The sequence below is a fragment of the Triticum aestivum genome, chromosome 7B (genome assembly GCF_018294505.1).
Source record: "Triticum aestivum cultivar Chinese Spring chromosome 7B, IWGSC CS RefSeq v2.1, whole genome shotgun sequence".
Classification (NCBI taxonomy): domain Eukaryota; kingdom Viridiplantae; phylum Streptophyta; class Magnoliopsida; order Poales; family Poaceae; genus Triticum; species Triticum aestivum.
Window position 1 is genome coordinate 656311980 of NC_057813.1, and position 71710 is coordinate 656383689.

The 71710-nt window shown below is 45.3% G+C and overlaps 3 protein-coding genes across 4 annotated transcripts; 1 reads left to right on the forward strand and 2 right to left on the reverse strand.

Moving 5' to 3' along the window:
• The first annotated feature begins 30484 nt into the window (after positions 1-30484).
• On the forward strand, positions 30485-32971 carry LOC123160181 (haloacid dehalogenase-like hydrolase domain-containing protein 3). 2 transcript variants are annotated; one of them, XM_044577989.1, is made up of 5 exons: positions 30485-30814; positions 30938-30982; positions 31700-31994; positions 32083-32289; positions 32385-32971. In XM_044577989.1, the coding sequence occupies exons 3-5, from the start codon at positions 31737-31739 to the stop codon at positions 32721-32723; spliced, it is 804 nt and encodes a 267-aa protein (XP_044433924.1). In that variant the 5' UTR covers positions 30485-30814; positions 30938-30982; positions 31700-31736; the 3' UTR covers positions 32724-32971. The 2 variants fall into 2 exon arrangements, with proteins under 2 accessions (XP_044433924.1, XP_044433923.1); XM_044577988.1 differs by having other exon boundaries at positions 30487-30814; positions 31697-31994.
• Positions 32972-33522: 551 nt separating this feature from the next.
• Positions 33523-35854, reverse strand: LOC123160178 (protein DETOXIFICATION 34). Its single transcript, XM_044577986.1, has 6 exons — positions 35528-35854; positions 34815-35440; positions 34444-34739; positions 34242-34360; positions 34032-34118; positions 33523-33912 (listed from the first exon to the last, which is right to left on the reverse strand). Exons 1-6 carry the CDS (start codon positions 35762-35764, stop codon positions 33844-33846), a joined length of 1434 nt encoding a protein of 477 aa, XP_044433921.1. The 5' UTR covers positions 35765-35854; the 3' UTR covers positions 33523-33843.
• A 308-nt stretch (positions 35855-36162) lies between these two features.
• On the reverse strand, positions 36163-42632 carry LOC123160180 (ALA-interacting subunit 3). The gene is made up of 8 exons (XM_044577987.1): positions 42286-42632; positions 41471-41529; positions 41305-41379; positions 41096-41212; positions 40892-40962; positions 40418-40718; positions 39936-40225; positions 36163-36582 (listed from the first exon to the last, which is right to left on the reverse strand). The coding sequence occupies exons 1-8, from the start codon at positions 42377-42379 to the stop codon at positions 36528-36530; spliced, it is 1062 nt and encodes a 353-aa protein (XP_044433922.1). The 5' UTR covers positions 42380-42632; the 3' UTR covers positions 36163-36527.
• Positions 42633-71710: the final 29078 nt, after the last annotated feature.

A 71710-nucleotide genomic window follows, 5' to 3' on the forward strand; every position in this document is an offset into this window, starting at 1 on the left:
TCGTAAAGGCGGCGCCAGGAGGTCAAACTTCGAGGGTCGGACACATGGGAGAGAAGGCTCCCACGGACATTGACGGCGGGGGCTATCTTGAGTTTGGCCCCCAGCCGGACGCGATTTTTGAGACCAATATGACTCCAGAAGCAGGCAGGCGGCCTCCCTCGACTGGAGGTAGTGTGCCCGTTCCACCGGCAACCTCTGTCCAACTAGAGGTGCCGGATACTTTATCGGCGGCGCTGAAAAGCGCCTCCATCATCGATGAACACCGTGCCCTTATGGGTGCGGTGATTGAGAAGATTTAGTCCGCTAAAAGTGGACTGAATGAAGTCTGCATCAGCCTTATAACGGGCCTTGAGGTATGTTTTGTGAGGTTTCGAAGAGTGTCATAGTATAGGTAGTAGCCCCTGATACACTGTTCGGTGAAAGAAAGAACCAAACAGAGGATCAAATAAATGTTCGCAAGAGACTCACTTTATGGCATCTCTCTTTTGTTCAAAAGCAGGCATCTGTAGCAACTACCGCCTCTCAAACTGCAGAAGTCTCCGGACTGAGGCAGAGTCTGGAGCGGGCCGAAGGAGAACTCGGCCAAGTGAAGAAGCAGCTGGAGGATAACCAAGGTATGCAGAAACCTTGTTCGCATTCAGCACAAATGAATTAGTTAGTATGATGATAATATTTCAATGATGTGCTCTAGGGGCGGCGGCCGAAATTGAGGCTCTTAAGAAGGCTGTGGCCAAAGCCGAGAAGAAGGCAGCCGCAGAGCAGGCTCTTCGTGAAAAGCACGAGGCCGGGGTTATTGAAGCTGAGCGAGAGCTTCAAGAGGCCGTGAAGAAATGTGAGACCTTGGAGCAGAGTATATCAGGGAAAGAATCCGAACTCTTCGAAGCTCGCCAAGCCGCAAGCGATGCCCGGGGGGAAGCCCAAGGTGCCCTGAAGGAAATCCGGGAGGCGAGGAAGACTGCGGTTGGTAAGGCTTTTTCTATACAAATCGGGTATTTGAAAGGAGAAAATCAAGTTGATAATTTGAATTCTGATTTCTCCAGGGGTGTTTGCGGAGCTGCCACGGAGCATATCTGATGTCACACAATTCTATCGAGCTGAAGAAAGGAGCACTGCGGAGAAGCTCTTCTGGTCGCAGTATCTGGCGCCGGTGTATCCGGTGCCACTTGCCGATCAGCTGAAGCAGTTGATCGAACTACATAAGGCGGCCGAACTAGCCATGAAGGATTTAATTATCTGGCTATGGCCCGTTGAGCCGATTCCAAGCAGCTACTTCGGGCTCGTGAAGCGGCTTGTGAGTGCCTGCCCTCGACTTGATGTCATCAAGCGGTCGGTCTGTATTGAGGGTGCACGAATGGCCTTCTCCCACGCAAAGGTGCACTGGGGGAAGATGGATGCTGAAAAGCTGATGACCGAGGGACCGCCAGAGGGGAAGGAGCACCGCAGGCCCGAACTATATTATGATAGTGTACTAAAAGGATCTCGCCTTGCGGCGGAGCAATGCACCAAGGACATTATATTTCCATGAATACAGTCATGTTGTCCTTTGTAACGTTGAACAAGGTCATTTCTATTATTTATTGCCATTTGAAAGTTTTTCCTCCTATGCAGCCATTTTATATATTAATCCATAGAGTTGACCAGTCGTCGGCTTCTGCCCCCACGTAGGAAGTACGGGGGTGTTCGGGATAAACCTAAGCACTCTTTACCCCAGTTTTGGGTCCTTGAAGGAGGTGTTCAGCGCAACGAACCAGGCAATCGGACTATAGGGCTTTATCACTCTCACTTAGCCATAGGAGTGTGACAAAAGGAAGGTAGGCGCAGCCCCTGGTGTTTGGAAGACCGCACGAGGGGCTCTATAAGCACCTGATTGGAAGAAAAGCCGATCCATCGCATGCTGCATTGGTTATCGCATAATGCGGAAGAAATCCTTAAAGATTTTACAACCTCTCGAACAGCTGACCAGCTCTCGCCGTATCATGACAGTCAGTTTTTGGCTTTCTCTACTGAGGCACTCGTCCGGAAGAACCGGGACACAATCGCAGTAGTTCTCCCTGTGCCGCCCTAGCCGATATAGCGGAACGTAAGGCAGTAAAACACAGGAGCCGGGAAAACCCAACTATTGACCCAGGACATGATTCGGAGCTGATGCATATAATGCTATAAGTTCTAGGTGCCGAACGACCATGAAGGTGGTCGGACTTTATTGTCGTATTATGGGTACAATGAAGCCCCTGGCATATTAAGGCATATCACGATGTACGGGTGACATTTGACAAAGAGTGTCAATAAGAAACAACAGCAGATGAGCGTCATATAAAGCCACATGTTGTAATTCAATAACACGTCGATGCATATGAGTACAGGTAATCTGATGAAAATAAACATGATTTTGGAACCTGTTGAGACCAGGCGGGAGGAGGCTGTGTGCGGATCCGGAGTGTGGTCGGATGGTCATCGAGGGGAATATCTAGAGATTTCCTTGTGCGTTCAAGCTATTTCCATGTCACCGGACCTGGCCTATGCAAAAGTGAACCTACAAAGAAAATGCAAGAAACGTTTGTGTGTCATGTAGCGGTTAAGCTGCAGTGTGTGGCCTATCTAGGCTATGCCTCGTTTTACTGCCAGAGTGTTTTAGTTAAGCTCCGAACAAGCCGGGCTATCCCGCCGCGAAGTAGTTCAGACTCCCGTGACGGTGTCCGGGAGTTTGGCCGTCGCCTTGAGGTTCGATTGAAAGATGCCACTCGTTTCTTCTTCTGCTAAGGCGGTGGTATACTCTTTGGCATAGAGGGGGGGTTCGGCCATGCCATTAACTGTTATGACACCGCGCGGACCGGGCATATTGAGTTTTTGGTAGGCATAATGTGGCACCGCGTTGAATTGAACAAACGCGGTAGCAGTGCATGATAATTATTGTGAAAAGGGACGATGTCGAAGATTAAATCTTTGGTACGGTAATTGTTCGGTGATCCGAAGACTACCTCCAGAGTGATGGAGCCTGTACAACAGGCCTCTACACCTGGTATAACACCTTTAAAGGTGCTTTTAGTGGGCTTGATCATCGAACGATCAATACCCATCTTGCGCATTGTGTCCTGATACAGTAGGTTTAGACTACTGCCTCCATCCATAAGGACTCGTGTGAGGTGGAATCCGTCAATTATTGGGTCAAGGAAGAGTGCGGCTGAATTACCCTGATTGGTATTGGTCGGACGATCCATACGATCGAAAGTGATTGGCCATTTTACATATTGTGGGGCGACTGGCTCCGTTAAGTCGACATCCCTAAGAGTACACGTTCATTCTAGTTTGGGAATGCGGATGGCGTTTATCATATTCACCGTTTTGATTTGCGGGGGAAATTTCTTTTGCCCTCCTTTGTTTGGTGATTGGGGCTCCTCGTCATCGTCATTGCTTTGAGACCCTTTCTCCTTGTTTTCGGCACCTGACCTGCCGGCTTGTTTGAAGACCCAGCATTCTCGGTTGGTATGATTGGCTGCTGTTCCTGGGGTGCCGTGAATTTGGCATGGATGATCGAGTATGCGGTCCAGACCGGATGGGCCCGAATTGTTCTTTTGGAATGGCTTTTTCCGCTGACCGGACTTAGATCCACGGAATCCGGCATTGGCTGTCGTGTCTTTGGCATTATCACCATTTTTGTGACGCTTGTGTTTGTTGTGTCGGGGCTTGCCGTTGCTATCTCTGGCCTCTGATGTGCCAGGATTACATGTTGTGTTGTTGCTACGAGCCAACCAGCTATCCTTGCCCGCACAAAAGCGGGTCATGAGTGTCGTGAGGGCGGCCATGGACTTCGGCTTTTCTTGGCCAAGATGTCGGGCCAGCCACTTGTCGCGGATATTATGCTTAAAGGCCGCTAGGGCTTCGGCATCCGGACAGTTTTAAGCAATTTTTGAGTGAAATAACATTGTTTTTCAATAAGAGATGGGTAAATAGGCCAATATATACTTGTAGGCAGTACAGTTCTGGGAATACTATTGCTGATGAATGTTTAATCTCATCTCCAAAAACTTGCTTCATAGATCTTTTTTTCTTCTTGAGAATCTTCACAAATCAATTTGGTCTGATGTATACTTGCAGGTTTATCTCGATGAAAAGGTTCTTTCAATATTAGGTTGATGCTTCAGCTAAGCATCTCTCTTTTTTAATCTATAGTGGATATTGTCTAACATTACTTTCCTACTAACAGGTATTTTCATATGGCTAAAAGAATCAACTGCTAGAGATTTCAGAAACTGTTCAACTATGTAATTTTTGTTATGTCTTTTTCGGTCAGTTTTGGACTTTAACTGAAGGAAATATGCTCTAGAGGCAATAAGTAAGTTGTTGTTTTATATTTCCTTATATCATGATTAATGTCTATTATTCATGCTAGAATTGTATTAACCGAAAACTTGATACATGTGTGGATACATAGACAAAACACTGTGTCCCTAGTATGCCTCTACCTGACTAGCTTGTTAATCAAAGATGGTTAAGTTTCCTAACCATAGACATGTGTTGTCAATTTGATGAATGGGATCACATCATTAGGAGAATGATGTGATGGACAAGACCAAATTGTTAACTTAGCATAATGATCGTTCAGTTATATTGCTACTGCTTTCTTCATGTCAAATACATATTCCTCCGACTATGAGATTATGCAACTCCGGATACCGGAGGAATGCCTTGTGTGCTACTGCTATCAAACGTCACAACGTAACTGGGTGATTATAAAGATGCTCTATGGGTATCTCCGAAGGTGTTTGTTGGGTTGGCATAGATTGAGATTAGGATTTGTCACTCCGAGTATCGGAGAGGTATCTCTAGGCCCTCTCAATAATGCACATCATAAGAAGCCTTGCAAGTAATGTGACTAATGAGTTAGTTGCGGGACCATGCATAACAGAACAAGTAAAGAGACTTGTCAGTAATGAGATTGAACTAGGTATGAAGATACCAACGATCGAATCTCGGGCAAGTAACATACGGATGACAAAGGGAATAACGTATGTTGTCATAACGGTTCGACTGATAAGATCTTCGTAGAATATGTGGGAGCCAATATGAGCATCCAGGTTCCACTATTGGTTATTGACCGGAGAGGTGTCTCGGTCATGTTTACATAGTTCTCGAACCCGTAGGGTCCGCACGCTTAATGTTCGATGACGTTTTGTACTATATGAGTTATATGATTTGGTGATCAAATGTTGTTCGGAGTCTTGGGTGAGATCAAGAACATGACGAGGAGTCTCTAAATGGTCGAGAGGTAAAGATTGATATATAGGACGATAGTATTCGGACACCGGAAGTGTTCCGAGGGTACCGGGTACGTATCGGGTCACCGGAAGGGGTTCCGGGCATCCCCCCCCCCCCCCCCCCCGCAACTACATGGGCCTAATGGGCCAAGAGTGGGACATACCAGCCCCTAAGGGGATGGTGCGCCCCATGTAGGCCGAAATAGAGGGGAGAGGAAAGAGGAGAAGAGAGAAAGGAAGGGGAGGGAATCGGCTCCCCCTTCCTTCTCTTCCCTCTCCTCCTTCCTTCCCCCTTCAGGAATTATGGTAAGGGGGGCGAATACGATTAGGGCCCCAAGTAGGATTCCTCCTACTTAGGCGCCCCCTTGGCTGTCCCCTCTCCCTCCCACCTATATATATGAAGGGGGAGGCGCCTAGAACATACAATATTGATTCCTAGCCGTGTGCGGCACCCCCCCTCCATAGTTTACGCCTCCGGTCATATTCACGTAGTGCTTAGGTGAAGCCCTGCGTGGACCACTTCACCATCACCATCACCACGCCATCGTGCTGACGCAACTCTCCCTGGACACTTTGCTAGATCAAGAGTTCGAGGGACGTCATCAAGCTGAACGTGTGTAGAACTCAGAGGTGTCATACGTTCGGTGCTTGATCGGTCGGAACAAGAAGAAGTTCGACTACATCAACCGCGTTAACAAACACTTCTGCTTTCGGTCTACAAGGGTACATGGACACACTGTCCCCCTCTCGTTGCTATGCATCTCCTAGATAGATCTTGCGTGAGCGTAGGATTTTTTTTGAAATTGCATGCTATGTTTTCCAACAGTGGCATCCGAGCCAGGTCTATGCATAGATGGTATGCATGAGTAGAACACAAAGAGTTGTGGGCGGTGATCGTCATACTTCTTACCACCAATGTCTTATTTTGATTCGGAGATATTGTTGGATGAAGCGCCCAGACCAACCTTACATGACCACATTCATAAGACCGGTTCACCGACGGACATGCAACTAGTTTTGTATAAAGGTGGTTGGCGGGTGTCTGTTTCTCCAACTTTAGTTGAATCGAATTTGACTGTGGCCAGTCCTTGTTGAAGGTTAAAACAGCAAAGTTGATAAATCACCGTTGTGGTTTTGTGCCGTAGGTAAGAACGGTTCTTGCTAGAAGCCCGTAGCAGCCAACTTGCAACAACAAAGTAGAGGACGTCTAACTTGTTTTTGCAGGGCATGTTGTGATGTGATATGGCCAAGACATGATGTGATATACATTGTTGTATGAGATGATCATGTTTTGTAAAAGTTATCGGCAACTGGCAGGAGCCTTATGGTTGTCGCTTTATTGTACGAAATGCAAACGCCATGTAATTGCTTTACTTTATCACTAAGCAGTAGGGATAGTTGTAGAATCAATAGTTGGCGAGACAAACACGACGCTATGATACGTCTCCAACGTATCTATAATTTATGAAGCATTCATGATTTTATATTATCTATTTTGGATGTTTATGGGCTTTACTAAGAACTTTTATATTATTTTTGGGACTAACCTATTAACCGGAGGCCCAGCCCATATTGTTGTTTTCTTGCCTATTTCAGTGTTTCGAAGAAAAGGAATATCAAACGGAGTCCAAACGGAATGAAACCTTCGGGAAAGTTATTTTTGGAATGGAAGCAATCCAGGGGACTTGGATTGCACGTAAGGGAAGCTTTGAGGTGGCCACGAGGCAGGGAGGCGCGCCCACCTCCCCTGGGCGCGCCCCCACCCTCGTGGACCCCTCGTGGCTCTCCTGACCGACTTCTTTCACCTATATACCCCATATACCCAAAAAACATCGAGGACAACAATAGATCGGGAGTTCCGCCGCCGGAAGCCTCTGTAGCCACCAAAAACCTCTCGGGATCCCGTTCCGGCACCCTGTCGGAGGGGGGATCCCTCACCGGTGGCCATCTTCATCATCCCGGCTCTCTCCATGACGAGGAGGGAGTAGTTCACCCTCGGGGCTGAGGGTACGTACTAGTAGCTATGTGTTTGATCCCTCTCTCTCGTGTTCTTGACTTCGCACAATCTTGATGTGTCGCGAGCTTTGCTACTATAGTTGGATCTTATGATGTTTCTCCCCCTCTACTCTCTTGTAATGCATTGAGTTTTCCCTTTGAAGTTATCTTATCGGATTGAGTCTTTAAGGATTTGAGAACACTTGATGTATGTCTTGCATGTGCTTATCTGTGGTGACAATGGGATATCACGTGATCTACTTGATGTATGCTTTGGTGATCAACTTGCGGGTTCAGTGACCTTGTGAAGTTATGCATAGGGGTTGGCACATGTTTTCATCTTGACTCTCCGGTAGAAACTTTGGGGAACTCTTTGAAGTTCTTTGTGTTGGTTGAATAGATGAATCTGAGATTGTGTGATGCATATCGTATAATCATGTCTGCGGATACTTGAGGTGACATTGGAGTATCTAGGTGACATTAGGGTTTTGGTTGATTTGTGTCTTAAGGTGTTATTCTAGTACGAACTCTATGATAGATCGAACAGAAAGAATAGCTTCGTGTTATTTTACTACAGACTCTTGAATAGATCGATCAGAAAGGATAACTTTGAGGTGGTTTCGTACCCTACAATAATCTCTTCATTTGTTCTCCGCTATTAGTGACTTTGGAGTGACTCTTTGTTGCATGTTGAGGGATAGTTATATGATCCAGTTATGTTATTATTGTTGAGAGAACTTGCACTAGTGAAAGTATGAACCTTAGGCCATGTTTCCTACCATTGCAATACCGTTTACGCTCACTTTTATCATTAGTTACCTTGCTGTTTTTATAATTTCAGATTACAAATACCTATATCTTCCATCCATATTGCACTTGTATCACCATCTCTTCGCCGAACTAGTGCACCTATACAATTTACCATTGTACTGGGTGTGTTGGGGACACAAGAGACTCTTTGTTGTTTGGTTGCAGGGTTGTTTGAGAGATACCATCTTCATCCTATGCCTCCCATAGATTGATAAACCTTAGGTCATCCACTTGAGAGAAATTTGCTACTGTCCTACAAACCTCTGCACTTGGAGGCCCAACAACGTCTACAATAAGAAGGTTGTGTAGTAGACATCACGCTATGATGGAAATCAAGGTGTCAAGCCGGTGATGATGGAGATCATGACATTGCTTTGGAGATGGAGATCAAAAGCACAATATGATGATGGCCATATCATGTCACATATTTTGATTGCATGTGATGTTTATCTTTATGCATCTCATTTTTCTTAGTACGGCGGTAGCATTATAAGATGATCCCTTAACTAAATTTCAAGTTATAAGTGTTCTCCCCGAGTATGCACTGTTGTGACAGTTCTTCGTGATGAGACACCATGTGATGATCGGGTGTGATAGGCTCTATGTTCACATACAACGGGTGCAAGCCAGTTTTGCACATGCGGAATACTCGGGTTAAACTTGACAAGCCTAGCATGTACAGACATGGCCTCGGAACACTGGAGACCAAAAGGTTGAACGTGAATCATATAGTAGATATGATCAACATAGAGATGTTCACCATTGATGACTACTCCATCTCATGTGATGATCGGACATGGTTTAGTTGATTTGGATCACGTATCATTTAGATGACTTGAGGGGTGTCTATCTAAGTGGGAGTTGTTAAGTAATATGATTAATTGAACTTAAATTTATCATGAACTTAGTCATGATAGTATTTGCATATCTATGTTGTAGATCAATAGCTCGCATTGTAGCTCCCTATGTTTTTTCTTATGTTCCTAGAGAAAGCTAAGTTGAAATATGATAGTAGCAATGATGCGTATTGGGTCCATGATCTAAGGATTATCCTCATTGCTGCATAGAAGAATTATGTCCTTGATACACCGCTAGGTGACAGACCTATTGCAGGAGCAGATGCAGACATTATTAACGTTTGGCAAGCTCGATATGATGACTACTTGATAGTTTAGTGCACCATGCTTTATGGCTTAGAATCGGGGCTTCAAAGACGTTTTGAACACCACGGAGCATATGATATGTTCCAAGAGCTGAAATTGGTATTTCAGACTCATGCCCGTGTCGATAGGTATGAGACCTCTGACAAGTACTTTGCCTACAAGATGGAGGAGAATAGCTCAGCTAGTGAGCATGTGCTCAGAATGTCTGGGCACTACAATCGCTTGAATCAAGTGGGAGTTAATCTTCCAAATAAGATAGTGATTGACAGAGTTCTCTAGTCACTATTACCAAGCTACTAGAACTTCGTATGAACTATAATGTGCAAGGGATAACGAAAAATATTCTCGATCTCTTTGCAATGCTAAAATCAGCGAAGGTAGAAATCAAGAAAGAGCATCAAGTGTTGATGGTTACACTAGTTTCAAGAAGAAGGGCAAAGGGAAAGAAAGGGAACTTCAAGAAGAATGGCAAGCAAGTTGTCACTTCCATGAAGAAGCCCAAAGTTGGACCTGAGCCTGAAGTTGAGTGCATTTAGTGCAAAGGAAATGGTCACTAGAAGCGGAACTACCCCAAATATTTGGCAGATAAGAAGGATGGCAAAGTGAACAAAGGTATATTTGACATACATGTTATTGATGTGTACCTTACTAGTGCTCATAGTAGCCTCTAAGTATTTGATACATGTTCGCTTGCTAAGATTAGTAACTTGAAACAGGAGTTGCAGAATAAATGGAGACTAGTTGAGGGTGAAGTGACCATGTGTGTTGGAAGTGGTTCCAAGATTGATATGATCATCATCGCACACTCCCTATACTTTCGGGATTAATGTTGAACCAAATGTTATTTGGTGTTTGCGTTGAGCATGAGCAAGATAGGATTGTGTTTATTGTAATACGGTTATTCATTTAAGACAGATAATAATTGTTATTCTGCTTACATGAATAAAACCTTCTATGGTCATGCACCCAATGTTAATGGTTTATTGAATCTCGATCGTACTGACACACATATTCATAATATTGATGCCAAAAGATGCAAAGTTGATAATGATAGTGCAACATACTTGTGATACTGCCATTTAGGTCATATTGGTATAAAGCGCATGAAGAAACTCCATGCTGATGGGCTTTTGGAATCACTTGATTATGAATCATTTGATACATGCGAACCATGCCTCATGGGCAAGATGACTAAAACTCCGTTCTCCGGAACAATGGAGCGAGCCAATGACTTATTGTAAATAATACATACTGATGTATGCGGTCCGATGAGTGTTGAGGCTTGCGGCAGGTATCGTTATTTTCTGACCTTCACAGATGATTTGAGCAGATATGGGTATATCTACTTAATGAAACACAAGTTTGAAACATTTGAAAAGTTCAAAGAATTTCAGAGTGAAGTGGATAATCATCATAACAAGAAAATAAAGTTTCTACGATCTGATCGCGGAGGTGAATATTTGCGTTACGAGTTTGGCCTTCATTTAAAACAATGTGGAATCGTTTCACAACTCACACCACCTAGAACACCACGGCGTAATGGTGTGTCCGGGCGTCGTAACCGTGCTTTAGTAGATATGATGCGATCTATGATGTCTCTTGCCGATTTACCACTGTCGTTTTTGGGTTATATGCATTAAAGATATATGCATTCACGTTAAATAGCGCACCGTCAAAATCCGTTGAGATGACGCCGTATGAACTGTGTTTTGCCAATAAACCTAAGTTATCGTTTCTTAAAGTTTGGGGTAGCGATGCTTATGTCAAAAGGCTTCAGCTTGATAAGCTCGAACCCAAATCGGAGAAGTGTGTCTTCATAGGATACCCTAAGGAAACAATTGGGTACACCTTCTATCACAGATCCGAAGGCAAGATCTTTGTTGCCAAGAATGGAACCTTTCTAGAGAAGGAGTTTCTCTCGAAAGAAGTGAGCGGGAGGAAGTAGAACTTGATGTGGTAATTGTACCTTCTCTCAAATTGGAAAGTAGGTCATCACAGAAAACCGTTCCCGTGATGCCTACACCAACTAGAGAGGAAGCTAATGATAATGATCATGAAACTTCAGATCAAGTTACTACTGAACCTCGTAGGTCAAGCAAAGCACGTTTCGCACCAGAGTGGTACGGTAATTCTGTTCTAGAAGTCATGTTACTAGACCATGATGAGCCCACCAACTATGAAGAAGCGATGATGAGCCCAGATTCCGATAAATGGCTTGAGGCCATAAAATCTGAGATAGGATCCATGTATGAGAACAAAGTGTGGACTTTGGTTGACTTGCTCGATGATCGGCGAGCCATAGAAAATAAATGGATCTTCAAGAGGAAGACAGACGGTGATGGTAGTGTTACTATCTACAAAGCTTGAATTGTCACAAAAGGTTTTTGACAAGTTCAAGGTGTTGACTTCAATGAGATTTTCTCGCTCGTATCGATGCCTAAGTCTGTTCGAATCATGTTAGAAATTGCCGCATTTTATGAAATCTGGCAAATGGATATCAAAACTGCATTCCTTAATGGATTTATTAAAAAAGAGTTGTATATGACGCAACCAGAAGGTTTTGTCAATCCTAAAGGTGCTAACAAAATGTGCAAGCTCCGGCGATCCATCTATGGACTGGTGCAGCATCTCGGAGTTGGAAATATACGCTTTAATGAGTTGATCAAAGCATATAGTTTTATACAGACTTGCGGTGAAGCCTGTATTTACAAGAAAGTGAGTGGGAGCACTACAGCCTTTCTGATAAGTATATGTGAATGACATATTGTTGATCGGAAATGATGTAGAATTTTATGGAAAGCATAAAGGAGAGCTTGTAAGGAGTTTTTCAAAGAAAGACCTCGGTGAAGCTGCTTACATATTGGGCATCAAGATCTATAGAGATAGATCAAGACGCTTGATAAGATTTTTCAATGAGTACATACCTTGACAACATTTTGAAGTAGTTCAAAATGGAACAGTCAAAGAAGGAGTTCTTTCCTGTATTGCAAGGTGTAAAGTTGAGTAAGACTCAAAACCCGACCACGGCAGAAAATAGAAAGAGAATGAAAGTCATTCCCTATGCCTCAGCCATAGGTTCTATAATGTATGCTATGTTGTGTACCAGACCTATTGTGTACCTTATCATGAGTTTGGCAAGGGGGTACGATAGTGATCCAGGAGTGGATCACTGGACAGCGGTCAAAGTTATCCTTAGTTACCTAAGAGGACTAAGGAAATATTTCTCGGTTATAGAGGTGATAAAGAGTTCGCGCAAAGAGTTACGTCGATGCAAGCTTTTACATCGATCCAGATGACTCTGAGTCTCAATCTAGATACATATTGAAAGTGGGAGCAATTAGCTAGAGTAGCTCCATGCAGAGCATTGTTGACATAGAATATTTGCAAAATACATACGGCTCTGAATGTGGCATACCCGTTGACTAAACTGCTCTCACAAGCAAAACATGATCACACCTTAGTACTCTTTGGGTGTTAATCACATAGCGATGTGAACTAGATTATTGACTCTAGTAAACCCTTTGGGTGTTGGTCACATAGCGATGTGAACTATGGATGTTAATCACATACAGATGTGAACTATTGGTGTTAAATCACAAGGCGATGTGAACTAGATTATTGACTCTAGTGCAAGTGGGAGACTGAAGGAAATATGCCCTAGAGGCAATAATAAAGTTGTTATTTTATATTTCCTTATATCATGATGAATATCTATTATTCATGCTAGAATTGTATTAACCGGAAACTTGATGCATGTGTGGATACATAGAAAAAACACCGTGTCCCTAGTATGCCTCTATCTGACTAGCTCTTTAATCACAGATGGTTAAGTTTCCTAGCCATAGACATGCGTTGTCATTTGATGAATGGGATCACATCATTAGGAGAATGATGTGATGGACAAGACCCATTCCTTAGCTTAGCATAATGATCGTTCAGTTTTATTGCTACTGCTTTCTTCATGTAAAATACATATTCCTTCGACTATGAGATTATGCAACTCCCGGATACCGAAGGAATGCCTTGTGTGCTATCAAACGTCACAACATAACTGGGTGATTATAAAGATGCTCTACAGGTATCTCCGAAGGTGTTTTTTGGGTTGGCATAGAACGAGATTAGGATTTATCACTCCGAGTATCGGAGAGGTATCTCTGGGCCCTCTCGGTAATGCACATCATAAGAAGCCTTGCAAGCAATGTGACTAATGAGTTAGTTTCGGGATGATGCATTACAGAACGAGTAAAGAGACTTGTCAGTAACGAGATTGAACTAGGTATGAAGATACCAACGATCGAATCTTGGGCAAGTAACATACCGATGACAAAGGGAATAACGGTTTGACTGGTAAAGATCTTTGTAGAATATGTGGGAGCCAATATGAGCATCCAGGTTCCGCTATTGACCAAGGAGGTGTCTCAGTCATGTCTACATAGTTCTCAAACCCGTGGGGTCTGCATGCTTAACGTTCGATGACGATTTGTATTATATGAGTTATGTGATTTGGTCACCGAATGTTGTTCGGAGTCCCGGATGAGATCACAGACATGACGAGGAGTCTCTAAATGGTCGAGAGGTAAAGATTGATATATAGAACGATAGTATTCGGACACCAGAAGTGTTCCGGGGGTATCGGGTATGTATCGGGTCACCAGAAGGGGTTCCGGGCATCCCCCCGACAACATGCGCCTAATGGGCCAAGAGTGGGACAGACCAGCCCCTAAGGCCTCGTTTGGTTCTTGGGGATGGAAAAGCCTGTGAGTAAACCCCCGAGCTGGGAATTCCCTGCTCACATGGTATCCCCGTCTAAACCATGGAGAATATCATGTTGCAGTTTGGATCGAATCTTGGAGGAAGGAGAAGGAGGATTGCAGGCCTATGACAGAGGGTTGTCGCTGGAGGGAGGCGGTGGAGAATCGGGCACAGCGTCGTGGGTTTCCTCCCCGACCCCTTGTGACATGGAAAACTGCCCCGGGGAAACGACATAGATCGGGACCCATAATCCCTGGTGAGCGAGCGACCAAATGCTCCTGTAGTTTTCCACGGGCCGACTTGCCTCGTGGGCTGTACGCCCCGGTTTTGGACGGGGATCCCCGAGGGATCACGTCGAACCAAACAAGCCCTAAGGGGCTGGTACGCACCATGTAGGCCGAAATAGAGGGGGGAGAGGAGAAAAGAGAAAGGAAGGGGAGGGATTCGGCCTCCCCCTTCCTTCTCTCCCCCCTCCTCCTTACTTGCCCCTTTGGGAATTATGGTAAGGGGGGCGAATAGGATTAGGGCCCCAAGTAGTATTCCTCCTACTTGGGCGCCCCCTTGGCTGTTCCCTCTCCCTCCCACCTATATATATGAAGGGGGTAGGCGCCTAGAACATACAATATTGATTCCTAGCCGTGTGCGGCGCCTCCCTCCACAGTTTACACCTTCGGTCCTATTCACATAGTGCTTAGGCGAAGCCCTGCGTGGATCACTTCACCATCATCGTCACCACGCCATCGTGCTGATGCAACTCTCCCTCGACACTTTGCTAGATCAAGAGTTTGAGGGACGTCATCGAGTTGAACGTGTGTAGAACTCGGAGGTGTCATACGTTCGATGCTTGATCGGTCGGAACGAGAAGAAGTTCGACTACATCAACCGCGTTAACAAACGCTTCCGCTTTCGGTCTACGAGGGTACATGGACACACTCTCCCCCTCTTGTTTTTATGCATCTCCTAGATAGATCTTGCATGAGCGTAGGAATTTTTTTGAAATTGCATGCTACGTTTCCCAATATTAACTCCCTGTTGTATGTCCTAAACATTCCAAAATTTAGCGAATATATATTCCAAAATTTCTCATGTACTGTTTCTGCAGAGGGAGAAAGGAGTTGATTGCAGGGCACTAAAATATATCTTGGCTGCCAAAGCTCTGTGATCACTTACAGATGTATATTATTCATGCAGTTTGGGTTATCTGGGATCAATTAGAACAAGGCACTTGGATATTGTTTATAAAGGTGGCATATTTTGCCAATTTATAAACTTCCTTCTCAATGTGTTGATTTATTCATGCTATTTTGATGAGGATGGCATCAATACCAGTTCATGGCTATGCAAGGCATTAGTGCTTGATGATTGGTCATACAGTGATGTGTTACTCGTTGGGGCCTTAATTTGCAGCACAGGTAGATGCAATAAGCTCTAAAAACTAGATTGTTTTTGTTCATATGACACGAAGGCAATGGCAATTCTTTTGAGGGTGTTGATCATTCTTGCCTTTCCCTGAGACCCCGCTATTCATTCTACTGCATATAATATCCATTGTACCTATAGATGATGCCATCATTATGCTAGACGCATAATCTAGAATACTCCCCTTTGAAAGGGTACATTATTTTTATTAGTTCTTATATCTTTTTGTAAAGTTGTGAAAGAAATAAATTGTAAAGTTAAAACAATATTTACCTGAGCGATCAAGGGGTTATCTTATTTATTTATTTATTTAATTAATTTAAAGCCAATTAAATTCTCCACTTTGATTACTACCCAATTATGGGTAAGTTTGTGCAAAATAAATATTCATGTTTTATAGCTTGGTTTGCTTAAATTTCCTTTTATTATATGAGCTTATGAGTAAAATTAATAGACAAATACCACATATTTACAAATACGTATCATTTTATTGTCCAAATGGATGGGCGCTGCAACGCGTGCCATCAGTGATCTAGTTATAATCAGAAGATCCCCATGCTTCGGACCCAGTCGGCTCATTTTGGTGGCGTGACGTGCTCAAACTCACCCCAAATTACAGAGGAGTCTCACGGGTCAACATCGTCTGTGGCACCACGACGCTTTTTTGGAAGGATTTGTGGTCCAATGAGCTCCTCCAAGTTTCCCACCGCACGCTTTCTCCTGCACCTCAAATGAAGACATCTCGGTCAAAGATTTCTTGAGGATCACGTCGCTGGGAGAGGCCTTTCACCTTCCACTCTCACGGCAAGCCCATGCAGAGATCCGAGACATGCAAACGATCACTACCTCATTACAGCCTATGGCTGCCATCTCGGATGTGTGGCACTATATTTGGGGCAAAACGGTCTTCAAATCCACGGACTATTATCATTTTTTTCTTCCGCGAGGTTCAAACACACCAAGTCTTTGCACGGCTCTGGAAATCCGAATGTACAATGAAAATGAATGTTTTGCTCGCTATTGAAGAAATGGTGGATCACATGATATTTGCGTGCACCTTGAGCCACCAATGTTGGGCCATCCTGGGCCTGAACTGGGAACCTTTCTGTGGCCGTTTACAAGCTGTCCAGGATCAGAAAAGCAAAGATTCCTCACTGATGCTCCCGGAAAATTCATTTTTGTGGCTTGGAGCTTATGGAAGGAAAGGAATAATAAACACTTTAGATCAATCGACCCCTCCTTCCAATCTTGGCTTGATAGATTCAAGAGAGACTTTGAGCTCCTTCAACAGAGTTAAAGAGGCACATAAGCCTCTTGTGTATCTCCCTACACTAGTCTTACTCTTGTTCCATTACCCCCCCCCCCCCCGCCCCAAAGCGGTCAGGAGCTCTTGCTCTTTTTATCTTCTCCATGTAACTATAATTTGTACAGTGTACCATTTTATATTAATATATTTTTACAGTAGGAGCCTTTTCTACTGTCTGCGGTAAAAAAAATAGTTGTATCGGGCACGACAAAGCACGCCTTGCGATCTAGTTTGATACATGTATATATGCATTGCCCACCCTCTGATTATTGGAAGAATTCCTTTTTTAACACTATCTTAAATTTCGCTTCACTATTTGACACTGAAAAACATTTTCCGCTCTATCTAACATAGAGTCTAAATTTTATGCCTTTTATGATACTTCATTAATTTTGAGCCTTAACGGTGTTAAATGATACCTTTTTGCGAAAAGGGCCTCCGATTTATATTGCAACCAAAAAGTGGTACAAAACACCCCAACAAGATAAGAAAATACAAACAGGTCCCCGGGGAACCAACCCACTCCTCCAACCACCGCGGGCTACCGGCGCGCCGCCGCCGCTCCAACACAGAGCCGTCATGACCTTGTAATCTGCAGATGGATTGAGCACGGACGGGAAGTCTTTAACCTCGGCCCTAAAGGACCAGAACTGCAGAAAGAGAAGAAGGACGGACATCAGTACACCACACCGGCAGTGTTAAATGATATATGAAAAGGCTATTTTACCGCACAAGAGACAAGAACCGCAATAACAGTAATCGGAACCGCACGACACGCTTCCGTAACACCCTCAATACCTGTGAGCTGAAAGAAATACACCTACAAAACACGAAATTCACTTGGAGCAATGAGCAAAGTGATCCAACCTTATGCAAACTTGATCCATGTTTCTGCAATGAAGTTTGGGAGATCAACTATGGCAGTCATCTACTTCATGCCCTCTCTTCATCCCTCTCTGACCATTGCCCTCTCCTTCTCGCAAACGTCCAAGGTTCACCTAAGTCAAAGTGCTTCCGCTTTGAGAATTTCTGGACTAAAATGCCCACATTCAAGGAGATCGTTCAAGGCGCTTGGAACCAAAGGGTGAACCACTCTGACCCCTATCAGATCCTGTTTCACAAGCTCAAGAAAACCAGCCAAGCTCTAAGGAAATGGAGCAAGACAATTTTTGCACACTCAAAGGTGCAGCTGCACATGGCTCTGGAGGTCATCATCCGCCTAGATGTGGCACAAGAGCTCAGGCCTCTCAGTGTGGAGGAGCGTGATATTCGTAAGAGGCTCAAAAGAAATATTATTGCCCTGGCTGTGATGGAGCGTGCCCGAAAAAGATAGAATTCAAGAATCACCAACCTCAAAGAGGGCGATGCCAACACTCGTTGCTTTCACCTTCGGGTCAATCACAGAAGAAGAAAGAACTTTATTCACCATTTGAAACACAACAACGGCTAGGTAGTTGATCATGATCACAAAAAGTCCGTCATCCAAAACCATTTTGCCGAGGTCTCCAAGCGTGGACCGCCGCGCCACAAAGACATCAACTGGGACAACATTCCGGTGCCGGCAAGTGACCTTTCCGATCTTGGGGCGGCTTTACTGAGGAGGAGGTTAGGAAGGCGGTTTTTGACCTCCCCCATGACAAAGCGCCAGGACCTGATGGCTTCTTTGGAGCTTTGTTCAAAGAGTGTTGGGAGATCATCAAGGTTGACATTATGATTGCTGTGAACCACTTTTCAAGCTTGCACACATCCAATCTTCATTGGATCAACTCGGCCAACATTGCTCTCATACCAAAGAAAGACGGAGCGGAATGCATCTCGAACTTTCGCCCCATTAGCCTCATCCACGCCATTGCGAAGATCCTAGCAAAGGTGTTGGCAATGCAACTAGCTCCCCATATGCATAACCTTGTCTCCAACACTCAAAGCGCCTTCATAAAGAAGAGAAGCATTCATGATAATTTTATGTATGTCAGAAACTTGGCCAGGAAACTTCACAGAAATCATACACCCACCCTACTATTCAAGCTAGACATCAAGAAGGCTTTCGACTCAGTTAGATGGGATTTCCTTATGGACCTCTTGAGCACCTGGGGTTCCCGTCTAGATTTCGTGATTGGATTTCGGCACCCCTCTCCACTGCCATCTCGAGGGTCCTTATCAATGGGGTGTTGGGTGATCCGATGAAGCACGGTTGTGGCCTCCGGCAGGGAGATTCACTATCTCCACTGCTCTTTGTCCTGGCAATTGACCCCCTGCACCACCTCCTCAACAAGACCACTGCACAAGGACATCTTCAACCCATTTGCAGAAGTGCACCGACCATCAGGACGTCCTTGTACGCAGACGATGCCGCCATCTTTGTCAAACCCACCAGGGGTGACGTCCAATTTCTTGCTTCCTCCTTGGCCGCTTTTGGAGAGGTGACCGGCCTGCATACTAACTGTACCAAAAGTTTGGTGGCTCCTATTCGCTGCGACAACATAAATTTGGATGACATTCTCGAGGCCTTCCCGGCGGTGTGCACGGCGTTCCCGATGCAGTACCTTGGCCTTCCGCTATCGGTCAAGCGCCTCAAGAGCATTCATTTTCAACACCTTGAGGACAAGGTCGCGGGCAAGCTCCCACCATGGCAGGGAAGACACGTCGCCTCTGCTGGGCGTGTGGTGCTTGTAAAGGCGGTCCTCACGGCCATTGCGATTTATCATCTCACGCCTCTCGACATCCCCGTGGAGATCCTTAACGCAATTGACCGACTTCGGCGTGCTTACCTTTGGGGGGTACTGACAAAGTCTCGGGAGGGTCATGCAAGATCAATTGGGACCTCGTCTGCAAGCCTAAACAGTTCGGTGGCTTGGGTGTGCTTAATTTGAACAAATTCGCCAAGGCCCTCCGACTACGATGGCTTTGGTTCAAGTGGGTGGACAAAAGCAAGCCTTGGGTTGGCATGGGATCTCCTTGCACCAGGACGACCACAAATTTTTTTGCGGCTGCTACAATGGTTACAGTGGGAAATGGGCGCACGACCAGATTCTGGCACTCCCCTTGGTTGAATGGTCTCTGCCCTCGTGACTTAGCACCGAGCATTTTTGCCATCTCCCACAAGAAGAATTCCTCCGTCCAACAAGCCCTCACCAACAATAGCTGGATCTCTCTCATTGATACCTCTAATGGCCTATCATTTGCACACGTCCAGAAGTTTGTCGACCTCTGGGAGAAGATATCCATGACCTCTCTGAATGATGACATAGAAGATTCCATCACCTGGAAGTTCACCAAGGATGGGGTGTACTCTGCTTCCTCTGCTTACAAGGCACAGTTTGAGGGACTCACATCGTCCGATCTTGTTCAGCTAGTCCTTCAAAACAGGATTTGGACATCAGATCGTCTCATACGTCGCGGCTGGCCAAACTGTGGCCTATGCCCACTCTGTAAGCAATTCCAGGAGTCGGCGGCCCATCTCCTCTTTCAATGCCGCTTCACCATCCGCATTTGGAACCATATTCTTGTGTGCCTTGGCATGCATCACATTTCTACGGCGATATGGCAGACGAGGACTTCCGTGAAAGACTGGTGGAACGGCAACCTTCAGATTCGCCTTGGCTCCCTAAGGGGCTAGCCTCCTTGATGATGCTTATCTCATGGGAGATATGGACAGAGCGTAACGCTAGGGTCTTTCGAAACACGGCCGTCCCTTCCATGGTCCTAATATGTAAGATCAAAGAGGAGATGTTTCTTTGGGCAGTGGCGGGTGCGAAGCACATGAGTGTTGTAATACCGCGAGAGTAGACCTTTTAGTTTGCCGCCTTGCGGCCCTTGTTCGTTAACTCCTTCTTAATCAATGAAATGGCAAATATTTTGCCTTGTTTCAAAAAAGAAAACGCTATTTTACCACTTATGTGGTATGTAACCAAAGTTTGTGCGTGGAGGTCGTATGGCGACGGCTCGCGCATCCAGTGCAGCGGCAAGGCGCATATCTTGTGCATATTTCGCAAAAAAAAAAAGGCGCATATCTTGTGCGGCGTGGCGTGCAGAAGACGGCCAGCCAAGTGGAGCTGTGCAACAACGAGGCGCACGGGGCCAGAGATGCGGCGGCACACAACGGCTGGGAGAAACACGTTGGCAGCCGGGACAGCGCATGCTGGCCAGTAGAGTCACCGGCCTTGTGCCTAAATTGTGTTCTGCGGTCAGAGAAACCGGCTCGTCCGGGCCAGCTACGACGGCTTGATGCTCTACACAAGGGCCAACAAGGCCATGGTACGGCATAGTGGAAGGGCCTAGGTCGCACGTCTCGACCCATAATTGTTTTTCTAATTCTGATGAACAAATTTTAAACATGAAGAAACTTCAAATCCTGAATTTTTTTATAAAATTATGAACATTTTTTGAGTCTGCGAACAAATTTTGAAAACTGTGAACATTTTTGAATTGTGAACAAATTTTAGAACATGAACAAATTTCAAATTCATGAACAAAATTACAAAATTGTGAATTTTTTTTCATTAAATTGCGAATTTTTTTTAATTGTGAATTTTTTTGAAATATTATCAAAATTTGAAACCTTTTTTGAAGTTCCGAACAAAATTTGGAAACCCGAACATTTTTTGAAACTCCCGAACAAAATTTCAAAACACGAACAATTTTTAAAAAGTGAACATTTTTTGAATACGTGAATTTTTATTGAAATCAGAAACATTTTTTGAAACAACCAACCAAAAATTGAAAACACAAACAATTTTCTGAAACTCCAGAACAAAACTTGAAAACACGAACAAAGTTTTTAAAATTGAATATTTTTTGAAAATATGAACATTTATTAAAAGGAGAACATTTTTAAAAAAGGAAAACAAAAAAGCTAAAAAAGAAAAGAAAAACGATACAGAAAGGGAAAAAAGAAATAGAAACGAAAGTATGTTTTCTCTACGTGATCTCTAATTCGGGTAAAACCAAACCGAAACAATCGGTTAACCGAACTTTCAGTTAGTTGAAATTTTGTGTCTATTTCGGCTTTCACTCGGGCTAACTGAATTAATAAAAAACGAATAGTAGAGACGCGCCAGCTTACCGATCCCGGTTTTGGGAACCTACTGGAAGGTTCCAGCCATTTTTTCCCGGTTTTGGGAACCTTCTAGTAGGTTCCTGAACCGGTCTTTCTTTAAAAATCATTTTATATCTTTATTTTTTTCCTTTTTGTTTACTCTTTTCTCTCTTTTTTGTGTATTTTTTTCTTTCAAAATGTTTGATATATCATAAATTATTCAACATTTCGAAAAAAATGCATTTTCAAATTGTATTCAGAAATTCAAAAAATGTTCGTGCTTTTCAAACATTGTTCAGAAATTCAAATTTTGTTCCGAATTTGACAACTTCTCAAATTTTTTTCTACGAAAATTGTCTCAAATTTATAATAATATTTGGGTTTTCAGAAAAAAATGGGAGTTTAAAAAATGTCCGCGATTGTTTTAAATAATGTTCATATTTCCAAATTTTGTTCTGGGATTTCAAAAATTGTTCGCCATTTCAAAAATTTGTTTGTGCTTCGACTTTTGTTCTGGAGTTTCAAACAATGTTGGTGTTTTCAAATTTTGTTTGGGAGATTCAAAAAAGGTCCCCATTTTTCAAAAATGTTTGCGTATCCAAAAACTGTTTTGTCATTCAAGAAATGTTCTAGTTTTCTAAAAAATGTTTAGGTTTTCAATTTGGGGGGGGGGGGGGGGGGGGGGGGGGGGGGAGTTCAAAAATTGTTTCTGTTTCCAGAACCGGAAATTGTTCACAATTTTCAAAATTTGTCCGTGCTTCAATTTTTTCTGGAGTTTCAAAAAATGTTGGTGTTTTCAAATACCGTTTGGGAGATTCAAAGAGTTCCCTTTTTTCAAAATTGTTCGCGTATCTATAAACTGTTTTGCCATTCAAAAAATGTTCTAGTTTTCTTTAAAATGTTCATATTTTCAGTTTTTTGGGGGGAGTTCAAAAATTGTTTCCGTTTCCATCACCAGAAATTTTTCACAATTTTCAAAATTTGTTCGTGCTTCAATTTTTGTTCTGGAGTTTCAAAAAATGTTGGTGTTTTCAAATTTTGTTCGGGAGATTCAAAAAATTCAACTTTTTGGGAGTAGGTTAAAAATTGTTTCCATTTCCAAAAAATGTTTGAGTTTTTTTTTTAATACACAATTTCAAAAAGTGTTTGTGATTTCATACATCACTTTTTCATGGCGGTGCCCGGAGGGCCATGCTACCTTCCAAACGCGTTGATGTCTGATGGCGCACTCCTCCTTCGCCTTCAACAGCTAATGGCCGCGGCATCAAGGCCGGCGGCGGCACTAACGACTTCTCCGGCTCCGCCATGCTCGTCACCGAAGAAAGATCCCTATAAGCCAGGTTGTTGGGCTAAGGCCTGCGAGTTATATCGACCTAATAACTGCCGCATGCTTTGACAAATGGCCCATGAATACTTATATCAAACTAAATGGCCCAATGCTCACTCTGGCCCATTCAAATAGCAGGCGGGGATTATGAATTATATGTCTTGCCTTCGAACGAATTTGGGTTGTGTTTTTGCAAATTCAACATGACCATTATAACTTTTTTGTTTCATGTCTTTTTTTAATCCGCAGGTTACAATGATTGGCGGTATGTATGCAGTGATCCGTAGAGAAACTGAAAGGATCTCCAAGACCATCGTGCAATGGAATGAGCCCCACACGCACTGTCGGAGCTACAGCCAAGCAAAACTGTGCTATGGCCCGCCCAGATGTAGTGAAAATACACTAGCATAAGAGAGAAAATGGGGCATCAGAGTAAAATATTTGGACTTTCCTTCAATTCGGCCCGCCCAACTTCTTGTGTGTAGCTCCGCCACTGCCCACACGTCTTCTGCATGATGTAAATGAATCATTTTCCGGTTGTTTGGACGCCCTAAAATGTTGTGTGCACATGGACATTTGGGCAGGATTACTCTGCTATGACCCAGAAAAAACAAAGTATCGTATTTTGTCAAGAAGGCACACAAATTTATAATATTTAACCATATGTTTATTGTTAGATCTATCGAGCAACACCAATTTAGTACTTCCTTCATGTTTGAAAAGAAGTTTTGTAGGAGTTATTGTTTTCAGAAGTCAAACGGTGCAAAGTTTAACCATGTTTGTAAAAAATCTTTGAAAATGACATCTTTCTGGTCTCTTTTAGACTGGCTGAGATCTTTGTAACTGTTTCTATTTTTGGTGGTGCTGTCCTTCTTTGTATACTTCATGAAAGTTCTTTTTCCCCTGTCCTTGTAAATATTATCCTATTTTTAAATAAAAGGAAATTACAGTAGGGGCTTCCCCTGCGGTTTCACAGCTAAAACTGTTTATAGAAAATAAACAATCATTAAATACACAATAAAACATATTCTTGTATTGTATCTATCTACTATTATGGTTATTGACAGTTTTTTTTACTTAAGACAAGATTTGTTGGCCTTCTTTCCAAGCATGGGGAGTAGTGAATTTTTCAAACAATATCATGTTTTTATTTTTATTTAGAAAAATGAAGCTCCAATGGATCAAGTTCACTAGCTTTGTCTTAGAAACATGATAACGGTACAATGAAATTCTACAAACTTATCACAACCGGAAGAGAGCGTTGGCACATCAATTCATTTGAACCGATTCTGCACAATTTATCGCAATCAAAGGATAATCTCGGCACACCAATATTATTTAAACCGTGTCTCTGACAAACTCAATCGTGTTTTCACAGGTAAAATTGTTGCCATGGTCGCAAAACTTCATGGTCATGGTGCTCTCATTGTGAACCAAAGAAAGTTTTTTCTCTTTTTAGAGTGACTTTATTTCATTAGAGAAAATAGTGATATGTTCATGAGTTTTAAAATAAGCTCACAAATATGAGTATAATTACATTGTCATATTAGCAAAAGGTGTTGTGTAACGGCACATTCAAAAATGTGTTTATTTTATGACATATCATCAAAAATATTGTTTGTCTATAGTTATTGTATTTAATTGTTCTTTCTTAGTATTTTTTCTCCTTGATTCTTTTTTTTTGAACATCAGTACAGACACAAGTGCTCATATACACGCGCATATACTCACCCCTATGAACGCACACATGCACACCCTACCCTTATGAGCACCTCCGAAAGACTGAGCTGACATATCATCTTGAGATTTACGAAGTCACCATAGGCGCCTCATCGTCGACGGGAACGTATCCTCCCACTGAATGCGCATCGCGGGAAATCCTGAAATAAATCCAGGAATAAATTCGAGCACCAGGATTTGAACTCTGGTGGGCTGGGGATACCATAGTCCCTCTAACCATCCAACCACAGGTTGGTTCGCATTTTTTTTTCTTTGATTCTATGGTGATTATTTTAATCTCTTCTAGAATCAAACTAGGATCGTAACATCTCAAATGGCTTACACTAAGGTCTTGCATGATCGTTTATATTGTTGTTATAGAAACAATTTTGGACTAGAGAGGTGCCTTCGGTAGTCTAATCGATATGGAGAGTATCGCATATGGCCTTATAGTGAAGGTCTTCATATACGATCAAATTGATACAACGACGTTCCTTGAATAAGTTCAGTCTCGCTTCCATGGAGCGCAACCTAATCCTATGCTAAGTGGACATCAAGGGAAGGTATGGTCACATGGCTGAGCCAAATGCGTCTCCTCGACACCCCCTCTCACATTTTCTTCTTACAACATTGGTCCGAGTCTAGCGTGTCTACTCGGACTCAACCCTAGAACTCTCTGAACTTCTCTCAAAGCTTAGTGGCCTGCCCTTGAGATTTTTGGTGGGAGTGAATGAGTTAAATACTCGTGAGAGACTTAGGCGAGACATCCTTGATAAATAAACATGAGTGCCCTCAATATGGTAGGGGTGAAGGTTAGTAGAGGTAATATTTAGTCCATTAGTTCATGTTGGGCTAGGAGAGAAATTATGCCCATAGGAAGGAAATTCCAGTCACCACATGGGGGCTTTATTCATGGGCGTAGTATCCATTGGTTGAGGAGACTCCTTTGATGTGTTCTCTTTTTTTACTTCTCAAAGTGGTTTAATCGATAAGATAGGTACAGATAACCACAACACTTCAAATTACATCAGGCAGCCAAATAAGAAAACAGTAAGATAGAGACGCAAAATAGGTTTTACTCAGGGAAGTTGAGCAAAATAAATCAAGGGCCAAAGTCACTCCACTTAGGCGGCTCTAGGATCCCCACCTCATGAGATGTACGTGGAACAAGAACGAGAAAGTTAACGGTCGAAGCCATGACTCCCTCAGGAGAGTACTGTGCGTCCTTTAGCGTATCCCCCGTAGCCTCCGCCATGTCCTCCGCAATGCCTTCTTCGATCCACACGAAGAGGAGCCCTGCTAAGGTAAGAGGAACCACAACCCTCCTGCCTTCCGGGAGCTCGACATGACCGTTCCCCGCTCCCGCTCCCACCGTCGTCGACTCGGCCTTCTCCCACCGTCGTCGTTGTTTCCCGTTTCCTTGGTCTCCCTTGTCACTTTGGTGCTCTTCATACGTAGAGCCTCACCGACGTCGCTCCCCATGGCCCTAGTCAATCTCCCCTGGTTAATTGGTGCTCTCCCTGCGTGGAGCCCTCGACTGGAATGCATTGCGAACGTGCATCTAGCTGCGGATGGCGCATCTTCTCTCCGATGAGTTTTCAGTGATGGAGGTGGTAGGGGACTGGATTCGTTATTTTTTACTCTTCATTGAGTTGTTGACCGTGATATGATTCTTGGACTTTTGTTGACCATCTTGTGAACTCATCTAACTTTCTTGGATTTTCTTTTACATGCCATGTGGACCTTAGCAGGAACAACAGATATGATTGTTTTATGGGATTGCCTAGAACTCATCTAGCTGAGATATAATTTGATCTCATTCATCTTTTTTTTTCTAGAATCATTTGATCTCATTCATCCTATATGGGTTGCTTGACTTCTTTTTTATTGTTGTTGTCCCTTTTATCAGCGGGCTTTCATCAAAAATTATTTGGGCTTGTATGGAAAGCGAACAAGAAAATAAGAGAAAAGATTTTGGACCCGATCGTATCTGCCACGCTGTTGTTGTTTGTTCCACGTAAGTCCGCCCCTCGGCTGCATGTATGGCTCGTACATGTGAGCTGGGTGTGACGTGCCGTTGAGTGGAGTGAGTTTTGTTGCGTGAGTGTGTCTTCATTCGTCTTCTCCGCATTTGTATTTTTTTCTCTTCTCGTGTCCCGGCCGGCTGCATGTACATGCCTTCAAACGGGCACACATGTACATACAAACAACACGCCATGTATATATGTATACTGCACCTTTTTTAGTAGTAAAAATATTTAAGAACAGGCAAATGCTTGCAAATTGCATGTTTAGTGGTGCACATGCAATTGATCCCGATAACTCCCGCTTGATGCAGTTGCAGTCACTTTGTGCTCGTGCAATTGCAGACGGGTTACAACACTTGTAATTGCATGTCTAGTGATGTGCATGCAACTGGCCTCGACAACACTTCTCCTAGCCCAAGTTGCAGTCGCTTTATGCCCCGCGCAGTTGCAGTCGGGTTACAACACTTGCAGTTGCATGTCTAGTGGTGGACATGAAAACTGGCCTCGATAACTTCTTTCCTGGCCCAGTTGCAGTGTTTTGTGCCCCCCTGCAGTTGCAGTCGGGTAACAATGCTTGAAGCTGCAGTCGGGTTACAACACTTGCAGTTGCATGTCTAGTGATGGACATGCAACTATCCCGACAACTCCTCTCCGGACCTCAGTTGCAGTCGATTTGTGCCACATGCAGTTGCAGTCGGATTACAACGCTTGCAGTTGCATTTCCAATACGAACATGCAACTGGCCCCGACAACTTCCCCTCCCAACCCCAGTTGCAATTGCTTTGTGCCGGTGCAATTGCAATCGGGTTACACCGCTTGTAGTTGCATGTCTAGTGGTAGATATGTAAGTGGCCCATGTCCCACTAACACCCTATTTTTCAATCTAAACTTCATTAATGTGTTGGCACGGTGATTCTTTTAAAATAATAATAATAGTAATAATAATAATAATAATAATAATAATAATAAGAGGAAAATATTATAAAAATATAACCTAAACAATCAATTTGCAATCTTGGGTAACAAATGAATATTATACTTAAAATAAAATGAATATAATAAAAATAAGAAAAGAGTGAAACAAAATTCTATTAATATAGTGAAATAAGAAAAAAATAGAAAACAAAAAACTAAAACAACAATTAATCATGAGAAAAAAAGTTAAAAACGCCCTTACAAAGAGCTTACCCCTGAAAGTAAACAAATGACAAAACATGCAAAAAGCTATGCAGTGTTCACATCCTTCGATCCACATATTTCTTTTTTGGTCGGGGACAAAGGAAAAGAAAAAGCCCACATAGCCCAGCTCGGGCAAAATAAGCAAGCAAAAAGCCTGGGTAAAGCTCACGCACATGAGCTGCTCCTCGTACGGGACGAGCAGGGCACGCTCGCGTCGCTTAGAAAAACAAATCGCGGAGCGTTTTGATCCGACGGCCACAAAAGTGAATGAGACCAAAGAAAAAAGCATTCGAATGAGTTTTAGCAAACCCATTGTTTTATTACAAATAACAATTTGCAAAGGAACCTACAACATTTATAGTAACTATTTTTTACTTCCTTCCAACTCATTATCATTAAATCTTTACTAATCCCTCTGTTCCATATTAGTTGGCAGTGACAACTAATATGGAACGGGGGAGTATATTTTTAAATTAATATAATTATACTAAACCTAGTCTTATGAAAACATAAATCACACAATTGTGTTGGCAATATTAAAACTTGAAGTTTTTTGTTCTACAACTCAAATCTCTATCATTACGACTATGAAAATGCTAATGCAAGACCATATTTTCACACGGATGTTTTATTATATTTGTTAAATTCTTTTTGGAAGTTTTAGCAAACTGAATTCTGTCTTAGTTAAGCAAAAAAAACATTCTGTTCTCACTATGTTTCTTTAGGACTATTCTTGATAAGTTTTGTCACTTGCATATTTATACTTTTGTGGCTATGTTAATATCTGTAAAAATATTGATTGGCGGTTTTGCAATGAATAAATTTCAGTACGATGAAGGTTCTTAGAATATGAGTATTTACCTAACTTTAACTAATAGAAATTTCTCGAATGTAAGAGTTGTCACTTGTAGTTGTCCTCCAATAGCCTCTCTCACCTTTACTATTTAGTATTGTTTGTCAAATTTTATATTTCTTTAGCTAGTCCACTTTACATACTATCAACATCTCATGTCTTGTCTATAATAGGTGATGATGTGTTTAACATTTAGCGTTGGATCCATCTCAAACAACACCAACTTGGACACAAATTATTTTTAAAATGATAAACATGTTTTCATTTAATTTAAATATGGTGTGCCAGCCTACAAGTAAACCTACTTTATTATTCTTGGAACGGGTTTTGCAATCAAGAAAGAATGTAGGTACATCAATCTTATTTGAATAGTGTCTCTATCAACTCAACCAAAAGTTTGCTAAAACAACACATTAAAGAAGATGTAGAACAAAGAAATTCATAGTAATCATGGAACAAATGCCACAATGGACTAAGGAAAACGGGAAACATAGTGAGAGAGTAAACATAGCATCGCATAAAAAAACTAGCAGACAATGACCGTGTGCTGGCCAACCTCAACTGATGCACAGTCCTTCTGTACTGCAGACTCTCTTCACCCCCCCCCCCTCCATGTCCTCTCTTTGGTATGCCCCTTCACGAATCTAGGTCTTTCCATTACCCAAGTCCCACCTTCTGATTAACGACCCAAATTCACCCCTTCCTCCTCCAACATCACGTAGACCACCGAAAAATTTCTACACAAGTCATTGATTTGCCTTTACTATCGTTCTAAAGGTCACTGATCTACTCTTGGATGGCGACAACCCTTCCTTGTGGCCTCTCTCTCTCTCAGAGGGAGTAACTGAATATACCGTTAGCCGGACCCTTATAGGTTATTGCCGTTGTCACTAGGGTCACTTCCCTCCTCCAACTTAACGAGAATGGAGTAGAAGTATCGAGATTATTTACTTTCCCTATTGTTTATCATCAATATTAAAGAATAAGATGATGGTGGATGAAGATGCCACTATAGATAAAGGATTCGAACTGGAAAGAGAGCGAAAGAGTAAATATATGGTAACATAAAAAGCCTAGTAGATAACAACCGTGGGATATCTAGCCTCAACTAATGCTCACTCTTCTTCTACTGCATGCCCTCCTCCCCGGCCAACTCTTTCCCTGGTATTCTCCTTCACGAATAAGGTTCATTCTCCTAACTCGGGTCCCACCTCCCACTTTCCTACCACAACCCTGCAACTTCCCCTCTCGCCTTTGTCGACCACTGACAATCATTGACTTCTTGCATGACCACTCTGATACCGGGTCGCCGGTGTCCCTACCTCATGGCCTCGTCTCCAAAAGAAATAACCGAAGGCGCCGCTAAACCCCTTAGAGGTGATCGTCCTATCGATGTTGCTAGCTAGCCACTGATGTCACCCGGGTGGCCGGATCATCGCCCTTGCTCCCCGCTCCAACAACATTTATATTTCCCTGTTATAGATTTTAGATTGTTCATGTTTCGTTTACGCAGGTATTACAAACTTTACCACAAAACACTATCCTTTTCTATGACAGTATTAATTACTACTCTTACTAGCTTTTTTTACAGCGTTTTAATAATACTATATATTCCTCTAAAGAGTGCAGCTGGTCCACTGCTGACATGGCACACCCATCTCTTCCAAAACACCCTATCGCCCCCCTGCCTTGAGCTGCAATCCGATGAACCAGCAAAACCGTGGACGAGCACCGCCGGTATTCCGCTCCCGAATTCCACAGATTTCCACTCCCCGCTCCCAAAGCCCCGAGACTTTATAGCCGGCGAGAACAAACCCAGCAAAATCCCATCTCCCAACCCAGAAATCCTCCCACACCCAGAAATGAATCAGCCTCTCCTTCCCCTTCTCTGAGATCTCAGCCTGAGCCTGCGCGCCGCGACTTCCACCGGAATCCTCCTCTCCCAGCCGCAGCGTCGCCGGATTGATTCAGGAGGTGGTATATCCGGATTGGATTATTTCATTTATTTCTTGGTTCCTGTCGTGTTCTTGCGCGGAAAGCTAGGATCTTGCCGCCGTTGGGCCGTCCCTGATTCCTCGGTGGTTCGTGTTTCTGCAGGCATTCTTGCCGGCCGGAGAAGCAGTCTTTGGTCATCTGCTCGAGGTAATGGCAACGGATAAGATTTGATTTGGATGCGGGGGGTGTTAGACTGTAAAGGCAGTATAAAGGCACGGCGCTCTGGCTTTGTGTTATCTGCTTTGAGCCGACCTCACTTGCTTATTTTAACTGAGAAATAAGGGGATCCAGATCAATGTTATCATGCTCTGCATTAACTACTAGTAGCATATTTTGTTTCAGTACAACAAATTTTAATGGAGTGCGAACTGCTAAGTGGTCTATTTAGGTTGAAACTCTTTGTTTTGTGGGCTGTTGTCCCCATTACTGTATCCAGTGATAATGTGATTGTTTAGCAGTTCATGGCCTCCTTTTTACTTTGTTTCCCTGTTACAATGTGATTTGATTTCTCACCATTTCGACTGATTGATTCCATGCGAGTCATTTAGCTTAGCACTGTGAATCTGTATGCTTGCTTCTTCCTTTAAAATTTGTCATGTTACATCCATTGGCCGTTGCAATGAGGAAAAACATATTTGATATCTGTTGGGAAGGAGGGGTTGTTGCTTGTTAGTGCAAGTTTGATTTCTGCTGTAAAATGCTTAGTTTGAACTGTTATTTCCTTTCATGCATGTTATCTGGAGTACAAAAAAATCTCAGTTATTATTCAGGAGTAGTTAATTATACTCAAGTGTATGCCATATGTGTGAATCGTCGGTTATGCATGTTGCCCTGATTCTCCTTATTTGGCTTTGCAAACAGAAGAATATAACAGAGGCTCTAGTTCAGATCATCATCAGACATGTCGCTGCTATCGAAGTTACGGTTGGTCACTGTGGATGTGACTGGTACTCTGCTTGCTTACAAAGGACGGCTTGGTGATTACTACTGCATGGCTGCTAAGTCTGCCGGAAAGCCATGCCCTGACTATGATCGAATGCACGAAGGCTTCAAGCTTGCATACACTGAGATGGCGAGGAAATACCCATGCTTTGGATTTGCGGCAAAGATGCCAACGATTGAATGGTGGAGGATTTGTGTCAAGGATTCATTTGTTAAGGTAAAACCATTTTGCAGATTTTTTTTTCAGGAATTAGCGTTGACCTTTTCATTTTCCTAGTGATCTGATTGTTCAACTTATACTGCAGGCTGGCTATGATTACGATGATGAGACATTTGACAAAGTGTTCAAGCGTATTTATTCCGCCTTCGGCTCCTCCGCACCATACTCGGTGTTTCCTGATGCACAGCCCTTCATGAGAGGGCTGAGGGAGAAGGGTATCACAGTTGGCATCGTCAGCAATGCAGAGTACCGTTACAAAGAGGTCATCTTGCCTGCGTTAGGGCTGAATCAGGTTTGATAACATCACACACGACAGTCACTGCCTTTCCAACCGTTTGTCGTCTTATAAAAGCAGTCACCTGATGCATGTCTTAGTTGTGCATCTAGGGCTCGGAGTGGGACTTCGGGGTGTTCTCAGGCATCGTCGGCGTTGAGAAACCTGACCCAAAAATCTACAAGATCGCGCTGGAGATGGCGGGGAACGTCGCACCGGAAGAGGCGCTCCACATCGGCGACAGCTACCGCAAGGACTACGTCCCCGCACGGAGCATCGGGATGCACGCGCTGCTCCTGGACCGGTTCAAGACCGCCGACGCCGAGAGCTGGAGGAAGTCCGGCGCGCCGGTGCTCCCTGACCTCGAGGCCGCGCAGGCATGGCTCACCAAGAACCCGACCGAGGAGCCACTAGGGGCCGCGCTGCTGCGCAGGATGGCCGAGAAGCTCTGAATCTCGCCCCCTGGGATAGTTCCTGTTGTGCTCTTGCTGGGGAGTGAGGGAGCCAAGGAGAAGGGATGTGTTGTAGTGATGGTTCACTGGCCAGTTTAGCTAGCTGGAGCTACTTGAACTCTGGTAGTAGGCTTCCGGTGCTGTGGTGACTGCTGAATGTGGCAAGTGATTCAGCCGTGCGACGAACATCTTGCAATGACGAATAATTCTAATCATGTTTCGCATAATGGAGAAATTTTACATGATTCTGCACCGCGTATGAGGTTGGTAGGATTGCGATGTTGGGGGTATTTTGAAACTCCCAAGATGATTGTGGCATCTCAGCAGAAGCCATATAATCTTTTGCAACTACTGTGTGGGCAGAGTGGGTGCAAAGCCCTCTGGTTGCTCTCCCTGGTTCTGTTGTTTGGGTCCCACTGTCAGCAACCAGGGCACCATCCGGTGATAGTTTCGTGAGTAAAGATTGGCTAAAGCCTAAAGGCACCTTCAGTGTCTTTGCCAGTGTCAATCACCTCGCCATCGACTGGAAAGGCGCCTTGACAAGTGAAGAGATCATCTGGGAGAAAATTTCCATTCTCGCCAGGTGAGACCATCAACAGAGGGGGTAATTCTGTCGAGTATTCCCTCAAAAAAAGGGAAATATGTTGAGTATTTGGTATGTGGATAATAGTAGTTATGTCCAAGTATTCTCCGCCTTTCGTTGCATTTCAGAAAATCTATTGTGGCAAGATTGACTGCATGGATGTGTAATGTGCATTCCTTTTGAAATTTCCAGGGTTGCTGGGTAGAGAGAATTCCATGAAATGAAAACCAGACAGACTACAACAAATGTCAAAGGAAAAAAACTTGCTGCCCCAATGGTGAGAGACAACGGCGCAGCAAGGCGCACATTTCCTTCTAGTTTTATACAACTAAAGCACACAGATGCCACTGCATAGCATGGTCTAAGAAAATTTGGAAAATGGTTCAAAAAGGAAAAGAAAAAAATGATGGCATGAGAATGACCATCTTACAAATGTGACTAGAAAACTAAATTTTACATCAGCGCCACAAGGTAATAGGGGCATGCTTCTCTCTTTCTTCGGGGAAACAGAGTTTTATTCATCATGGTGATCTAGTTCTACTCCAGGAGAGGTTTGGTTACATCTGCGCCGCCCCACTTTCGCACACGGCTTGAAGCCAGCGCAGCCTGCGGTTGTAGGGCATGAGACATGAGCAAGGTGAAAAGCTCAGCATTTTCCATATGAACAACATTTATGTACAACATATTCGAAATCGAACAAAGGTGGGAAGGAATTTTATTCATACCTCTGCGTTCCAATCCGTTCTCCACACTATGAAGATCAAAATCAGTGTCTGAAGTGCAATCCCACAAAGCATGCCGGCCCAAATCCCCTAAAATCACAACCAATGTCGCAAAATTCATAACCAAAATTATCGTGGAATCACACCCCAAACATTCTTCTTCTTTTTAAATTTTGCAATTTGCAGTAGAGTTTAAATGACAAAACCAATTACCCCAACTCCGTAGCTGAACTTGTAGCCGAGAAGATACCCCAGTGGCAGCCCGAAGATGTAGTAACAGCCCAGGTTGATGTATGCGACAAGGCCCTGCCACCCTCCTCCAATGGCGACCCCTGAATAAGATGAGGTTGAGCAGACATGAACAAAATTACAAAATGAAACTAGCAATGGTGTGAGGGTAAGAAAAGAAACATGCCTGAAAGCACGGGCTGCACGCTGTTGAGCACCATGGTGAGGCCGAGCAGCCCCGCGATCCTGGAGACGGCGTGCTGGAGCTCCGAGTCGGTGGTGTAGATGACGGAGAAGCTGTCCCTGAAGACGAGCACGAGGGCCATGCAGAGCAGCCCGATGAGCAGCGACTCGCCGACGACGACCATGACCGCGTGCTTCGCCGCCCTCGGCCGGCCGGAGCCCAGCTCGTTGGACACCCGAACGCTGATGGCGGCGTTGAGGCCGATGAAGATCATGCCCTCCCATCCGTTCACATTCATGCTGCAAAGCCACAAATGTGTCAGATGGACAGCCATGAAAATGTAACGGGTTTTGGTAACGAGTGTCAAGTAGTACCAGATGCCGAGGGAGTCGACGGCGATCTGGGCGCCCTGGAGGTGGCCGGTGAGGACGGTGATCATGCCGATGTACCAGATCTCGAGGCAGAGCATGACGGCGGACTCGAGCGAGAGGCGGACGAAGGCCCACATGTCGCTGAACGCGGCCGCGGACCAGCCCCGCCAGCCGTCCCGGCACCAGCCGACGATGTAGGCGGCCTGGGCGAGCGCGATGGCCCAGAGCGAGACGTCGTAGGCGGCGGCGGCGCCGGGGAGGCCCCGGCCGAGGACGGCGACGAGGAGGTAGGTGAGCGCGGCGTGGAAGCCGAGCCCGGCCACGCCGACCCAGGCCAGCACCAGCACCTTGCGCTGCGCCTGCAGGAACTTGGCGGTGGGGAAGTTGACGGCGAAGGAGAGCGCGCCGGGCAGGATGCGGAGCGCGAACCGCGCCGCCTCGCGCGCCACGGCGGCGTCCTGGCCGATGGCGAGGAGCAGCGGCTCGGCGAGGGCGTAGAAGGGCACCATGAGGAGGGAGGCGGCGATGAGCACGATCCAGGAGCGCTGCAGGTAGACGCCCAGCATGGCCACCTGGCCGGCGCCGAACGCCTGCCCGCACAGCGTCTCCAGCGCGCTCCCCATGCCCAGCTGCATGCATGCCGGTGCCGGTCAGCAATGGCGCCGGGGAGAAGAGAGGGGAGGAGGAGAGGAGATGGGTGGGGGGTGGGCACGTACGAGGAATCCGAAGGAGAAGGTGGAGAAGACGGAGAGGCCTATGGAGGCGGCGGCGAGGGGCAGGTTGCCGAGGTGGCCGACGAAGGCGGTGGTGACGGAGCTGACGGCGAAGAGGCTGAGCGTGGCGATGGCGATGGGCGTGCCGATGCCCCACAGGCGCCGCGACTCCTCCCAGACCATCCGCGCCGCCTCCCCCGCGGTGCGCACCGCCGCCGCGTCGTCGCCGCCGGTCCCCATCGTCGGCAGGTTCGCTGCAGCAGCTGTCAGCGGTCTGCGTCGGCCCTCGGCTATCCATCCAGGTATCTATACTCCACGCTCCGAGGAGGGAACGGAGGGCGACCGCCGGTAGGTAACAGCTACCCGCGCGCGCGCGAGCGAGAGTACCTACTACCTACCCGTTGCGCGCGCGCGCGTGCACGGGCGTTTGTCGAGACATCGAACAGATCCTTAGATAGGATAGGATGCATGTGTTTATCTCTTGAGCGGCATCTGTGAATCTGCTGAAAACCGAATCGATGCAGCACGTGAAGAACTAGTAGTACTTTCATTGTTACCCCGAAAGAAATTACAGCAAATCTGCTGCACTTATTACCAGACTTTGGTGCCCAAAGGCATGCACGGTCTCGAATCTCATATAGGGTCAACAAGCCATTACATTACAGGATGGTTAATAAATCCATACCACAAAATGAGAAACTTATACTCCCCCCGATCCAAAATAAGTGTCGCAGTTCTAAACTGGGGTTAGTTCAAAACTGCAACCCTTATTTTGGATCAGAGGTAGTAATACAATCCGTAGTAGTACTCAACAACAAGGATCGGCTGCTGTATGCATGCCCTACAACAACAAACAAAAGAACATAGATCCGTCTGTTAACATTTACACACACAGGTGGTCTAAAGCTACTGGCAATCTCATGTATCATTTAGGGCATGATGATACATTTCACGTAGTCGAGGCGGGCATCAATCATATGCCATATCGAGTTCGGAAACACCCTTAGCGGCCTGCGGGGTGCCTGTTCCAGGACAGGTAGTTGTGATCTCCCAGTTTCCTGCAAAAAGGCCATAGTTTACAACGGTAAGAAGGCTCTCATCCAGACAGGTCAAAAGAAGCAATACTGGTTAGTAACATTACACAATTTACACAGAATGTGGTTGTTTTGTATCAAGTCCTACAGTGCTTGTTTTGTATCGACTCCGTTAAGTGGGAATACTTGCTTGATCTCCTCCAAAGGCGAGGATTTCCGAGCAAATTTAGGGATTGGATCGCAGCCCTCCTTAGCACCTCTTCCTCGAGGATCATCCTCAATGGCATTGCCGGCAGCCCCATCAAGCATGGACAGGGCCTTCGGCAGGGAAACCCCGTGTCCCCGCTCCTATTCGTCATCGCCATCGATCCACTACAAAAAAACTTAGATGTGGCAGCTCGGAGGGGTCTCCTACATAGAATCAGGGGGCGGGGAGCCATGTTGAGGACCTCCCTCTATGCGGACGATGCGGCTGTCTTCTTGGCTCCGATCAAAAAGGATGTTGACAACCTGGCAAGCATTTTGAAGGGGTTCGGGGAGGTCACAGGCCTTTGCACCAACTTCCAAAAAAGCTCGGCGGTGCCCATTCGTTGCAACCACCTGGATTTGGGTCGCCTAACTCAAAGTTTGCCGGCTGCACAGACCTCTTTCCCACTGCGATACTTGGGGCTCCCCCTCTCTGTTTGGAAGCTAAAGTTGGTGGATCTCCAATTTCTCGTGGACAAAGTTGCAAGCAAGTTATCAACGTATGATGGCCAAAACATCACCACCATTGGACGTACGGCCCTTGTCAAGTCCGTGATCACTTCCCAAGTGGTCTACCCCGCCACCCCGTTGGTCATCCCACCAACCATACTTCACAGCGTCAACAAGCTCGAGAGAGCTTTCCTTTGGTCCGTTCGGACAAGACAACGGGGGCCAAATGCAAGGTGAATTGGGAGTATGTTTGCCGGCCACTAGAGTACGGCGGCCTTGGGGTACTCAACACTGACAAGTTTACGAGGGCTCTCCGTTTGCGATGGCCGTGGTACGAATGGAAGGAGCCCACCAAGATGTGGGTGGGAATGGGAAACCCATGTAATGAGGAGGACCTCAACTTTTTCTATGCTTCCACCACCATCACCGTTGGTAACGGTGCGAGGACCCCCTTTTGGGACTCTCCTTGGCTCCTTGGGCGAAAGCCTAAAGACATTGCCCCGCTCATCTATGAAGCTTCCAAGAGAAAGAATTGGAAGGTGAGGGAGGCCATGAAGCACAACGCTTGGATTCTCAAGATAAACCCCCCTACCAATGTCTCTGTCGAGCACATCACACAATTCTTCGCTCTATGGTTGATACTAAATGAGGTCCAGCTTGACGAGCTCAACGAAGATGATATCCTTTGGAAACACACGACCTGTGGGCAATACTCGGCAATACTCGGCGGCCTCCGCGTATAGGGCACAGTTCCTAGGGATGGTCCTTTCTCCCTTGGACAAAATGGTTTGGAAGGTTTGCCCCCCCCCCCCCCCCCCCCCCAAAGTCAAATTTTTTGCTTGGTTGGCCCTTCAAGACAGAGTTTGGACGGCGGATAGATTGGCAAAGCGTGGGTGGCCAAATTGCGATCTCTGCCCTCTTTGCAGGACGGTGCAAGAATGCGGACCTCACCTCTTCTACAAGTGCCGCTACACCCGGCGTCTTTGGTCTTTGGTCATTGAGAAATTCCTCATGCACGGGCTTGACACTTCCGCTTGGCCCCTGTTCGACTCGGTGGACGAGTGGTGGGCAAGCACCTGCGCCGATGGTACGCCGAACCGCCAAGCCAAGGCCTCCCTCACTATGCTCGTCTCATGGACGATTTGGAACGAGCGTAATGCAAGAGTGTTTAAGCATAAGAGTGCTCCACCGCCAATCTTGCTCTCCTCCATCTCTGCCGAGGCCAACCTTTGGGTCATCGCCGGCGCAAAGAAGCTAGGGTCTTTTATTTCACGCGAATAATCCGCATGCCGTGTTTGTGGGTGTCCTGTAAAAAACTCTTTTCTATCTTAATTAATGGATGAGGCAAAGCTTTTGCCTCCGTTTTAAAAAAAAAAGTATGAGCTGGTATGGATGCAGCACTGATGGTACACTACCAGGGTAAACCAACTATTTGTATATACCTATACTTATACTCCCTCCATCCCAAAATAAGTGTCTTGAGCTTAGTACAAATTTGTACTGGAGCTAGTACAAAGTTGAGACACTTATTTTGGGACGGAGGGAGTACTCCCTCCGTCCGGAAATACTTGTCATTAAAATGAATAAAAGGGGATGTATCTAGACGTATTTTAGCTCTAGATACATCTCTTTTTATCCATTTTGATGACAAGTATTTTCGGACGGAGGGAGTACTATATAGTGTACCAGTTTTGAATTGGACCTATAGATCAATCCTAACCATTGGTCTGCTAAATCTAACGGATGCGAGCAGTTCGATTCGCGGTAAGCAGTAAAACGTGGATGTCTCCATTCTATTCTAGAACCACTTAATTTCTGCATTTGTATAATGACATCTGTGATTTTTTAACCAAAGCCACTCTGTAATTTAAGACGTGCAACGCACGTGTACGCATACTAGTAGCATAAAAGGCAAAGTAAATGGAAACAGCTGGTTGCCCTTTGCCTGGTCGGCTGGCCCTACTAACATTGGCAATAATATACTCCCTCCGTCCCAAAATTCTTGTCTTACATTTGTCTAAATACGGATGTATCAAGTCATGTTTTAGTATTAGATACATCCGTATCTAAACAAATCTAAGACAAGAATTTAAGGACGGAGGGAGTATATGCTTCTACCCAAAATCTCTTTCAACAAAAAGAACAAATCATGAACTATGCTCATACAAGGATACAACCCAATGCCATCCTAATCTTACCAAGACTGGGAGAGTCAAGATGAAATACAGTACATCATCCATAGTCAGGAGGATGTCAGTATACATGGACGGATCACTCTTGCCCCAACTAACCTTAAGCAACTGCCATACTATCTATGCCATGGCGACCAAAATAGTTGCCACGGGCCACAGCCCACAAGTGTGGCTAATTTAGGCAAAAAGGAGGCTAAGAAAGTGTGGCAAGTCACAAGTGCAAAAAGGAATCAAATGCTTCACAAAAAAAAAGAGGTAAAACTAACAATTCTAGGGGTTGCTATGTTACATATCGAACCAAACACTCCCAAAATCCAGAAGACTAGCTGCAGCCATAGCATTACTGCTCCAAATGTAGCATTAGGTGGACAAGCATCTCAAGAAAGCTAAATGCATGTCTCACGCATGGCTTACAAACACAAAAGGTACACATCAGCAGTGGCACATTTTCATTTAACTGTAATGGACCTGAGTTCAAAAGCTACTAACCTTGGCTTTATCAAGTATAGCAAGGTGAATGCAAATGCCAAGAAAATACAGAGTCCACCAACTATGAGGTATGCAAATCCAAGAAAATCATTCTTTCCTCCAAGCCAGGTTGCAGTGGAAAGGACCAACTTCTTCTTGCCACCGAAGCTATATGTATTGTAGTTGTTACTCAGCCTCACTGTTATGGTATCATTCGCCTTGAGATCAACGTATATCCTCCCATATAACTTTCTGAATGTAGGAAGCGCTGCAGTCCGCATCCAAACAATAAGATCCTCCTGTTCGCTCAGCTGCCACATAGAAAGAGAACTGACATGAATAACTTTTACAGGTATTCCATACCCAGAGGAACTTCTTTTATCCAAGTCAAAGAACTCAAATGAACCATTGTTGCAAATTAAAATTTTGAGGGTATATATAGTAAGTGAACAATTGTAGCCTACATATATATGGAACACAGTACAGATTAAGAATTTGCATACCGGGATACTCGAGTTTAGCTTCTTTCCACCTATGAGCGCACCATTCTGGAAGTTGCTTGGGTAGACATTTTTGGCAAATTTGTGCTCCCTATCACTTTTCCAGGAGATGTCCTTCTTGTCTACTGTCAAGTTGTCTTTACCACGAGTGAAGCTATATGTGTCATTAAACAAACTCCAAGCAATCAGACCACAGGGAACAATTGGTTTTCCATCAGCCGTGAACCTCTCAGGGTCACATGAGGTTGTCGTATTTGACTTCTTATAATCTCTTAGCTGTGCATCATTTCGGCTCTTCACATACCTGAAATTGGAAATTTTGTAGTACATGTTAAGCCCCCAACACATGCTATTCTTAGCAATATGGTAACCAAATTATCAGCAAAATCGATTTGCAGTTTGCAGAGAAACATGAAAATGGATAGCTGTGAAGTTGCTCCAGAGGTTATGGACTGAAAACATCAAATAAGACTATACCTTCTATGATTCTGATAAAAGTTATCGAGCTGGTAGTACACATAAATTGGCTGTTTCATCTCCTTTGTAACCTGCACGGTAGCAACAAGATCTCATTTTAGCTAAGAGACTGATAGAAGGTGCTTGCTTATAGCTGCACACGCAACACAATTCTATTCACTTGAAATAATTATACGGTAAGATAATCGTTCAGTTATGTATTACCGTGAGAATCCTTGTGCAGTCTTTGGGTATAGTCTCATTCTGGATGTACGCAAGCTTGTTATCAGTCATGTTAGGTGGGACACATGCATGATCATACCGATCAATGATCTCAACAACCTGCAGTCAGTCAGCATAAGTGAAGTCAGAAACTGCCAGTGTGTATAACTGTGTATGTTAACACATGGTGTAAAAGATGCTCAGCGCCGTACATCTTGTGCAGCTAGTAGCGAAACGACACCAACTGGGACAAAGACGACGCCGACAAGGAAAAACACCGAGACAACCTGCATAACACAAAGCCAAAACATCTGTGAGCTGCACCAGCACACGCACTGTTGTATTCTACACCGTAATCTCAGGAGGCAGTATGCTTACCCATTTTGGAGTAAGGATCGGCTTGCAGGCCGGCAGCTCCTGCTGCGTGAACTTGGAATCTGCGCATAAGAATCCAGGAGTAAGAATTGGCTTGCATGTCAGAAACACAAGCCGCACCACAAGGTCAGGAGTTCCCCTAAGTAACCACTTCATCCACACATCGATCCCACAGTTGTACTGATATCCATTGCTCATACAGAAGCAAACAATGCGATCAAGTAACTAGACACAAGGTGTTTCTTCTTTCTAGATTAAACGAGCTAAAATTACTAGATTAAGCTCTGTTGCTTAGCATGAAGGAAGCTTATTGTAATCTAGTTGCTATCCGAGCTGCGTGAACTTGGAATCTGAGCATAAGGATTCAGGAGTAAGGATTGTCCTGCATGCCAGAAACATAAGCCACACCACTAGAACAGGAGCGTCCATGAGTAACCACTCCATCCACACTTGGATCCCAAAGGTTTAGTGATATCCATAGCTCATACACAAGCAAGCACTACCATCTATCATGTAACTAGACACTAGTCCGAATGCCCTTCTCTGGATAAAACGAGCTATAATCACTAGGGTAAGCTCCGGTTCTTAGCAAGGGAAGTACAGAGCTAAGCTACTATCCGATCGTGGTGCCAACAGTAAGAGAGAACACGGCCACCTAGCAAGCAAAGCATCCCGAGACCCCCGTGCTAACTAACCAGACCAAATCGGCGCCGCCAAGAGCACCACCAGTAGCACACCACATCCATTCCGGTTCACGGGCAGCGAGGAGAATCATATGAAGCAGGGGAAGAAAGGGGCGGCGGCCAGATCTCACTCACACTTGGGCATCCTGGTGTTGTTCCTCCTGGCGGCGTCCCCATCGGCCCCGGATCCGCCGTTGCTCGTGCCGGCCGCGCCGCCGTCCATCATCATCCCCCCGCCGCCGCCGCCGCCACGCCGCTCAGGAGCCCGATAAACCCCGCGAGCTGCCCGCCCCACCCCGGCGGCCCCCGCTGGCGATTCGGGGAGGGAGCTCGCGCCGATCTCGGGCTCGCCCTCGGCTACCCTCGCTCGCTTGCTTGGGTGGGAAGGAAGGGAAAGCGCGGAGTGATTCTGACCCCTCGGGGACGGGGGAGGGGGTGGAGGTGGAGGAGGGACGGCACGGCTGCGGTGGATGCGGGGTGGGCCGGTGGGGTGTGTCCGTGTCGAGACGGCGGAGACGACCCCGGGTGGGGGTAGGGCGGGGGTCCCGCTGGTCAATGAGATCTTTGACTTTTCCGTCTCGGCTTTCACTGCCTGGTTTCTTCTGGAAACATTATTTCTGTTTCCGTTTTTGTTTTGGGGATTTCTGATGAGCTGTTTTTTACTGGTCGAGATGGCTTCTAGGATCAACTGATGAAATAGGTTCCCCGCAAAAAACATTTGATGAAATAGGTAGAATGTTTTAATGCAATTTTTGTCTTCCGCGTCGTGTGTGAATCTGCATTGCGCTTGACTCGCAAGATTGTGCGAGTCGACAAACCCCGAGGTAGACACGTTATCCGATCTAAGAAATGTGCCCGGTGGAGAACTGGGGGAATTTGGTCGGCCCGTGGAGTTCCTTCTTCTTTTACCCAGAAATTAGTTACTTGAATATGAAAATATTTTGGCATATCTGCTCTGGATTAGCGTGAGAATTCGACTCTATTAGTCGTGTTATAGTCGAGGATGTACTTATACTCCCCTAAGGAGGGATCAACTAATGGAGTGCATTTTTTAGGGCAATTCTAGGCAATACCTTTAATCACACTGTTTGTTTCTGGAAACTCAACATTCTTTATTTTGGCGTAGATTGGTGTCATGGGACGGATGTTGCGAATTTTTTCTTTCTTTGACCCGAATCGATATGTGCCAAACTATCTAGGAGAGTCAAACAAGCCGGAAGGGCCTTCTGGCAATATCCGGCGTACTAATTGTTGGCCATATTAGTACCTGCACTAGATAGCACTTATGTGTTATATCAAATCATTTTCCAAGTTTGGCTGTGGTAGCAACCGAAATGGTTGTTTCAACCAGGATGGCTTTTTCTAGAACTCAAGATGATTTATTCTCACGAAAACGTACGTACGCCCGTGTCACTCTTGTGGCGCGGTTTGGGCGGTAACCTCGTTGTCTTTGTTGGTGTTATGAATTAGGGGGTGTTTGCCACATTGGTCCTTTGGTTATGGAGTGGGTTGAGGACCCATCGAAGACTGATGAATGGGCCATGCTTGCCCTGGCCCTCGGCATTATCAAGATGAAGATCTCCTGGAGGCTTGGCATACACTTCAAGCGTAAGGATTAGCGTGTTTATCCCTAAATTGTAACCCACCATGTGTAAAACTTAGGTACACCCGGCGTCTATATAAGTCATAGGGTTTAGTCTGTAGAAACACGCGTACACCTTCGCAAGGTTTAGAGCTTAGAACATCCTCATATGATCTCGGGGTAGATCAATCTGTACTCTGTACCCCATCACAATCAATATATAAGAAGCATGACGTAGGGTTTTACCTCATCAAGAGAGGGCCCAAACCTGGGTAAAACATCGTGCGACAGAGGCAAGGCAGGGCGCGCGGGCAAGCTCCGGCCTTGGTGGCCGAAGTGCAGGGGAAAACGAGACAGATTGAGTGAGGGGAGGGGTAACAAGGAGAGGAGATCACCGTGGAGCTCATGGCGGGCTCGGTGAAGGCCGAGAAGGCTTGATGACGACGCTATCGATAGCGGTGGCCAAAGGACGAAAACGAGGAAGACAGACGAGGGCGACGCGATGCAGCAGCTTGGCGAAGTGCCCTTCGGTGGGGAAGATCATCGCGGCAATGCGGATCTTCTGATCATCTTCCTGTGGCGTGGGGAGGCTTCTGGCTCGGGCACGAGGACATGGCCACGACCGAGCTCGGGCACGAGCACAATTGGAGATGGTGAGCGAGGAAGTGTGGGAAAGCAGGGGCTAGGGGTGCAGGGGGTCGAGGGGGACTTATAGATGCCAGGGAGGCGGCGAATGGCCGACACGTGGCCATCCATGGCCATGGTCGCGCGTGTGGCGTCCACCTCACCTCTGATGAACAGAGGTAGGGGATGGCCCATTGGGTGGGCTGGGCCGTGTACTGTAGTAGCAGGCCAAAGTACATAGTGTAGTTTTTCCCTTTTATTCTTTTCCTTATCTTCTAATTAATATAGCTCCCATTTTCATAATTATTTGAGGTGAAAAATAGATTTTGTTGATCATGATAGTTTACATATAAATACTATTGAATGTAACAATGACATACACAGGTTTTTGTAATATTTGGAAATGCATAAAAAAATATTCCAAATCTGCCAATTTAAATGCTATCGGTCCACATTAATTGTTGTTGGAGCCAAATTACAACTCCCAGTGAGTTTGGTTCCACTTGGACAATTGCTTAGGGATTTAATCAGATGGTATGAACATTTTAAATGAAAATTTAGAAACTATTTTTATTTTCTTATTTCTAAATTTGAATTTGATAGTTGAATTAATTGCTGATTTAAATTTAATTCTGTTAATCATGATGACATGGCATCATTAGGGTGAGTTCATGATACGTCTTCGACCTATCTATAATTTTTTATTGTTCCATGCTATTATATTTGAAGGAAATATGCCCTAGAGGCAATAATAAAGTTATTATTTATTTCCTTATTTCATGATAAATGTTTATTATTCATGCTAGAATTGTATTAACCGGAAACATAATACATGTGTGAATACATAGACAAACATAGTGTCACTAGTATGCCTCTACTTGACTAGCTCGTTTATCAAAGATGGTTATGTTTCCTAGCCATGGACAAAGAGTTGTCATTTGATTAATGGGATCACATCATTAGGAGAATGATGTGATTGACATGACCCATTCCGTTAGCCTAGCACTTGATCCTTTAGTATGTTGCTATTGCTTTCTTCATGACTTATACATGTTCCTGTAACTATGAGAATTATGCAACTCCCGTTTACCGGAGGAACACTTTGGGTACTACCAAACGTCACAACGTAACTGGGTGATTATAAAGGAGTACTACAGGTGTCTCCGAAGGTACATGTTGAGTTGGCGTATTTCGAGATTAGGTTTTGTCACTCCGATTGTCGGAGAGGTATCTCTGGGCCCTCTCGGTAATGCACATCATTATAAGCCTTGCAAGCAATGTGACCAAATGAGTTGGTTACGGGATGATGCATTACGGAACGAGTAAAGAGACTTGCCGGTAACGAGATTGAACTAGGTATTGGATACCGACGATCAAATCTCGGGCAAGTAACATACCAATGACAAAGGGAACAACGTATGTTGTTATGCGGTTTGACCGATAAAGATCTTTGTAGAATATGTAGGAACCAATATGGGCATCCAGGTCCCGCTATTGGTTATTGACCGAGAATGGTTCTAGGTCATGTCTACATAGTTCTCGAACCCTTAGGGTCCGCACGCTTAACGTTACGATGACAGTTTTATTATGAGTTCATAAGTTTTGATGTACCGAAGTTTGTTTGGAGTCCCGGATGTGATCACGGACATGATGAGGAGTCTCAAAATGGTCGAGACATAAAGATTGATATATTGGAAGCCTATGTTTGGACATCGGAAAGGTTCCGGGTGAAATCGGGATTTTACCGGAACACCGGGGGGTTACCGGAACCCTCCCGGGGGTTAATTGGCCTTAGTGGGCCATGAGGGAGAAGAGGAGGGCCGGCCAGGGCAGGCCGCGCGCCCCCTGCCCCCTAGTCCGAATAGGACAAGGAAGGGGGGGCGGCGCCCCCTTTCCTCTTTCCCCTCCCTCCTTTCCTTCTCCACCAAGGCAAGAGGGGGGAGTCCTACTCCTGGTGGGAGTAGGACTCCTCCAGGCGCACCCCAAGGGGGACGGCCGCACCTCCCCCTCCCTCCTTTATATACGGGGGTAGGGGGGCACCCTAGAACACACAAGTTGATCTACGGATCGTTCCTTAGCCGTGTGCGGTGCCCCCCTCCACCATATTCCACCTCAGTCGTATCATCACGGAGTTTAGGCGAAGCCCTGTGCCGGTGGAGCATCATCATCGTCACCACGCCATCGTGCTGACGGAACTCATCCCCGAAGCTTTGCTGGATCGGAGCCCGGGGATCGTCATCGAGATGAACATGTGCTGAACTCGGAGGTGACGTACGTTCGGTATTTGGATCGGTCGGATCGTGAAGACGTACGACTACATCAACCGTGTTGTCATAATGCTTCCGCTTACGGTCTACGAGGGTACGTGGACAACACTCTCCCTTCTCGTTGCTATGCATCACCATGATCTTGCGTGTGCGTAGGAATTTTTTTTGAAATTACTACGTTCCCCAACAGTGGCATCCGAGCCTAGGTTTTATGCGTTGATGTTATATGCACGAGTAGAACACAAGTGAGTTGTGGGCGATACAAGTCATACTGCTTACCAGCATGTCATACTTTGGTTCGGCGGTATTATGAGATGAAGCGGCCCGGACCGACATTACGCGTACGCTTACGCGAGACTGGTTTCACCGTTACGAGCACTTGTGCTTAAAGGTGGCTGGCGGGTGTCTGTCTCTCTCACTTTAGCTGAATCGAGTGTGGCTACGCCCGGTCCTTGCGAAGGTTAAAACAGCACTAACTTGACGAACTATCGTTGTGGTTTTGATGCGTAGGTAAGAACGGTTCTTGCTAAGCCCGTAGCAGCCACGTAAAATTTGCAACAACAAAGTAGAGGACGTCTAACTTGTTTTTGCAGGGCATGTTGTGATGTGATATGGTCAAGACGTGATGCTATATTTTATTGTATGAGATGATCATGTTTTGTAACCGAAGTTATCGGCAATTGGCAGGAGCCATATGGTTGTCGCTTTTATTGTATGAAATGCAAACGCCCTGTAATTGTTTTACTTTATCTCTAAGCGGTAGTGATAGTCGTAGAAGCAATAGATGGCGTAACGACAACGATGCTACAATGGAGATCAAGGTGTCGCGCCGGTGACGATGGTGATCACGACGGTGCTTCGAAGATGGAGATCACAAGCACAAGATGATGATGGCCATATCATATCACTTATATTGATTGCGTGTGATGTTTATCCTTTATGCATCTTATCTTGCTTTGATTGACGGTAGCATTTTAAGATGATCTCTCACTAATAATCAAGAAGTGTTCTCCCTGAGTATGCACCGTTGCGAAAGTTCTTCGTGCTGAGACACCACGTGATGATCGGGTGTGATAGGCTCTATGTTCAAATACAACGGGTGCAAAACAGTTGCACACGCGGAATACTCAGGTCATACTTGACGAGCCTAGCATATACAGATATGGCCTCGGAACGCGGAGACCGAAAGGTTGAACGTGAATCATATAGTAGATATGATCAACATAGTGATGTTCACCATTGAAACTACTCCATCTCACGTGATGATCGGACATGGTTTAGTTGATATGGATCACGTAATCACTTAGAGGACTAGAGGGATGTCTATCTAAGTGGGAGTTCTTAAGTAATATGATTAATTGAACTTAAATTTATCATGAACTTAGTCCTGGTAGTATTTTGCAAATTATGTTGTAGATCAATAGCTTGCGTTGTTGCTTTCATATGTTTATTTTGATATGTTCCTAGAGAAAATTGTGTTGAAAGATGTTAGTAGCAATGATGCGGATTGGATCCGTGATCTGAGGTTTATCCTCATTGCTGCACAGAAGAATTATGTCCTTAATGCACCGCTAGGTGACAGACCTATTGCAGGAGCAGATGCAGACGTTATGAACGTTTGGCTAGCTCAATATGATGACTACTTGATAGTTTAGTGCACCATGCTTAACGGCTTAGAATCGGGACTTCAAAGACGTTTTGAACGTCATGGACCATATGAGATGTTCCAGGAATTGAAGTTAATATTTCAAGCAAATACCCGAGTTGAGAGATATGAAAGTCTCCAACAAGTTCTATAGCTAAAAGATGGAGGAGAATCGCTCAACTAGTGAGCATGTGCTCAGATTGTCTGGGTACTTCAATCGCTTGAATCAAGTGGGAGTTAATCTTCCAGATAAGATAGTGATTGACAGAATTCTCTAGTCACCATCACTAAGTTACTAGAACTTCGTGATGAACTATAGTATGCAAGGGATGACGAAAACGATTCCCGAGCTCTTCGTGATGTTGAAATCGACGAAGGTAGAAATCAAGAAAGAGCATCAAGTGTTGATGATTGACAAGACCACTAGTTTCAAGAAAAGGGCAAAGGGAAAGAAAGGGAAACTTCAAGTAGAATGGCAAACAAGTTGTCACTCTCGTGAAGAAGCCCAAAGCTGGACCAAAGCCTGAAACTGAGTGCTTACACTGCAAAGGAAATGGTCACTGGAAGCGGAAATGCCCTGAATATTTGGTGGATAAGAAGGATGGCAAAGTGAACAAGGGTACATTTGATATACAGGTTATTGATGTGTGCCTTACTAGTGTTTATAGTAGCCCCTGAGTATCTGATATTTGTTCGGTTGCTAAGATTAGTAACTCGAAACAGGAGTTACAGAATAAACAGAGACTAGTTGAGGGTGAAGTGACGATGTGTGTTGGAAGTGGTTCCAAGATTGATATGATCATCATCTCACACTCCCTATACTTTCGGGATTAGTGTTAAACCTAAATAAATGTTATTTGACGTTTGCGTTGAGCATGAATATGATTTGATCATGTTTATTGCAATACGGTTATTCATTTAAAGTCAGAGAATAATTGTTGTTCTGTTTACATGAATAAAACCTTCAATGGTCATACACCCAATGAAAATAGTTTGTTGGATCTCGATCGTAGTGATACACATATTCATAATATTGAAGCCAAAAGATGCAAAGTTAATAATGATAGTGCAACTTATTTGTGGCACTGCCGTTTGGGTCATATCGGTGTAAAGCGCATGAAGAAACTCCATAAAGATGGATTTTCGGAATCACTTGGTTATGAATCATTTGATGCTTGCGAACCGTGCCTTTTGGGCAAGATGACTAAAACTCCGTTCTTCGGAACAATGGAACGAGCTACTGACTTATTGGAAATAATACATACCGATGTATGCGATCCAATGAGTGTTGATGCTCGTGGCAAGTATCGTTATTTTCTGACCTTCACAAGATGATTTGAGCAGATATGGGAATATCTACTTGATGAAACATAAGTCTGAAATAGTTGAAAGGTTCAAAGAACTTCAGAGTGAAGTGGAAAAATCATCGTAACAAGAAAATAAAGTTTCTGCAATCTGATCGCGGAGACGAATATTTGAGTTACGAGTTTGGTCTTCAATTAAAACAATGTGAAATAGTTTCACAGCTCACACCACCTGGAACACCACAATGTTATGGTGTGTCCGAATGTCGTGACCGCACTTTATTGGATATGGTGCGATCTATGATCTCTCTTACTGATTTACCATTATCGTTTTGGGGTTATGCATTAGAGACAGCTGCATTCACGTTAAAAGGGCACCATCTAAATCCGTTGAGACAACACCGTATGAACTATGGTTTAGCAGTAAACCTAAGATGTCGTTTCTTAAAGTTTGGAGTTGCGATGCTTATATGAAAAAGATTTTCAACCTGATAAGCTCGAAGCCAAATCGGAGAAGTGCGTCTTCATAGAATACCCAAAGGAAACTATTGGGTACTCCTTCTATCACAGATCCAAAGGCAAAACATTTGTTGCTAAGAATGGATCCTTTCTAGAGAAGGATTTTCTCTCGGAAGAAGTGAGTGGGAGGAAAGTAAGAGCTTGATGAGGTAATTTGTACCTTCTCCCGAATTGGAAAGTAGTTAATCACAGAAATCAGTTCCAGTGATTCCTACACCAATTAGTGAGGAAGCTAATGATGATGATCATGAAACTTCAGATCAAGTTACTACAAAAACCTCGTAGGTCTTCCAGAGTAAGATCCGCACCAGAGTGGTACAGTAATCCTGTTCTGGAAGTCATGTTACTAGACCATGATGAACCTACGAACTATGAGGAAGCGATGATGAGCCTAGATTCCACGAAATGGCTTGAGGCCATAAAATCTGAGATATGATCCATGTATGAGAACAAAGTATGGACTTTGATTGACTTGCTCGATGATCAGCAAGTCATGTTAAATAAATGGATCTTCAAGAGGAAGACGGACACTGATAGTAGTGTTACTATCTACTAAGCTCGACTTGTTGCGAAAGGTTTTCGACAAGTTCAAGGTGTTGAATACGATGAGATTTTCTCACTCATATCAAAGCTTAAGTCTGTCTGAATCATGTTAGCAATTGCCACATTTTATGAAATCTGGCAAATGGATGTCAAAACTGCATTCCTTAATGGATTTATTAAAGAAGAGTTGTATATGATGCAACCAGAAAGTTTTTGTCAATCCTAAAGATGCTAACAAAGTGTGCAAGCTCCATCAATCCATCAATGGACTGGTGCAAGCATCTCGGAGTTGGAATATACGCTTTGATGAGTTGATCAAAGCATATGGTTTTATACATACTTTTGAAGAAGCCTGTATTTACAAGAAAGTGAGTGGGAGCTCTGTAGCATTTCTAATATTATATGTGGATGACATATTGTTAATTGGAAATGATATGGAAATTCTGGATATCATGAAAGGATACTTGAATAAGAGTTTTTCAAAGCAAGACCTCGGTGAAGCTGCTTACACATTGAGCATCAAGATCTATATAGATAGATCAAGACGCTTGATAAGATTTTTCAATGAGTACATACCTTGATAAATTTTTGAAATAGTTCAAAATGGAACAGTCAAAGAAGGAGTTCTTGCCTGTGTTACAAGGTGTGAAGTTGAGTAAGACTCAAGACCCGACCATTGCAGAAAATAGAAAGAGAATGAAAAGTCATTCCCTATGCCTCAGTCATAGGTTCTATAAAGTATGCTATGCTGTGAACCAGACCTATTGTATACCTTGCTCTGTGTTTGGCAAAGGAATACAATTTTGATCTAATAAGTAGATCATTGGACATGGTTCAAGAATATCCTTAGTGAGGACTAAGGAGACGTTTCTCGATTATGGAGGTGATAAAAGAGCCCGTCGTAGAAGTTACAACGATGCAAGATTTTACACCAATCCAGATGACTCTAAGTCTCAATCTGGATACATATTGAAAGTGGGAGCAATTAGCTAGAGTAGCTCCGTGCAGAGCATTGTGGACATAGAATATTTGCAAAATACATACGGCTCTGAATATGACAGACCCATTGACCAAGCTTCTCTCACGAGCAAAACATGATCATACCTTAGTACTCTTTTGGGTGTTAATCACATAGCGATGTGAACTAGATTATTGACTCTAGTAAACCCTTTGGGTGTTAATCACATAGCGATGTGAACTAGATTATTGACTCTAGTAAACCCTTTGGGTGTTGATCACATGATGATGTGAACTATGGGTATTAATCACATGCAGATGTGAATATTGGTGTTAAATCACATAGCGATGTGAACTAGATTATTGACTCTAGTGCAAGTGGGAGACTGAAGGAAATATGCCCTAGAGGCAATAATAAAGTTATTATTTATTTCCTTATTTCATGATAAATGTTTATTATTCATGCTAGAATTGTATTAACCAGAAACATAATACATGTGTGAATACATAGACAAACATAGTGTCACTAGTATGCCTCTACTTGACTAGCTCGTTTATCAAAGATGGTTATGTTTCCTAGCCATGGACAAAAGAGTTGTCATTTGATTAATGGGATCACATCATTACGAGAATGATGTGATTGACATGACCCATTCCGTTAGCCTAGCACTTGATCGTTTAGTATGTTGCTATTGCTTTCTTCATGACTTATACATGTTCCTATAACTATGAGAATTATGCAACTCCCGTTTACCGGAGGAACACTTTGGGTACTACCAAACGTCACAACGTAACTGGGTGATTATAAAGGAGTACTACAGGTGTCTCCGAAGGTACATGTTGAGTTGGCGTATTTCGAGATTAGGTTTTGTCACTCCGATTGTCGGAGAGGTATCTCTGGGCCCTCTCGGTAATGCACATCATTATAAGCCTTGCAAGCAATGTGACCAAATGAGTTGGTTACGGGATGATGCATTACGGAAAGAGTAAAGAGACTTGCCGGTAACGAGATTGAACTAGGTATTGGATACCGACGATCAAATCTCGGGCAAGTAACATACCAATGACAAAGGGAACAACGTATGTTGTTATGCGGTTTGACCGATAAAGATCTTCGTAGAATATGTAGGAACCAATATGGGCATCCAGGTCCCGCTATTGGTTATTGACCGAGAATGGTTCTAGGTCATGTCTACATAGTTCTTGAACCCATAGGGTCCGCACGCTTAACGTTATGATGACAGTTTTATTATGAGTTCATAAGTTTTGATGTACCGAAGTTTGTTCGGAGTCCCGGATGTGATCACGGACATGACGAGGAGTCTCGAAATGGTCGAGACATAAAGATTGATATATTGGAAGCCTATGTTTGGACATCGGAAAGGTTCCGGGTGAAATCGGGATTTTACCGGAACACCGGGGGGTTACCGGAACCCTCCCGGGGGTTAATTGGCCTTAGTGGGCCATGAGGGAGAAGAGGAGGGCCGGCCAGGGCAGGCCGCGCGCCCCCTCCCCCCTAGTCCGAATAGGACAAGGAAGGGGGGGGGGCGCCCCCCTTTCCTCTTTCCCCTCCCCCCTTTCCTTCTCCACCAAGGCAAGAGGGGGGAGTCCTACTCCCACCGAGTCCTACTCCCGGTGGGAGTAGGACTCCTCCAGGCGCACCCCAAGGGGGCCGGCCGCACCTCCCCCTCCCTCCTTTATATACGGGGGTAGGGGGGCACCCTAGAACACACAAGTTGATCTACGGATCGTTCGTGAGCCGTGTGCGGTGCCCCCCTCCACCATATTCCACCTCGGTCGTATCGTCGCGGAGTTTAGGCGAAGCCCTGTGCCGGTGGAGCATCATCATCGTCACCACGCCGTCGTGTTGACGGAACTCATCCCCGAAGCTTTGCTGGATCGGAGCCCAGGGATCGTCATCGAGCTGAACGTGTGCTGAACTCGGAGGGGCCGTACGTTCGGTACTTGGATCGGTCGGATCGTGAAGACATACGACTACATCAACCGCGTTGTCATAACACTTCCGCTTACGGTCTACGAGGGTACGTGGACAACACTCTCCCTTCTCGTTGCTATGCATCACCATGATATTGCGTGTGCGTAGGATTTTTTTTTGAAATTACTACGTTCCCCAACAATATTATCCATCTAGGATGTTTTATATGCATTTATATGCTATTTTATATGATTTTTGGGACTAACCTATTAACCTAGAGCCCGGTGTCAGTTTTTGTTTTTCCTTGTTTTTGAGTTTTACAGAAAAGGAATACCAAACGGAGTCCAATTGGCGTGCCATTTTTTGATGATTTTTTATGGACCAAAAGAATCCCCTGGAGTAAAAGAGTTAGGCCATAAGAGTCCCAAGCCATCCACGAGGGTGGAGGGCGCGCCCTACCCCCTGGGCGCGCCCCTGCCTCGTGGATGACTCGGAGACCCCCCTGACGTGAGACCGACGCTAAAATACCTATAAATACAGAAACCCCCGTAAAGAAACCTAGATCGGGAGTTCCGCCGCCGCAAGCCTCTGTAGCCACCAAAAACTAATCGAGACCCTGTTCCGGCACCCTGCCGGAGGGGGGATCCATCACCGGTGGCCGTCTTCATCATCCCGACGCTCTCCATGACGAGGAGGGAGTAGTTCACCCCCGGGGCTGAGGGTATGTACCAGTAGCTATGTGTTTGATCTCTCTCTCTCTCTCTCTCTCTCGTGTTCTTGATTTGGCACGATCTTGATGTACCGCGAGCTTTGCTATTATAGTTGGATCTTATGATGTTTCTCCCCCTCTACCTTCTTGTAATGGATTGAGTTTTCCCTTTGAAGTTATCTTATCGGATTGAGTCCTTAAGGATTTGAGAACACTTGATGTATGTCTTGCGTGGGATGCATGTGGTGACAATGGGGTATTCTATTGATTCACTTGATGTATGTTTTGCTGACCAACTTACGGGTTCCATGACCTTGGGAATCTATGCATAGGGGTTGGCACACGTTTTCGTCTTGACTCTTCGGTAGAAACTTTGGGACACTCTTTGAAGTTCTTTGTGTTGGTTTGAATAGATGAATCTGAGATTGTGTGATGCATATCGTATAATCATACCCACGGATACTTGAGGTGACATTGGAGTATCTAGGTGACATTAGGGTTTTGGTTGATGCGTGTCTTAAGGTGTTATTTTACTATGAACTCTAGGGATGTTTGTGACACTTATAGGAATAGCCCAATGGATTGATCGGAAAGAATAACTTTGAGGTGGTTTCATACCCTACAATAATCTCTTCGTTAGTTCTTCGCTATTAGTGACTTTGGAGTGACTCTTTGTTGCATGTTGAGGGATTGTTATATGATCCAATTATGTTATCCTTGTTGAGAGAACTTGCACTAGTGAAAGTATGAATCCTAGGCCTTGTTTTGAAGCATTGCAATACCGTTTTCGCTCACTTTTACCACTTGATACCTTGCTGTGTTTATAATTTCAAATTACAAATAGCCATATCTACCATCCATATTGCACTTGTATCACCATCTCTTCGCCGAACTAGTGCACCTATACAATTTACCATTGTATTGGGTGCGTCGGGGACACGAGAGACTCTTTGTTATTTGGTTGCAGGGTTGTTTGAGAGAGACCATCTTCATCCTATGCCTCCCACAGATTGTTAAACCTTAGGTCATCCACTTGAGGGAAATTTGCTACTGTCCTATAAACCTCTGCACTTGGAGGCCCAACACGTCTACAAGAAGAAGGTTGTGTAGTAGACATCAAGCTCTTTTCTGGCGCCGTTGCCAGGGAGGCTAGGTAAGCGGCACTAACACCCCGTCAACTAAGCTCTTTTCTGGCGCCGTTGCTGGGGAGGTTAGTGCTTGAAGGTATATCTTTATATCTTGCAATCGAATCTTTTAGTTTCTTGTTTTATCACTAGTTTAGTTTATAAAAGAAAACTACAAAAAATGGATTTGAGGTCGCCTCATATGCTTCATTTTTTTATTGTCTTTCGTGAAAATAAGGATTCCGATAATTGTGCTCAAGTGCTAGAAGAAGAATGCATTAAAATGTTTGGCACTAAATCCTTAAATATCCATGATGCTAATGATATGCAAAGCCACAAGCTTGGGGATGCTATGTTTGATGAAGATGATATTTTTAGTCCCCCAAGTTTCGATGAGCAAAATTATTATGATGAAAGCATGCCTCCTATCTATGATGATTATTGTGATGACATGTATGCTATAAAGAGTAATGATAACCATGAAACTTGTCATCTTGATTTTAATTTTCAATTGGATTATGCCTCACATGATAGTTATTTTGTTGAGTTTGCTCCCACTATTCCTAATGAGAAGAAATTTGCTTATGTGGAGAGTAATAAAATTTATATGCATGTAGATCATGAAAAGAATGCTTTATGTGATGGTTATATTGTTGAATTCATTCATGATGCTACTGAAAATTATTATGTGGGAGGAATATATGCTTGTAGGAGTTGTAATAATATCAAGTTTCCTCTCTATGTGTTGAAAATCTTGAAGTTATGCTTGTTTTGCTTTCCTATGCTAGTTGATTCTTGTTCCCATAAGTTGTTTGCTCACAAAATCCCTATACATAGGAAGTGGGTTAGGCTTATATGTGTTAGTCTTATTCTTCATCATGCTCCCATTATGTTTCAATTCTTATCTTTTATGTGAGCATCATTGAAATCATCATGCCTAGCTAAAAAGGCATTAAAGAAAAGCGCTTGTTGGGAGACAACCCAATATTTATCCTTATTTTTTTGTGTACACATGATTATGCTAATGTAGTAATTATGTTTTATAGCTTTTGTTTCAATAAAGTGCCAATTAGAACCTTTGGGAAGACTTGGGTGAAAGTTAATGTGATCTTGCTGTGAAAAAACAGAAACTTAGCGCTCATGAGATTAGCTGTCATTTTTTTACAGAAGAGTGCTTTTAGGTTGATTATTTTGCAGAATATCAATAGACAAATTCCTCACTTCCAGCAATTTATTTAAGAATTTGTGGAGTCGCAGAAGTATTCAAGAGTTACATATTACTACAGACTATTCTGTTTTTGACAGATTCTGTTTTCTATGTGTTGTTTGCTTATTTTAATGAACCTATGAGTAGTATCCGAGGGTATGAACCATAGAGAAGTTGCAATACAGTAGATATTATACCAATATATATGAATTTAGAATGAGTTCACAACAGTACCTAAGTGGTGATTTATTTTCGTATACTAACAGAGCTTACGAGTTTTCTGTTGAGTTTTGTGTTGTGAAGTTTTCAAGTTTTGGGTAAAGATTCGATGGACTATGGAATAAGGAGTGGAAACAGTCTAAGCTTGTGGATTCCCAAGGCACCCAAGGTAATATTCAAGGACAACCAAGAGCCTAAGCTTGGGGATGCCCCGAAAGACATCCCCTCTTTCGTCTTTGTTCATCGGTAACTTTACTTGGAGCTATATTTTTATTCACCACATGATATGTAATTTGCTTGGAGCATCATTTTATTTTCTTAGGTTTTGCTTGCTATTTGAATAAAATACCAAGATCTGAAATTCTTAAATGTGAGAGAGTCTTCACATAGTTACATAATTATTCGACTACTTATTGATCTTCACTTGTATCTTTCGGAGTAGTTTGTCGTTTGCTCTAGTGCTTCACTTATAACTTTTAGAGCACGACGGTGGTTTTATTTTGAAGAAATAGATGAACTCTCATACTTCACTTATATTGTTTTTAGAGTCTTTTAGAAGAGCATCGTAATTTTCTTTGGTTATAAAACTAGTCCTAATATGATGGGCATCCAAGAGGGATATAATAAAAACTTTCATATAAAGTGCATTGAATACTATGAGAAGTTTGATTCTTTATGATTGTTTTGAGATATGAAGATGGTGATATTAGAGTCATGCTAGTGGAGTAGTTGTGAATTTGAGAGATACTTGTGTTAAAGTTTGTGATTCCCGTAGCATGCACGTATGGTGAACCGTTATGTGATGAAGTTGGAGCATGATTTATTTATTGATTGTATTCCTTATGAGTGGTGGTCGGGGATGAGTGATGGTCTTTTCCTACCAATCTATCCCCCTAGGAGCATGTGTGTAGTACTTCGTTTCGATAACTTATAAATTTTTGCAATAAGTATGTGAGTTCTTTATGACTAATGTTGAGTCCATGGATTATACGCACTCTCACCCTTCCACCATTGCTAGCCTCTCTAGTACCACACAACTTTCGTCGGTACCATACACCCACCATATACCTTCGTCAAAACAGCCACCATATCTACCTATTATGGCATTTCCATAGCCATTCCGAGATATATTGCCATGCAACTTTCCACCGTTCCATTTATTATGACACGCTCCATCATTGCCATATTGCTTTGCATGATCATGTAGTTGACATCGTATTTGTGACAAAGCCACCGTTCATAATTCTTTCATACATGTCACTCTTGAATCATTGCACATCCCGGTACACCGTCGGATGCATTCATATAGAGTCATATTTTGTTCTAAGTATTGAGTTGTAATTTTTGAGTTGTAAGTAAATAAAAGTGTGACGGTCTTCATTATTAGAGCATTGTCCCAGTAAGGAAAGGATGATGGTGACTATGATTCCCCCACAAGTCGGGATGAGACTCTGAACGAAAAAAAGAGGTCAAAGAAGCCCAAATAAAAAAAGAGGCCAAAGAAGCCCACCAAAAAAATAAAAAAAATAAAAAAAGAGAGAAAAAGAGAGAATGGGCAATGCTGCTATCCATTTACCACACTTGTGCTTCAAAGTAGCACCATGATCCTCATCAGTGGCGGAGGCAGGGGGTGGCCAGCCAGGGCCCGGGCCCTCCCCAACATCCTCATTTCCTTTGTATTATGCATATGAACAGTGACAAATTTTTACTGTTGCCTGCAGCCGGCCCTCCCCAACATCCGATTATATGCATTCCTTCCTCCGCCACTGATCCTCATGATAGAGAGTCTCCTATGTTGTCACTTTCATATACTAGTGGGAATTTTTCATTATAGAACTTGGCTTGTATATTCCAATGATGGGCTTCCTCAAAATGTCCTAGGTCTTCGTGAGCAAGCAAGTTGGATGCACACCCACTTAGTTTCTTTTTGAGCTTTCATACACTTATAGCTCTAGTGCATCCATTGCATGGCAATCCCTACTCACTCACATTGATATCTATTGATGGGCATCTCCATAGCCCGTTGATACGCCTAGATGATGTGAGAGTATCTTCTCCTTTTTGTTCTCTCCACAACCACCATTCTATTCCATCTATAGTGCTATGTCCATGGCTCACGCTCGTGTATTGCGTGAAAGTTGAAAAAGTTTGAGAATACTAAAGTATGAAACAATTGCTTGGCTGAAACCGGGGTTGTACATGATTTAAATATTTTGTGTGATGAAGATAGAGCATAGTCAGACTATATGATTTTGTAGGGATAACTTTCTTTGGCCATGTTATTTTGAGAAGACATGATTGCTTTGTTAGTATACTTGAAGTATTATTGTTTTTATGTCAATATTAAACTTTTGCTTTGAATCTTATGGATCTGAATATTCTTGCCACGATAGAGAAGATTACATTGATAAATATGTTAGGTAGCATTCCACATCAAAAATTCTGTTTTTATCATTTACTTACTCGAGGACGAGCATGAATTAAGCTTGGGGATGCTTGATACGTCTCAGACGTATCTATAATTTTTTATTGTTCCATGCTATTATATTATCCATGTAGGATGTTTATATGCATTTATATACTATTTTATATGATTTTTGGGACTAACCTATTAACCTAGAGCCCAGTGCCAGTTTCTGTTTTTTCCTTATTTTCAAGTTTTACAGAAAAGAAATACCAAATGGAGTCCAATTGACGTGCCAATTCACTACAAAAAAATACACTTCCGTGATGATACGTGTTTGTCACAGTAGGTCGCGTTTTTTGTCATGCATGTACATCCATGACAAATTTATGATAGAATCAAGATAGTCATATTTGTGTTGCCGTAGAAGTGTTCCATGACATTACCAAAATTATCATCACGGAAGTGTCCACTTCCATGACGATAAATCGTGCGTCACAGAAGTGCTTTTGTCAAGGGTGACCGACACGTGGCATCCACCGTAACGGAACGCCGTTAAGCTATCGGGTCGGGTTTTGGATCCGATAACCCATTAACAGCCCTGACCAATGGGGATTTTCCACGTGTAAAATCATCATTGGCTGGAGGAAACACGTGTCGGCTCACCGTTGGGACAGATGTCATCTGCTCATTGGACCGAAGGCGCCTATGATACAGCGACATGTGGCATGGCCCAACAGAGGCCCATTCCTGTGAAAAGGCCGACCCGTTTGACTTGGTCAAAAGGTGGCGGGCCGGCCCACGGAAAGCCTGTTAACGGCCTGTTCGCATATAGCCCATTTACAGCCCGTTAACCCAGGGCCCATTACGCCCTATCCGAATTAGGCCCAGTAGCGTCATCTGGGCCGTCCAATATGATTCAGCCCGTTTTAACTTCCGGCCCATGTGTGGCCCATGACTTCTTTCGGCCCATATGAGGACCTTTGTAACTCTTGGCACATTAACGCCCTATGGTGAAACTGGCCCGTAATGAAGAGTGTATCACTTTATACCCATTAACGGCCCGTTATTCCATTGGGCCATTTCCAGCCCAAGTTATCTTTTGGCCTTCTCAGGGCCCATTGATTCTTGGGCTGACTTGCAGCATTCGGTTACATACGGTCCGTTACTGTCATTTTTTGCTTGTGGGCCAAATTCAGCCTGTCGTTACAGTCGGCCCATTTGCGGACCATTAATACGTTGGGCCATTTTCATGTCAAAAAAACCCGCTGGGCTGTTTTCATAGAGTTATCAAATACGGCCTATTAACGGCCCGTTATGGTCCACGAATAGTACGACCCATGATTGGCGAAATGATGATACGCCCGGTAGAAGGCCCATGGATCCTACAGCCCGTATGAGGCTTGTCGGTGTCAAAACCGGCGGATCTCGGGTAGGGGGTCCCGAACTGTGCGTCTAGGCGGATGGTAACAGGAGACAAGGGACACGATGTTTTTACCCAGGTCTAGGTCCTCTCGATGGAGGTAAAACCCTACTCCTGCTTGATTAATATTGATGATATGGGTAGTACAAGAGTTGATCTACCACGAGATCAGAGAGGCTAAACCCTAGAAGCTAGCCTATGGTATGATTGTTGTTCGTCCTATGGACTAAAACTCTCCGGTTTATATAGACACCGGAGAGGGCTAGGGTTACACAGAGTCGGTTACAATGGGAGGAGATCTTCATATCGAATCGCCAAGCTTGCCTTCCACGCCAAGGAAAGTCCTATCCGGACACGGGAGGAAGTCTTCAATCTTGTATCTTCATAGTCCGGGAGTCCGGCCAAAGGTCATAGTCCGGCCATCCGGACACCCCCTAATCCAGGACTCCCTCAGTAGCCCCTGAACCAGGCTTCGATGACGACGAGTCCGGCGTGCAAGTTTGTCTTCGGCATTGCAAGGCGGGTTCCTCCTCCGAATACTTCATAGAAGATGTTGAACACAAGGATAGTGTCCGGCTCTGCAAAATAAGTTCCACATACCACCGTAGAGAGAATAATATTGCACAAATCCAATCTGCTGACGTTTTCCACAGTGTGACATCACGCCACAGCCAAGCCTTTATTCGAATCGTTTTACTGTCCCACCTCAGCGTGTTTAGCGAGGCGGTTTCCTTGGCACGTCTTGTCAAAGCAGAGATCGTGTCCCGTTATTCCGGGATTCTCATCAATACGGGCGTGGGTAACCCAACCGTGCCATTAATCGCGACGCTTGGGAGATAAGCGAGTTTTACTAGGCTGGTGGGGGCTTATAGTTTCGGCCGCCCATATAAGGGGATAAGGATCCACCCTTTCCATTTACGCCTTCTTCCTCCTTTGCTTATCCGTTTCTGCGCACTCGAGCTCCAGCGCCCAAGTCCGCACTTCCCACCTCAACCTTCTCCAATCATGTCCGGAGCGGGAGGTAGATGGATGGCCTCCTCCGTCACGGAGGGGCAAATCAAAAAGTTGAGGAAGGCTGGATACTTGTCTAAAGACATCACGCACCAGCTTCCAGATGAGGGGCAACTCATCCCCACCCCTGGGCCCCATGAGAGGGTCGTATTCCTCCCCCATTTCCTCCACGGACTGGGCTTTCCTCTTCACTCGTTCGTCCGGGGGCTCATGTTCTACTACGGCCTGGACTTCCACAATCTGGCCCCGAACTTCATCCTCAACATCTCGGCGTTTATTGTTGTGTGCGAGGCCTTCCTCTGCATCCAACCTCACTTCGGCCTATGGCTGAAGATCTTCAGCGTCAAGCCAAAGGTCGTGGGTGGCCATCAAGCGGAGTGCGGAGGCGCCATGGTGGGCAAGATAGCCAACGTCACATGGCTCGAGGACGCCTTCGTGGAAACCATCAAAGGGTGGAAATCGGGGTGGTTCTACATCACCGAGCCGCGTGACCCTGAATGGGCAGCGACCCCCGAATTCCGATCTGGCATCCCCACTCGGCTCACCTCATGGAAAGAGGCGGGCCTATTGTGGGGTAGTCCAGAAGAGGTGACCGGTCTCCAAACCTGCGTCCGAGACCTGGTGAACAAGAAGGTTAAGCTTGTCAACGTAGTCCAGGTCATGCTCTTCTGCCGGATCCTCCCGTGTCAACGACGGGCCTTCAACTTGTGGGAGTTCGACCTGGCCCAGCACCAGACTCAGTCCCGGCTCTTCGAAACAAAGCACGAGGACGCCTGGAAGGTGCTGTTCAAGAGCTCCGAGGTCTCTCCTCCCGTCACGGAGGATCGCGGATTCTGCGCCAAGTGCCAAGCGCCAAGCCACCGAAGTAAGCTTGCCTTTAGTCCTCCACGGGACACTTGATTTTCATAGTTTGACTCCATGTAGGATCTAAAATCCTGCTCCTTTGATAGGACTGGAAGAGGACATCCGGACAGTTTGACTGTCCGACCCCTTTGCCCGAAGGCCCAGCAGACGCATGCTTGACGAAGCTGCTGGTTCCGGCACCTCACGTGATGCTGGAGAAGAAGGCCAAGAAGAAGACCACGAGGACTCAAAAGAGTTCCGATGCCAGGTGGTGTCGGATTCATCGCCCGACAACCCCGAAGCACCCTCCGCCTCTAAGGACGAGGAGGAGGAAGAAGAAGAAGCCTCTCCCCCTCCAGCGGGGGGAGGAAAGAAAAGGAAGCCTGCCCCAACTGGGGAGGCCGGAGGGTCCAAGAAGGGGAGGACCCTTCTGCCGGACTACACCTCCGATGCCGAAGACGGCGGGGAGGAATGGCCATCCAGGGTCAAGCCCCTGGCAAAATTGTAAGTATCCGGATACCAGAATAACTTATGGTGCTCCTCTATTGTACGGTACCTTCTGACGCTGAATTTAATCATGCAGTCCGCCCAAGGCTCAGCTCGGTGATTCGTCGAGCGGCTCCCTGGATTCGTCGGATGTGAATAGCGCTTCACTTCCGACGGCCTCCTCCCCTCTCCCCACGGACGACGCCGAGGTGGAGTCCCAAAAGGGACTAAACCAGGAGGAGGTGGTCCTGGAGGCGCCCCGAGGCGACCTCCCGGACTCCAGGCTCAAAGGGGGTAAAGCCCCAGAGGGATCTAAGTCCGGCCCTTGGTCGGACACCGCTCCGGAACCTTCAGTGGTTCCGGAGTCCGGCAGGCGGCGCCTTCGCAAGAAGGGCCAGCCTACGACGCCGGCGGCCTCCGTCCAACCGGAGGCCCCGGACAATTTGCTGGAGGTGCTTAACGGAGCCTCCATCGACGAGGAACACCGCACTGTTATGAGTGCAGTGATTCAGAAGGTTCAGTCCGCCAAGAGCGGGCTGACAGAAGCCTGTACCAGCCTGCTAACAGGCTTCGAGGTATGTACTCAAAACATATAAAAATGTTACTGCATAGACAGTAGCCCCTGATGCTCAGTTTGGTGTTCGGAAAGAAAAGCCGGACTGAGGATCTAAAAAAAGATATACGCAGGAGTCTAACATAAATATGTCAATATGGGAATGTAGGCTGCGCTGCTGACCTCTGCCGCACTGACTGCGGAGGTCGACACATTGAAGCAGAGCCTCGAGCGGTCCGAGAACGAGCTCGGCCATGCCAAGAAGCAGCTCGAGGACAAGGAAGGTATGTAATACCTTTTGTAAATGTATATAGAAATACCTGGTTGCAAATAATGACAGGACCAATGTGAATATTGCAGGGGCCACAACTCAGGTGGCAACCCTGAAGGAAGCGCTTTCCAAGGCCGAAGACAATGCGGCCATGGAGCGCTCAGAGCGAGAGAAGCAAGAGGCGCAGGTGGCGGAGGTGCGGCAAGAGCTCGATGCTCTTGTGAAAAAGCATGAGAGGTTAGAGCTTGACTCGAAAACTCGAGAGTCTGAGCTTGCCTCGGCACTTGAAAGCGCCCAGTCTGCCAAGGCCGAAGCCCAAAAAGCCCTCCAGGAGATTGAGGCGATGAGAAGGATTGCGGCGGTTAAGGCATTCTTTATGCAAAGCAAGCATGTGAAAGTAAATTACCTGTTACTTACCCGCATCCGGAGCACTCCAGGAGCATTCGCAGATCTGCCCCGCAGTGTATCCGATGCCACCGCATTCTACCGGGCCGAGGAAGGAAACTCGACGGAGAAAGTGTTCTGGTCCCAGTATGCTGAGGCCGGACACCCGGTGCCCTTGAGCGACTAGCTGAAGCAGCTGGTCGAGCTTCATAAGGCGGCCGAACATGCCATGAAGGGCCTGATAGGCCGACTGTGGCCTGGGGGGGGGGGTCATGCCGTTGAGCTACTTTGGGCTGGTGCGACGGCTGGTGGATGCCTGTCCACGGCTTGAAGTCATCAAGCGCTCCGTGTGCATCGAGGGCGCCCGCAGGGCTTTTGCCCGTGCTAAAGTGCACTGGGGCAAGCTGGATGCTGAGAAGCTTGTGGAGGGTGGGCCATCGGAGGGGAAGGAGCATCGCAGGCCCGAGATGTATTATGAGGGCGTCCTGAAGGGTGTCCGTCTTGTGGAGGAGGAATGTACCATGGATGTAATTTTTGAGTAAACTCGCTCGTGTTTATCCTGTGCGCTGAAAACTTGTTCATATGCGCTAAGCAACGCTTTTTGAATTTAAAATATTACCTTTTATGCAGCCGTTTATGAAATCTGAGAGATGCAAGTCGTCGGCTTCTACCCCCGCGCCACAAGTGCTGGGGTGTTCGGGATAAACCTGCGCGCTCTTGTTCCCATTCTTGGGTCCATCTAGGGAGGCGCTCAGCACAACGAACAGGGCCATCGGACCTATAATGCTTTATCACTCTCACTTAGCCATAGAATTCTATAATTTTAAATTTCGGCGAAGACCCTAGTATTCGGAAGACCGAGTTTGGGGCGCTATCCACACCTAGGCCGGATAAATCCGGCTCCTCACTCTAAGCGGCATAAGTCTTTAGGGTCTCAAAAAACCTCTCGAACAGTGACCGGTCTCTCGCACTATCATGACGGTCAGTTTTAGCTTTCTCTACTGAGGTGTTAACCCAGCTCAACTAGGGCACAATCGCAGTAGTTCTCCCAGCGCTACCTTAGCCGATATTGCGGAACGTAAGGTACCAAAACATGGGAGCCGGGCAAACCCAACTATTGACCCAAGACATGATTCAGAGCTGATGCATATAGTGCTATAAGTTCGGGGTGTCGCACTCGTGAGAGTGTTCGGTCTTCTCACACCGTATTATGGGGTACTTAAGCCCCTGGTGTATTGGCCATACCAAAGTGTACGGTTGCATAATGTCATGACTGAACATATTTGTATAAAAATAAATGAATACAATAATAGATAAGAGCTATGTATTGTTTATTAAAAAGGGCTGCTATGCAAGCAGAACGATACAAATAGTGCGCTAAGCAAGAGATGGGATTATTTAACATGTCCCCCTCCAGGGGCAAGCTGCGAGACTGTAAGTAAAACAGGTATTTAGCTCGTTATAGAGACCACCTGGACATTTGACATGGCTTGTTGTCTCCCTGGCTGTTGCATCGTGTGTTCGGAGAGTGTATTGCCGGACAGGCCTTCCGAATAGTTGGGTCCTGAAAGTATATAAAAAAAGAAACGGCAGAATAGGGAGCCCCTGGTGCAGTTGAGCCGCATTATGGGCGTGCCGTGGTTGTGCCCCTCCCCTTATGCCCATGGTATTTCTAGAGCGTAATTATATACGCGTGGTACTACTATCGCCGTCTAGCGAGGGCTGGGGTTGGGGCCGCACTGCTATGCTTGCTCGGAACATGCCAGCCAGTTTTGTTGTAGGTTGCTTCGGGAGCGCTTGACATTGTCCGGGCGTTTAACAGCCGGATTGGAGAATTGCCTTGAGAGGCTACTTTGTACTTCCGCCGCCAGGGCCGCCGTGTGCTCCTCTGTTCGGAGAGAGTGTTCGGTGTTTCCGTTGACCGTAATGACTCCACGAGGGCCTGGCATCTTGAGCTTGAGATATGGGTAGTGCGGCACCGCATTGAATTTTGCGAATGCGGTTCGTCAGAGCAGGGCATGATAGCCACTGCGGAATGGGACTATGTCGAAGATTAACTCTTTGCTTTGGAAATTATCCGGGGATCGGAAGACCACTTCGAGTGTAACTGAGCCTGTACAGCTGGCTTCTACACCTGGTATGATGCCTTTAAAGGTCGTCTTTGTGGGTTTAATCCTTGAGGGATCTATACCCATTTTTTGCACTGTATCCTGATAAAGCAGGTTCAGGCTGCTGCCGCCGTCCATGAGGACTATGTTGAGGTGAAATCCATCAATGATTGGGTCTAGGACCAATGCGGCGAATCCGCCGTGATGAATGCTAGTGGGGTGGTCCCTTCGGTCAAAAGTGATCGGGCAGGAGGACCATGGGTTGAACTTTGGGGCGACTGGCTCCAACGCATAGACGTCCTTGAGAGCACACTTCCACTCCCTTTTGGGGATATGGGTTGCGTATATCACGTTCACCGCCCGCACTTGCAGGGGGAAGCCCTTCTGTCCTTTGTTGTTCGGTGGCTGGGGCTCCTCCTCGTCATCGCTATGCAGCCCCTTGTCTTTGTTTTCGGCACTTAACTTGCCTGCCTGCTTGAACACCCAACAATCCCTGTTGGTGTGATTGGCTGGTTGTTTGGGGGTGCCGTGTATCTGGCACGAGCGATCGAGTATCCGGTCTAAACTGTATGGGCCCGGAGGGTTTCTTTTGAATGGCTTCTTCCGCTGACCGGGTTTAGAGCCTCTGAATCCAGCATTAACTGCCGTATCCTCAGTATTATCACCGTTAATGCGGCGCTTATGCTTGTTACGACGTGACCTACCATTGTTGTCCTTGGTATCTGAGTTGCCAGGGCTCTTGGTTATATTATTGCTGCAAGCTAGCCAGCTGTCTTCTCCCGTGCAAAAGCGGGTCATGAGTGTCGTGAGGGCTGCCATAGATTTCGGATTTTCCTGTCCTAGGTGCCGCGCAAGCCATTCGTCTCGGATGTTGTGCCTGAAGGCTACAAGGGCCTCTGCGTCCGGATAGTCGACTATTTGATTTTTCTTGGTTAGGAACCGTGTCCAGAATTGTCTGGCCGATCCCTCTGGCTGCTGGATTATGTGGCTTAGGTCATCGGCGTCTGGTGGTTGCACATAAGTGCCCTGGAAGTTGTCAAGGAATGCGGATTCCAGGTCCTCCCAGCAACTAATTTACTCTGCTGGCAGGCTGTTAAGCCAATGCCGAGCTGGTCCTTTAAGCTTGAGCGGGAGGTATTTAATGGCGTGTAGATCATCACCACGGGCCATGTGGATATGAAGGAGATAATCCTCGATCCATACCACAGGATCTGTTGTGCCATCGTATGATTCAATGTTTACAGGTTTGAAACCCTCGGGGATTTGATGATCCATTACTTCGTCTGTGAAGCATAGTGGGTGTGCGGCGCCCCTGTACTGGGTTATATCGCGACGTAGCTCGGATGAGCTTTGTCTATTGTGTTCGGCCTGGCCGTATTTATCATATCCGGCGTGACGGTTATCGTCGCGTGACGTGGGGCACCCACGCGATCCGTAGATCGATCTTGTTTGCCTTGCCTTATCCTCCAATATGTCTCACAGGTCTGTTGCGTTTCCCCGTGCTCTGGTATTTTTTGAGCGGCGTCGGGGAGCGGCTTGAGTTGAAAGTCGAAAGGCCTCTCTGTCGCGGCCACGTGGTGGCCGATCGGGCGCATCATACGCTGGTGATGTAGGTTTAGTTGCTTCCTCCTCTAGTTGGGGTAGTAGCCTGCACTTTGGGTAGCTCTTGGAGGGGTGTTCGAGTTTATACTCTTCGGCCGCTAGGACTTCAGTCCATCTGTCGGCTAGCAAATCTTGGTCAGCTCTAAGTTGCTGCTGTTTTTTCTTGAGGCTGCTTGTCGTGGCCATAAGCCTGCATTTGAAACGCTCTTGTTCGACGGGATCCTCTGGCACGACAAATTCGTCGTTGTCGAGGCTTGCCTCATCTTCGGAGGGAGGCATATAATTGTCGTCCTCGACCGCCCTGTCTGCCGCTCTCTCATGAGGGCTGGCTTCTCCGTCCCCCTACACTGAATCCTGCTAGAGGGGGTTGCCTTCGGCACTGTCCGGGGTGTTGTTGTCTCTAGTGCAGGACTCGCCGTTTTTTGCTTTGGCGGGATTTAGAGCGGCGCCGCTGACGTCGGCGCTTAGGTTGCTTCTTGGAGGGGTCGTCCTCCGTTTTTTCATCGCCATCCCCTGCTTTGGGGGTGTCCACCATGTATATGTCATATGACGAGGTGGTTTTCCAGTGCCCTATAGGTGCTGGTTCTTGGTCGTATCCTTCATCGACGTCCATACTGTTGATGTCTTTGGAGTCGAAGTCGAGCATGTCGGTTAGATCGTCGACAGTGGCTACGAAGTGGGTGGTGGGTGGGTTTCGAATTTCTTCGTCGTCCGCATCCCAACCTTGCTGACCATAGTCTGGCCAGAGCTCTCCTGACAAGGAGAGAGACTTTAGTGAATTCAGGATGTCGCCAAAGGGTGAGTGCTGAAAGACGTCCGCGGCGGTGAACTCCATGATCGGAGCCCAATTGGGCTCGACCGGAAGGGGTGTGGAAGATCCAGAGTCCGGAACGGAGTCCGGCACCTTGGAGTCAGAGGCCTCACAAAGGACTAGGCTGGTATTTGGCTCTATCGCCGTAGAGATTGCGGCTCCTGGGGCGGCGTCCAACCGTCTGTCCCCAATTTGCGCAGTCGGCTCCGAGCTAATGGTCGGAGCGGACGCCTGAGCGACGCTCTGGGCGCTGTCCGACGGCAGAGCTAGATCATGCCCCTCATGACAGTGCAGCGCGCTCGGCCGTGGCTCGAATCCGTCGAAGATCAAGTCCCCACGGATGTCGGCCGTGTAGTTTAAGCTTCCAAATCTGACCTGATGGCCAGGGGCATAGCTTTCGATCTGCTCCAGATGGCCAAGCGAATTGGCCCGCAGTGCGAAGCCACCGAATACGAAGATCTGTCTGGGGAGAAAAGTCTCACCCTGGACCGCGTCGTGGTTGATGATCGAAGAAGCCATCGGGCCTAAAGGTGATGACACAGAGGAACTCTCAATGAAAGCACCAATGTCGGTGTCAAAACCGAAGGATCTCGGGTAGGGGGTCCCAAACTGTGCGTCTAGGCAGATGGTAATAGGAGACAAGGGACACGATGTTTTTACCCAGGTTCGGGCCCTCTCGATGGAGGTAAAACCCTACTCCTGCTTGATTAATATTGATGATATGGGTAGTACAAGAGTTGATCTACCACGAGATCAGAGAGGCTAAACCCTAGAAGCTAGCCTATGGTATGATTGTTGTTCGTCCTATGGACTAAAACTCTCCGGTTTATATAGACACCGGAGAGGGCTAAGGTTACACAGAGTCGGTTACAATGGGAGGAGATCTTCATATCGAATCGCCAAGCTTGCCTTCCACGCCAAGGGAAGTCCTATCCGGACACGAGACGAAGTCTTCAATCTTGTATCTTCATAGTCCGGGAGTCCGGCCAAAGGTCATAGTCCGGCCATCCGGACACCCCCTAATCCAGGACTCCCTCAAGGCCCATGGATAGTACGGCCCGTAGAAGGCCCATGGATCGTACGACCCGTAGAAGGCCCATGGACCCTACGGCCCGTAGAAGGCCCATGGATCCCTAAGGCCCGTATAGAAGGCCAATGGATCCTACGGCCCGTATAGAAGGTCAATGGTCCTACGGTCGAACGAAGGCCCATGGATCATACGGCCTGCAGGAGGCCCATGGTTACAATAGTCCGTGTGTTGCCATGATTATTTTGGCCTAGTTACCAAAAATAGGCTATTGTGGCCACTAGAAAAACACAGAAAAAGAACTGCAGTGACTACAAGCAAACAACTAAACAAGACAGTAAGGAAATAAATAAGCAAGCAATTAAGGCTAGCCTATTACCGCTATTACACATATTACATCCACTGGGCATCAAAGTTTGCCACCAGTGCAAATATAGGGAACAAAGCAGTATATTACATACACTGGCCGTCAAAATTGGCCACCAGTGCAAATAAATGCGGCAGCAGAACAAGAGCATAACTGAAACAACTTCAGAAGAGCTCAAGAAACGTTATCCTAGGTATCCACCATGTTGGCAATAAGCTTAGCAAGCTGATTAGCTTTGTCCTGTTTGGCGCTAAAATCCTCCAACGCTTGCTGTTGCACCAGAAAGTAAGCATCTGAATGCTCCAGGGACTTCTGCAGTCCTTCCGCTTCTTGTCGCAGCACAGCTGATCGATGTCTTTCAGCTTGTAGTTGAGATTCAAGAAACCGAACTGATTCACACAGTGAGTTTGAATAGCTTGTGCAAGCGGTAGTGGCCAGTAACTCGAACACTAAACCAAGACATGACTTTGGGGTTGTCTCGCTGTCTTCAAGATAGTCTTCCTTAGCTGTTTTATCAGCTTTGTTGGAGACCAACAAGGATGTGTCACTATCCTGAACCTTATCTGCATTACTTCCTTTACCATTGCTTAATAAGGCACTCTTTCCCAATATTCTGTCAGCATTCTAAAAGAAGAAACAAGCATACACATAACAAGTTTAGCATGTACTAGTATATGAAACTCATTTCGGTGAACCAGTTCATTAGTAAGGTGGATAGGATTAAACTACCAAGTCTTCTATTGCCAAGTACTAGTACATAATAAAAGCATCAAACAAACATATATCTATGTCCTATGGTCACTGCATTGTCTTGCAAAATCAAAATAGAGACACGGTTCAAATCATATCAGTTCAAGACAAAGCAGCAATGAAAGAATACAAAGCGTGGGAAACTACACGGCACAACAAGATTTCAGATGGGTACCACGGGTCTACATGTACAACAACACTATTGGCTCTGTTGTGATGCTAGTAATGTGCATGATATGAAAGTCAACTGTATACACAATTGAAATTGAAATCAAAAGAGCTATTGATAAGAGCAAACCTGTTAAAGAAACATGCGTGAACATACCTGTTGTGCCATTGGAGTTTCGATTGGATCCTTCAATTTAAAAACAAGTTTGTATCAGTAAATACAGTGATACAAGAGCAAAACAATCATAGTTAAAAAAGGCGCGCCTAAGCGAGCGCTTAAGCGCGCCTAGGCTCTAGGCGTTGGGAAAACGCATTGTGCATAACTGCGCATAAGCATGCGCTTTGGTCAGTAAAGTGCAAGGCGGTGGCAAAACGCACAATTAACGCCTGCACTTTTTTGAACTATGATAGCAATGGAATCTTAAATTAGAACAGTTGTTCTTCGGGTTTAGGCACTTGTTCTACATGAACAGAGTACAGTAAGACGCAAAAATATAATACTTAAAAATAGAAAATGAGCTCATAGACCTTACCACATTCTTGGTTCGGGACCAGTACAGAACAAGGCGTTCCCAGTCATCGTCTAGTAAATGTGTCTCAGGAGAACGTAAGGGAATTTGATGAGTTTCTTTGCCGGTGAAGTACGTTTTCTTCAGGTAATTCTGATACTGCCACCAAGCATTCTTGAAGATAGCAGAGGTATTAGCACAGGTTAC

Excerpts from the sequence above, each read along its gene's own strand:
- LOC123160181 (XM_044577989.1), top strand. The coding sequence starts at position 31,737 with ATGTCGCTGCTATCGAAGTTACGGTTGGTCACTGTGGATGTGACTGGT. Across the intron at positions 31,995-32,082 it reads TCAAGGATTCATTTGTTAAG|GCTGGCTATGATTACGATGA; the intron begins GTAAAACCATTT and ends CTTATACTGCAG. Across the intron at positions 32,290-32,384 it reads CTGCGTTAGGGCTGAATCAG|GGCTCGGAGTGGGACTTCGG; the intron begins GTTTGATAACAT and ends TTGTGCATCTAG.
- LOC123160178 (XM_044577986.1), bottom strand. The coding sequence starts at position 35,764 with ATGGGGACCGGCGGCGACGACGCGGCGGCGGTGCGCACCGCGGGGGAG. Across the intron at positions 34,119-34,241 it reads AGTTCAGCTACGGAGTTGGG|GGGATTTGGGCCGGCATGCT; the intron begins GTAATTGGTTTT and ends TTGTGATTTTAG. Across the intron at positions 33,913-34,031 it reads GAACGGATTGGAACGCAGAG|GCTGCGCTGGCTTCAAGCCG; the intron begins GTATGAATAAAA and ends CTACAACCGCAG.
- LOC123160180 (XM_044577987.1), bottom strand. The coding sequence starts at position 42,379 with ATGATGATGGACGGCGGCGCGGCCGGCACGAGCAACGGCGGATCCGGG. Across the intron at positions 40,719-40,891 it reads TTTTATCAGAATCATAGAAG|GTATGTGAAGAGCCGAAATG; the intron begins GTATAGTCTTAT and ends TTCCAATTTCAG. Across the intron at positions 40,226-40,417 it reads AGCTAAACTCGAGTATCCCG|CTGAGCGAACAGGAGGATCT; the intron begins GTATGCAAATTC and ends TCTATGTGGCAG.